This window comes from Natator depressus, chromosome 4 (genome assembly GCF_965152275.1).
Source record: "Natator depressus isolate rNatDep1 chromosome 4, rNatDep2.hap1, whole genome shotgun sequence".
In the NCBI taxonomy this organism is placed as follows: domain Eukaryota; kingdom Metazoa; phylum Chordata; order Testudines; family Cheloniidae; genus Natator; species Natator depressus.
Genome location: NC_134237.1, coordinates 62,670,372 through 62,742,460, shown reverse-complemented (window position 1 = coordinate 62,742,460; position 72,089 = coordinate 62,670,372). Strand labels below are relative to the sequence as shown.

General features: G+C 43.7%; 1 protein-coding gene and 1 long non-coding RNA gene across 2 annotated transcripts; one reads left to right on the top strand and one right to left on the bottom strand.

Annotated features, from left to right (window-relative positions):
• Nucleotides 1–13,696: 13,696 nt before the first annotated feature.
• LOC141985861 (uncharacterized) lies at nucleotides 13,697–16,380 on the top strand. The gene is made up of 3 exons (XR_012639039.1): nucleotides 13,697–13,712; nucleotides 14,501–14,619; nucleotides 16,286–16,380. It is a non-coding gene; the product is annotated as an uncharacterized LOC141985861 (long non-coding RNA).
• A 21,455-nt stretch (nucleotides 16,381–37,835) lies between these two features.
• Nucleotides 37,836–66,120, bottom strand: TMEM144 (transmembrane protein 144). Its single transcript, XM_074950052.1, is given in 13 exon segments — nucleotides 37,836–39,954; nucleotides 41,943–41,996; nucleotides 49,991–50,088; nucleotides 52,339–52,458; nucleotides 54,089–54,207; nucleotides 55,568–55,644; nucleotides 56,800–56,881; nucleotides 58,604–58,684; nucleotides 59,203–59,302; nucleotides 60,433–60,555; nucleotides 62,161–62,337; nucleotides 62,340–62,361; nucleotides 65,803–66,120. Coding segments are annotated over 13 exon segments (1,266 nt in total). The 5' UTR covers nucleotides 65,932–66,120; the 3' UTR covers nucleotides 37,836–39,870.
• Nucleotides 66,121–72,089: the final 5,969 nt, after the last annotated feature.

The window sequence follows — 72,089 nt, the reverse complement described above, 5'->3', positions numbered from 1 at the left end:
CCCGGCTTTGACAGACCAAAGGGGTGATTGAGTTTCACATGCAAAGGCCCTTCATCACAAATGCCCTGGACATCTCCATTGCAAGAAGATTGAGTAATGCCATCAGGATAGTTTACATTTCATACCCAGGCCTAAAACCTACTGACTGGGAGAAGGGTATAGAAATCCAAGGACTCAGATACTTCTAGAATTGCCCCTCCACAATCTTTTCAGCAAGTTTCTGTCCCCTCTAAAACACAGATTGGACATTGGTTAATATGAGGTGCAATATCAAGGTTCATTTACAAGACTGTAGCATCCTTAGAATAACAAACCCCCTTCTCCCATTCCTTCAGGGAGCTATTCATAATATTGACCAACAACAAATCCTGTACTTCCCTACAGGCCTTCAACATTTGGAAAGGATGTGGATTCAATTTATAGCTTGTAGCTTGGAGCACTTCCGGCATCCCATTACATCAGTGAGTAACACTAGCTGAAACTGAAGTAGAGAAAATTTATTTAGCATGTGTGTCCTGGAGATAATTGTTGTCACCATGGAAAAACAGGAAAATGGACAGGTCAGGTCAGCTCTCAGTGATTTTGAATCTGTAAAAAACCATGATTCATCATGGCAACAAACTTGAGTTGGTAACTGACAGACAGAAATCCAGATTAACCAGACTGCCCCCAAGCCAGAATACTGTCACCATATGAGACTTTGCAGATACTACTGATGTGGCGAAAAAATCTGCCTTTTCCTCCTGTACAGCCCGGACATAACTTATAACATTCTTTGTCACCATTTGTCGGATACTTCATGAGACTTCTGCCAATGGAGCTCAGGTCATTGATCTTCCTGCTTTACTCACCTCAGGTCTTCTGTATAAACCATGATGATGTATGAGAGGGAAGTGAGGTGAGAGGACATTTCAGGGCTATTGTACATTAATTGTGATTATTCATATTACTAAGAGCAGTCAAATGCTGTGGCAGATCACAGGCTCGGTTGCCTGCTGCGAGTGGACTATCAGAAGGGATTTATTTTCCCTAGTAAGAAAGTTGTGCTTTACTCTCTCACCTACAGAGACAGTGGATAGTTGACGGCAACAGAGTAGTTGCTTCCTCTTCATCCTCCAGTCCATCTCATACACCATGTCCAGAATACAACCATCTATGGTTATGTTTACACTCCAAGCTGGGGTGAAATTCCCAGGGTGAGGAGGCATACCTACATACCTCTGATGAAAAGAGTGTGTTGAAAATGCAGCATAGCCATGGCAGTGCAAGTAGCAGGAGGGCTAGAATAGTGGATGGCTAGCCCCCTTCTTCTGCTTGCACCACTGTGGCTACGCAGCCGCTCAGTTTTTAAACACACTAGCTCTATCTGAGCTAACACAATATATCTGCTTTAGGTTGGCATTACACCCCCAGCTCCAAATGTAGACATACCCTAAGTGAGTTGGAAAAAAACAAAACACGCTAAGACAGTCTTAGGGTTGTCATGGCAGCTGTGAGACTTTAAGCAGAAAAATTGTGTGTGTGCGTGTACGTTGACATCACCAGCACTTCCACAGTAAAGAGCCTTCTCACCCCAATTTGGGTTTTGGTAGTGTAGTGTCGGTATTTGTATCCCAGATTAGACTTATGTAGCGGTGCAAAGGGAATTCCGTGAGAGTAAGGATCTAGCCCCAACTGTCCATATGGCAAAACATACAACCACAATTGGCACTAATAGATATTGTATTGGCAAGTGGAGCAGAATGGGCCGTGGAGCCTGAACTACCTTCTTATTTTCAGAGGTGAGCACTCGAGGTCAACAAGGAGACAAATTGGCAGGATGGTCTGGGGAAACTTTTACTACTGCTGCTTGTGCTGAACCTGTTCTGTATGGATAAATCACAACCGGTACAATCCAGCACCTTTTACAACCACTAAATTCAGACAAAAAGAAGCACTGGGAATTGTGCTAAGTGTTTTGGAGTAGTCCTAAAAGAATGTGATCTACAGTTTGTACAAAAAAAAAAAAAAGCCTACTCCAAAAGGCTTAGCACAATTCCCAATGCTTCTTTTAGCACAAGTTCTAACTATAAATCATCATCATCATCATCATCATAAAAAAACCCTGGAATTACATACATATAATCCAGAAGGCGCACTCATAGTTTTAAACTGATTTCCAGACATTTATTTATTACTAGCATATATAAAACAGTTACATCACCTTTATTTAAATGAAAGCCATCTTTGGGATGAAATAGAGCTATTTTAAGACTGTACAGAAGGACTACACAACCATTTAGGAGAGGAAGTGAAGAATGCTATATCCATTTGACATAAAATCTGCAGGAAAGCAGAATGTAATCCACAATATTGGAATCTGGCCAGGAACAAAACCAAGACTTGTACAAATAATGCCTTGGGCTTGTTCATATCATAAGTAGTTAGGACCTTGGTTTTGCATATCCTCAAAGATGGCTTGAAAAATTCAATGGAACAGTGTCACAGATTAGAGAGCACTAATTCTTGGCTAATTCAGCCTAATCTTGACACTGAAATAACACACTCCAAAAATGACACAATGTTCCAATGTCCACTGAGTTAATTTTAAATGCTTACAATGTATTTCTAGGCAGTGATTTTCAAACCAACAAACAAAATGAGGTATAAATGGAAAAATAGGTCATCTCAGGTTTGCCTTGGTTCCATGCATATAATTGTAGATGTTGCTTATACTCAAATGCTTGTTTTATCAAAATGAATCCAACAAGCGATTAAAATAATGAACCATTTTGAATACAATGCATAAAAAGATCTTCAATCTCTGCTGTGCATCACTACTATCCAGTGCCATCCAAGTTCTTCTCATATTGTCCTCTTCTGCTGAGCTTATTGCTCTTTCACAAACATCATTCAGCCAGCCTATTATCTTTCCAGTATTGGCCAGCCATAGTCATCATTTGAATTCATAAGATGCGGATCTGAAACATCGATCCTCCTCCAAAGCCTGAAAGCTAACTCATTTATCCGATGTGTTCCAGGTCAATACTGCAGCTTGATTTGGAGAGGTTCATCTTTACTTCACTTCTCTTCACGCTACAACAATGAAATGATATGGGTTATTTATGGCACAGGTGAACGCCTTGAAACTGACAGTTGTCCCCCCCAAAATTTGTAACAGTTGAAAGCTGAGTAGGCCTGTAAGAGGTTTTGAATGTCAAAGTAAATAAGAGCACTCATCACTAGTAGGTCACATAATAAAGCATCTTTTAAAATTGATATGCTTTTACATATAGAGCCCAAAGTACTACAATAATTGTTCCATTGGCTTTTCCCTTGTATTAATGTTAAGGAGTACAGGATGTCAGCAAGCAGGGATCTTGTTCTTCACTCCATGCTGATTCATGCAAGGTCACTGGTTACAGTTACTGCCATCTGTGATTTGTTCAAGAATGAGACCCCCAACTCTGCATGTATAATTGGGGCCTGGCTGAATGACACTGCAGGCTTACTGTTGGAACAGTTGTCTTTGGTCAGGTTTTGATTCAGCATGAGGCAAGGGGAGATCAGGAAGGCAGTGTGCCAACAGATTGCAAATATACAAGGTCACCTAGCCCAGGGCTAGATCTGATTGTGTCCACCTTGTTTGGAAGTCCCTGGGCAAGATTGAGGCTATGTCTACATGAGATAGCTTACAGTGGCACAGCTGCACTGATGCAGCTGCACCTGTGTAGTGCTGCTAGTACAGATGCTATAAGCTGATGGGCGAGAGCTCTCCCATCAACTTAATTACTCCAGCCCCAGCTAGCGGCAGTAGCTATGTAAATGGGAGAAGCTCTCCCAGCCACATTGTGCTGTCCACATGGGTGATTATGTGGCTGTAACTTAAGTCGCTTGGAGAGTGGCTTATTGACACCCAAGGGACATGAGTTCTACCAACTTAAGTTGTAGTGTGTACATAGCTTGAGATAAGTCTACCATTGGTGTACAAATCATTCCATTGAACTACTAGAGCCCTAGATGGAATCACCCCAAATGCTCCCACTTGATCTCATATGTAGTATTGCTCTCCTCTTGAAGGAGTTCAAATTATGATCCAGTGGCCTTCCAGAGTCACAGGCAAATAAATCCTCAGGGGCCCTCCTAAGTTGCGGACATCTCATATTTTGTATTTTTAGACTCTAACCTGCCTGACACAGAGACCATGACAAGCACACTGTTGGCACTTAATGAATGATAAAAATAATGGAAGTTTTTCCGAAGCTGTTTTCCACTACATTATTTTTTTGAGGTAACAAACTTTTGCAGTTCTGTACAACTAGGCTCATACTGTAATTATTTTTCAATATTGTATTTAACATGGCAATACAGCAAAACCATCTGGCAGAGTGCAAAAAATAGTTAGTTAAAACATTTAAACACTTCCCACAATCAATCAGTTTTACATTCTGTAAACAAACGAACTGGAAAGATACTCATGTGATCGATTTTCTGTAAAGGCTGCTAAGAGCACAATGAACCCCAAAGGAGTCTTCCGCTGCAGCAAAATTCATGTAGTTGCTAAATGACAGATTTCTAAGAAGATGCCCTTTATTAATCAATTGTAAGAAATGGACAATCAGGAAATCTGTTTGTTCCTTTAAAGTGCCTATTGTGGAAGAGGTGTAATAACTGCTTTTAAAATAGTAAAAATAAACGATTTTTTCTACAAACTTAATCCCTCGCACTTCTGCTGCATTCTAAATATCAATAAAGTACAGTGAAGAAAAAATAATCCATTTTAACAAGTGACTTCATTTCAGCTTTACATACCAACACTGAATGCCAGAAACCAAAACCAAAAGCTAACAAACTAGTAACTTTCCTCTGGAGCAGGGGTGGCCAACCTGAGCCTGAGAAGGAGCCAGAACTTACCAATGTACATTGCCAAAGAGCCCCAGTAATATGTCAGCAGCCCCCCCCATCTGCTCCCCCCCCCACTCCCAGGGCCTCTGCCCACTGGCAGCCCTGCCAATCAGCACCTCCCGATCAGCTGTTTAGTGTCATGCAGAAGGCTCGGAGTGGGAGGAGCAAGGGCATAACAGGCTCAGGTGAGGGGTAGAGTGGGAGCAAGGCCTGTGGCAGAGTCGGGGGTTGAGCAGTGGGTACCACCTGGCACATTGGAAAGTTGGCACCTGTAGCTCCAGCCCCGGCGTCAGTGCCTATACAAGGAGCCACATATTAACTTCTGAAGAGCCACAGGTTGGCCACCCCTGCTCTGGAGTGTTCATATTTCTTAAACCACAAGTCACTGCCAATTAATATTAGGAATCGGTGTCCTTGCTACATGTCATAAGTATAAAGGGAAGGGTAATCACCTTTAAAATCCCTCCTGGCCAGAGGAAAAATCCTTTCACCTGTAAAGGGTTAAGAAGCTAAAGGTAACCTCGCTGGCACCTGACCAAAATGACCAATGAGGAGACAAGATACTTTCAAAAGCTGGGAGGAGGGAGAAAAACAAAGGGTCTGTGTCTGTCTGTATGATGCTTTTGCTGGGGACAGAACAGGAATGGAGTCTTAGAATTTAGTAAGTAATCTAGCTATGTATGTGTTTGATTATGATTTCTTTAAATGGCTGAGAAAATAGCTGTGCTGAATAGAATGAATATTCCTGTCTGTGTCTCTTTTTTGTAACTTAAGGTTTTGCCTAGAGGGATTCTCTATGTTTTGAATCTAATTACCCTGTAAGGTATTCACCATCCTGATTTTACAGAGGTGATTCTTTTTACTGTTTCTTCTATTAAAATGTTTCTTTTCAAGAACTGAATGTTTTTTTCATTGTTCTAAGATCCAAGGGTTTGGGTCTGTGGTCTCCTATGCAAATTGGTGAGGATTTTTACCAAACCTTCCCCAGGAAGTGGGGTGCAAGGGTTGGGAGGATTTTGGGGGGGAAAGACGTTTCCAAACGATGCTTTCCTAATAAAAATAAACCCAGATAAATGTTTGGTGGTGGCAGTGGAAGTCCAAGGGCAAAGGGTAAAATAGTTTGTACCTTGGGGAAGTTTTAACCTAAGCTGGTAAAAGTAAGCTTAGGAGGTTTTCATGCAGGTCCCCACATCTGTACCCTAGAGTTCAGAGTGGGGAAGGAATCTTGACACTACACAAAAAGAAAATGCAGAGTTTAAGTCTGAAACTCCTTTCTTAGTTAATTCACCAATTTTTCTGTAGATAAGTAGTAGATATTGTGGCACATGTGAGCTAGGTTTTGTATAAGCCTGGCAGGTAAAGGGTAGAACACTCATAGTACTGTGGGAGCCTGTTTCAGTGATTTGCAGGGTGAACAGGTTTTTTTTTTTTTAAATGAGTCTAGTTACCTAGAAGCCGGAACAATTGAATTGCAACTTGCACTTGTAGAACTTAATCCTACAAGGTTTGTCTTGCATTGAAGCCAGTAGAAGAGGAGGGTTGTCAACATCTTGCAGAATTGACACCATAGTATTTAGAGACAAGATCTGGATGAATACTGTTAAGAATAACCTCCAAAAGTTTGTGTATCTAAAACTAGTGAATACCATTACATCAAAATTCCCACGCACCTAATAGTCACTGTTCAGGAACATTTAGATAGATGCTTAAATCTGAAAATACTTCATTCTGAACCACCAGCAAGAACTGATAATACCACTGATGCTTCATTTTCCATAATCTGAGCACCAATGGGATAAAGAATAATGGCAGACAGAGTACTTCATATCTGCCATGAGTGTAGTGATGAAGTTCAACAACTGAACTCCTCTTTCCCTGATAAATGATGAGCACTACAGATTTTATAAAAAAATTATTCATCTTCCATAACATGCCTTGTAATGTTTTGTTTGACATGAAGCTGTACAATGATGATGAAGGGTTTATATTGTTGCTTTCCAAATGTTTTCTCATCAGACAGGGCTTTGTCTTTCTCCCAGCTTGTTTTAATAGCAGTTAAACTATTATACAGTTTAACTGAAATGAAGTACTTTAGATTCAGGAACTAAATTTAATTATTTCATCTTAAATATACCAGAAAATTAGCACTCTAATTTGACAAAGATTGCTTTTCTTAAAGATTAACAATGAAACAAAATTACCTGGGAAAAGAGAGCTGTGCAGAATAACTACTTCATGTGTATTTTCTGGAAAGATAAATTACCTCTGGGATGTTCTGCCTGCTGTGATACAGCACGGCCAGAGGGCAGTAGGAGAGTGTTTTTTTTTTTTTGAAGCAAAAAAAGGTGTTTTTATTTGCATAACACACTTACAAAGCAAAAACAACAGCATATGCAATGTGTAACACAGCAACCAATCACAATTGTTTTCTCATTAGCTTCAGGGGAGGGAAGTGTTCAAGCTTGCCTGGGCCCAGGGCGGGGGGCTTCCTCGACTCTCGTGGTCTTCCACCCTTCCGAGTTACCTGGTGGCCCAGAGCGAGGGGACTTCGACTCTCAAGGTCTGCAACCCCCTCGAGTTACCTGGCACCACGCCCAATGTCACCCACAATTCCCTCCTTTGAAAGCACCCAACAAGAGGGGCAGGCTGTGGGGTGGACAATCTCGGGGGGGGCATGTGCACCCATATATGAAAGGACCCCTCTAAGGTGGTGGTGTCCACAGCAGCAATGGCTGGGGCTGGGGTCCCTTACTCTCTCCCCCAATTAAAGGGTCAAACAAAGGGAACTGGACGGGGATACCGAGCAGAGAACCTCGGACAGCGCCCACCGCTCCTCAAAAACATCAAGGGAGTCGGTGGACGCCGCCCAGAGGCGCTCCGCCCGGATACGTGAACGAACAGAGGATCGGAAAATGGCCCCACAGTCACAGGAAACTCCATTGGCCAACCTCCTCTCTCTGGTTTTATAGATGGCCGTTTTAGCCAGGGCCAGGAGGAGGTTAACTAGGAGATCCTGCGACTTTGTGAGGCCACGGATAGGGAGTGCATAAATAAAAAGGTGAGGGGAAAAATGCAACCAAAAACGTATTAGAAGATTTGTGAGGAGCCGGAACAGGGGCTGCAGCCTGGTGCACTCCAAATATACATGCGCCAGGGTTTCCCTCACACCGCAAAAGGGACAAGTATCTGGGATGGGGGTGAACCGCACCAAGTACGTGCCTGTGCCCACAGCTCCGTGAAGGAGCCGCCAACTGATGTCCCTGACGGGCCTCGGAACCAAGGTGGAATATAGGCTGGCCCACCGGGGCTGCTCACCCTCCAAAGGTGGCAGAAGGTCTCGCCACTTTGTGTTGGGGCAGGACACTAGGGTGAGGGTGTGAAGGGTGTGGAGCACGAGCGTGTATAGATGTTTCCTTGGCGCAGTTTGGAAGCATACGCAGCCGGCTCGCAGTAAAGGGGTGAGGGGGTCGATTGGGTCTACGGGGCAGGGGTCCAATTAAAAGGTCCGGCGGGCCTGGGGTAGAGGGTGGACGGGGCGTGCCCTTGAGCAGGACCCGGTCGAGGTAAGCTCGAGCAGCGGGCGGCAAAGCGACCTTCACCTCCTGAAGTACGTGCCAGGGGGTATGAGGTCTGGAGAGCCCCATGCGCCGAGCGAGCATCAGGGGATCCAACCAGTCTCCCCGGTCATAGTCCAGGAGGTCTCCGACTCTCGTGACTTCTGCCGGGATCAAGCTCTGGCGCACCGAGCGGGACTCCGCCACCTGCACACGGAGCTGGGGGTTGTGTAGCAGGGGCTCCGTGAGGAGATCTGCCCCCTGGGTGGCCGCCACAGACCTGGTCGTTAAAAACAGTTTCTAAGTCTGGAGGAGGTCCTGGTAGAAGACTGGCAGCCCGGAGAGGTCTCGCGGAAGACCTCCCGGATGGAGATAAAAGAGCTGTCAGTCATATTGGAGCCCTCAGATGCGGCGCAGGATGGCATGCGCCAATATGCTCCACGCCGAACTGCCTGCACCATAGAGGAGCCTCTGTAGGGCCTGGAGGCGGAAGACACGGACCTGAGTGTGCAGGCACTTCAGGCCCTGTCCTCCTTCCTTCAGGAGTAGATGAAGAACCCCTACAGGGGCCCAGTGTATTCCTGACCAAAAGAACCCTAGAATCGATGTCCGGAGGTTGGTCAGGAAACCCGGGGCCGGGACTAGGGTGTTGAGCCGGTACCAGAGCATGGACAGGACTAGTTGATTAAGCACCAGCGCTCTCCCTCGGAGGGACAGACATCGGAGTAGTCCCGTCACGAAGCCCTCATCCTCCAACAGGCTGTTGTTAAAATGCCAATAGGCCGGCCCTGGCCTTTCCGCACAGAGGGAGGCTGTCACGGTGGCTAGGTGATTGTCAGAAAATGGGGCCAGCCGAATGCTGGAGGAGTGGGCTTGTGAGAGATGGAAGCGTGATAAATAAATGCGGTCCAACCGGGAGTGGCTCAACCGATGGGCCTCCACCCGGACAAAGGTGAACGTGGAAGTGTCATCCGGGTGGTGGTCACGCCAGATGTCCAGAAGGGAGTGGTGTTCGACTATCTCCCGGAGGGTGTTCGTGGCGGCCGGGCTCTGCTCGGTCCCCGAGTGGTCCCACTCCTTGAGGGTGGTATTAAAATCCCCTCCCAGGACCAGGCACTCATGAGAATCTAAGGTGCTGAGGAAGGCGGATGCCCGCTGATAGAATTGCAGCCGCTCCGGGCCAGATGTCAGGGCATAAACATTAACGAGGTTAACCACGAGCCCCTCCATACGGATCCGGAGATGCAGCAGGCGACCCGGCACGGCCTTGGTGACCCCTAGCACCTTGGGCCGTAGGTCGGGGGAGAACAGGGTCGCCACTCCAGCCTGTTGAACCGTGGCATGGCTAAAGTAGACCCTGTCCCCCCACTCCAGCAGCCAACTGTCTTCGGTGGTCGGATCTGTATGGGTCTCCTGCAGGAAAACCACAGAGTACCCTTCCTCCCGAAGGAAGGAGAGCACCTGGGACCTGGGGAGAGCCATCCTACAACCCCGGGTGTTCAACGTTGCGATGGTGAGAGGTGTCATGGGGAGGGCCAGGGAGGATCCTCATTGGCAGGGACGCTTGCATCCCCCAGCGGGCCGCGCAACAGTCCTTGACCCATCCCGTAGGTGAGTAATTGTTCACGGAAGACGCGGAGCCACCAGTAGGCTGCGGCATCCCACTTCCCCGTCCCTTTACCTTCCCCCATGAGGGCCCTTGTGGCCCGGAAGATTTGAGAAAAGTCCCCCCATCGCTGGAGAGCAAGCTGTACCTTGTTGCGGAGCCACGGACATCTTCTAAAAACTTCCGCAGCACTCCTTGCAGCTCATGGGTGGGGTGGGGTTACGGTTTCCCGATTGTTCCACGGCGGGGCCCTTGGTGCAGCTCCATGGCCTACTAAAATTGGCAAGCAGGGTGCGGACCCCCAACGGGGTGCCTGATGGGCTGGAGCTTCTAGGCCCACCCGAAACCCTGGGGCAATAGGGGGTGGTGGAGGGAAAATAACAGCCCCTAATGAGTCGGGGTAGGAGAACACAAAGGCCGCTCTCTGGGGGTCATCAGTTGGAAAAGGGAAGGAGACAGCCCCGGAGGCGGCAATAACATTGCAGGAGGTAAACTGGATAGGGGTAAGGGCAGGGGCAGGGGCAGAGGCAAGGTTCTGGGTTTCAGGAGGCAAGCAGCTGGATGGTGGCGCCTCCCGATCAGGCTCGAGGGTTAAGGGGGTGGGGAGGGAGCTCTCAGTGACACCGGGCACGGGCTCTATGGTGGATTTAGTGGCCACAGCATTAGGAGGTGGATTATCTTCTGTAGGGCCCCCGCCCGGGAAGGAAGTCAATTGCTCCGCACCAACGGGGGGTGCCCCGGCGACTCGTGTCCCGGCCACGTGGCGCCAGCTGTTACCTGAGCAGGCTCAGTGGTCATCAGCGGGGTGCCATCAGCGGCCGGGTCGATGGAGGAGTCCAGGGGCTCCTCGGAGGTGGGAGCAGAAGCAGAAGTTAGGGGGAGGGAGCATGGGGATAAGAGGGGTGGAGTGAGGTCGCCCAGATCGAGGTTTGCTGGCAAAAGGTCGTCCTCCCCCTGGGCGACTGGGGTCAAATCTAGGGCCTCGATCTCCTCAAACATGGAGGAGAGGACACTTTCCGCTGTCCCGGGGTTCTCCCTGCCGGCACCCGCCACGACGGTTGCCTCAGGGTTCACGGGGGCTTCGGGTAGTGTCAGGACAGAAGAGGCTTCCTCAAGGGTCTCCCGTGGAGGGGAGGGTCTCCCGTGGAGGGGAGACACTACCCTCCGGTTCTGCCACGTCTTTCCCAGCTGACACCGGTGGATGGGACGTACTCGTGGGCAAAGCGCAGGGCTCGGCATCCATGTCCCCCTTCCTGGTGTTCTGGGGGGCCTCCGCTTCAGGTGGATAAGGCAGAGCTCGAGCCTTCCACTTGCCTCGCTTCCCCTGGACTAGGGCCCGGCCCTCCATGGCATCATCTGGGGGCTGGTTAGCAGGGGTCGTGTCAGGGGGTAGAGGTGATGGCTCAGGGACTTGGGGGGGAAACGGTGGGGCAGCATAAGGGAGGGAGGATTCTCCCTGGGGCAGGCTCTCTCCCATGCCTGGTGGTATCTCTGCCACACCCTCCTCCATAGGCCCCGCCAGATTATCAGCAGCGAGGGCGGGGCTCTCCCGCTCGTCTGGGCATTGTAGGGGAGGTGCCCCTTAGGCCTGAGCGGGAGTAGTGGTGGTCTGAAGAGGAAGGGGGGCGGGTTCAGGTACCGGGCAGCCAGGGGCATCAGCAATGACGGGGCTGATGTCCTGCCGGGTCTCGGGGATCCCAGGTGCCCCTCCTTGCCGGGCTAAGGGGCAGTCCCTCCGGACATGCCCCGACGCCTGGCAGAGGTAGCACCGGGCTTCCCCCGTGGAGAAGTACACCCGGTAATGGGCCCCCTGGTGGGGGACTAGGAAGGACCCCTCGAGTGCCTCTCCGTCATGCGCCGCCGACGTCAGTAGAAGCTGCACTTGCCAGTGGAAGGAAAAGATGTGACAGAGGGTGGGGTCCTTGCAGCCCAACGGGAGAGGGCTGATAACAGAAACAGGTTTCCCCAGGGTGGAAAGGGCGGGTAACAGGGCAGCATTGGGGAGAAAAGGAGGGACAGAGGTCAGGACCAAGCGGATGCCCAGGTCCTCTAGCGGCTCTAGGGGGACAAACACCCCCCCCAACCGCCAGGCCTCTCTCCACCGCTTCCTGGGCGGCAGCCTCCAATGCTAAGAAGAAGACGACCTTCCCGTACATTTTGGAGGCTGCCACAATGGCCGAGGGCCCCACCACCCTTGCCAACGCCCGCATGTAGGTCTCCACATGGGGCGAGGCGGGCACCAGGAGGCATCGGACACCATGCTTCCTTGTCATGGTGGGAAAGGGGCCCCGGCCGCTATTGATGGTGGCAGAGGCGGTGGGCGGGAGAGATGATGAGGCGGCAGGCGGGGGGGCTGCCACCACCCGGGCATACATCCTGGGGGCTGAGTAAGGGACACCCGCAGAGCTGGTGGAGGGGGCAGTGGGGAAGGACACCATGGTCGGTGGTGGGGCCGCAGCAGTCGGGGTGGTCCCTGCCATGGAGGGCCTGGTGGTTTTAGCGGAGCCCTTCCCCTTCTTCTTGCCCTGGCCTTTCCTGCCGGCTGGGGGGGCTCCCCTAGAGTCTGGGGAGGCGATGGGCATGGCAGCGGCGGAGGTCACCCTGGTGCCCTCCATTGCCGATGCCCCAGCGGGGCGGTGGCAGGTGGTTAACAGGAGTTGGGGTCAGGTAAAAAGGGACAAGCTGTGGGGTGGACAATTCGGGGGGGGGGGCACATGAACCACCATACGCTTGTACAGAGAGTCCTGTTTGGTTGGCTGGTGCTTCTGGCCCACACGGTGGAATCAGGGCAAGCAGCTGAGTCCAGAGGCAGATGTTAAACAGCCAGCAAAGATGGTGGAGGGGGGCAGTGGTGAAGATAGTAGTGTGGGGGTTGGGAGGACACAGATGGATCGGGGGGGCAGGTCCGTGCCACACCCCGTGTCCCTATAAACACAGTCAAGACACAGTCAAGGCCTCCCCCCACACAAGAGCACAGTTCGAAAGTTACTCAGTCTTAAGGCCCCCTCCACAGTGATTTGTAGATTCTTCAGGTGGTGTTCCTCCGGTAGACGGCTTTTTCCTTTTCTTTTCCGGGCTTTCTTTGCAGCTGTAGCATTCCAGGGATGCCGGAACAGATGATAAGAGTCTCTCTTGGCCGGATACAGGTCCACAAACAAACAGCAAGCGGCTGGGTCCGGGGGCTGTGTCCCTCCACTCCCCCCCTCCGGGGGAGTGGGCCAGCAGGCCCCCCCTCTCTCGGGGGCCTCAGCTCAGCTGGAGCGGCAGCAGCGTCTGAGGGTGGGCGGGGGGGGGGGGGCGACAGCCAGCTAGCAGCCGACCAGCACCCAAGCAACAGAAGAAAAAAAAAGGAGGGGGGGGAGAAAGGGGGAGAGCATCTGGCCCAATCGGGGGGGGAAGCTGAAAGCAGGGGCAAAAAGCAAGGAAAGCCTAGGCCAGAGGGCAGCAGGTGAGTGCCAGAAGGGAGCCTTCTTCCCTGTAGAGGGAAGAAAGTTTGCTATAAATTAATTAAAGCACCTGAAGCCAATTAAGCACTTGAAGCCAGTCACATGATAAAAACTTCCTGCTTCAATCAGCCAAGAGGAGGAGTTGAAGCAGAGTGGATTGGTGTTGGAGCAGAGAGCAGTTTGAAGAGGTACTGTGGTGGGCTAAGAAGACTAAGACTCTAGGTAAAGGGACACCTGGTTTGTGCAGAGGGCGGGCAGGAAGCTCCACAAGCTGAAGGGCAGGAGAGGGAAGTAGCCCAGGGGAAGGAACTGCTAGTTCTAGTGGTTTACCACTATCCCTAGAGCCCCTGGGCTGGGACCCAGAGTAGAGGGTGGGCTTAGGTTCCTCCCTAGTGGGCCAGTTAATACCTCAGTTCAGGGGTAAGAAATGGTGCCCTGAACAACTGCTACCTCCCCCCTGCCCCAAGAAGAGAACATGTGAGACCCATCATAGTAGTGCTGGCAATTTGCCCCACTGCTTTGGATAAAGTTCTTGAAGAGAACCATATCATACACAGCAAGCAATGAATATTTTGAGAAACCATCTCTCTCTTATAACAACAAAATAAAGTGAGCTGATTTGGTTTCTAATAAGATGATTTATCTCCTGGAAAATTAATTTGTTTTTAATCCTAGCGAAAGGGGATGAATTCTTGAAGAAAATCCAAAATTTATACGTGCTGTGGCTCTGTTTGTCCAGCTACAGTTTTTTGCTTTCTTATAACTCAAAAACAGCTTTAATTTTTTTCATGCAGTTAGTATCAATGTGAACTAGAAACCTTTGTATTAAAAAAACCCCACGCAATTGAAGAACAGTCACCCTACTAAAGCTTTTAAAAATCACTTGCTGCCTGTATGATGCTATTTTCTGTTTCCTTAACTATTTTATTTAGATCCAGATTGTGGGCTGGGTTGCACACTTGTGCAATTGCTAAATGAGGACTAAATACTCTTCCTGTGTTCTTTCTCAGTCTCGCCAGACCTGGGGGGCCTGAACACGCAGGATTAGTCGGGGAATGTCGTGGTGGGTCGCGAGAAAGAGGGAAGTGGACAGAGTCTTGTGCAAGCCAGCTCAGCTCAACTTGTGCAGGTAGGGAGGGCAGTAATTTTGCTACTGGTTTAGCCAACTCTATGTTTTATCATAGGGATTGGCTCTGGGTGTGGGTGGATTAGTGAAACTGTGGTTTAAAAAGTGTGATGACTTTAAATAGGTAAAGTTTCTAATGTTTTTTTTAACATTAGTTTAGGAAATTTAGAGCAGCTTATCTATTTAGTCATGATGGTGCTATTTCTAATTCACTAGCATTTTCGTTTAAAACCCTTCCAGTCATCAAGATAAGTAACATTTTCACTGTACTATCAGAACCTTTATTGTAGCTAATTGGCATGTCATAAGAATTAACTCAAGGAAATAGTTTATAGGACCACACTGGAAATGCTTAATCTCTCTGCAAGGGAAATCTTCCTCAGTTTCCCCTCAGTCCTTACAGGCAATACCCAATGGAGTTCATGGGGCAGGCTCAAGGCCTCTAGATTCCCAGAGGAGAAATGTGGTTGTAGTCTGCATTCCGTTCTAGTGAGGCAGCTATATTAGCTAGTACAGGGGACAGGACAATAGCTCCATCACCTCTTTTCTTTCCCTTACCCATGTCTTTTGAGGAGATTAGTACAACTGTCTGTCCTACTTTAAATCCGTTCTTGTGCTCTCAAAGCAGTCCTTGTGTGCCTTGCTGCCCACTCCCCCTCACCACTTGTGCATCTTTGCAGTATTGGACACAGTAATAATTAGGCCGGATCCAAACAACATGATGCTTTCAAATGGACAGCAGTGTTTTGGAGTACCATAAACAAGTGCTTCCTCCTATCTTAGCAAATTGTTTTCAGTACAGAGGCAAAAATAACAACCACCTATATTTGCAGCAGAAAATGTTCTGAGTGCAGTAGTAGCTTAGATACATTCTGGCAACATAGGGCGGGGGGAGGCGAGTTTCCTTTATCTTGACACCGCTTGTAAGGAAAATGTCCTGTATTTAACAAAACAAAATCTAGAAACATGTGGGCAATTAAATTAGTTGAACTTCCTTCCTTACAGGCCAGAATATTTACATATGGGCCACCAAAACAGATTTCTCTTGTTAGATACAAAAATGAAGACTGAAGCAGGCTTAAAACACGAGTATATTTAGACTGTCACACTCAAACGTATTTAGCTTCATTAGTTTGTGTATGTGAAATCTCCCATTTTACCTTGCTTTGTACATAAACGTCTGAAAAAATAAGGTGCAAAAAACTATTTTTCACTAAAGTAGTATTTAGTACACAAGCAAAATGCAGGATCATGATGCAGTCAACAAATATTTGACAAGATATAAAAACTATTAGATGCATATCATTAGATTGCCATGTACAATGCTTACCTGAAATAAAGTGTTACTGACAGTTTAGAAGCAATCAACATTTGTAAAACTTTGATCAGTAAAATGGACAAGTTTTTTTTTTTTGGCTTTTTCTGTTTTAGATTGCTGCCTCAATAAAGCTATACTATACATTAATTGAGCATTTTTGCTGTAGCAGGAATAATCTAGCTAATATCTTGCTGCATCATCTTGACATCCACCCACGCAGGGTCAGGGAGAAAGGTGCTTTTGGAGGCAGGCAGCCCTGGCCTCTTTTGCATATCCCAGTGGAATAGGGAAAGAACAATCTCTTTGCTCATCTAAGCACAAGGATTGCAATTGTACTTTGTCCTTTTACAGGCAGTGCAAGAGATCGGCCGTGCAAAAAGGCTCCTTGGACAGCTCTTTCTCCTCCATCCTCAACTCTGCACTCAGAGAAGGCCCAGGTGGAATCTGGATCTGAAAGAACACTCAGGCTAGGATTTTCAAAGGAACCTAAGGGAGGTAGCCCAACTCCTCTGAATTTCAAAGAGGTGATAAGTGCCTAACTCCCTTAGGCTCCTTTGAAAATCTGAGCTTTTAACATCAGAATAAAGAATTATGGTTTATGCAAATGTAAGAGCTATCACTGTTACCACGATCATTTGTCAAATGTAGATAATGTGCAGTTTCTGTTCCATTCCAACTTGGTTGCAGTGATACTCTTTCCAAAAAATAGTTTGAAACAAGAATGATATTGAAATATTGTTGCATGTTTTTACTACTTTGACTGCTGACTGTTTACAAATGATGTGAGCCCCTGCAAGGCACTGCAACATTCACTCTCTGAGGCTATGTCTACACTATGAAATTAGGTCGAATTTATAGAAGTTGGTTTTTTAGAAATCGTTTTTACGTAGTCGATTGTGTGTGTCCCCACACAAAATGCTCTAAGTGCATTAACTCGGCGGAGTGCTTTCACAGTACCGAGGCTAGCGTCGACTTCCAGAGTGTTGCACTGTGGGTAGCTATCCCACAGTTCCCGCAGTCTCTGCTTCCCATTGGAATTCTGGGTTGAGATCCCAATGCCTGATGGGGCAAAAAACATTGTCGTGGGTGGTTCTGGGTACATGTCATCAGGCCCTCCCTTCCTCTGTGAAAACAATGGCAGACAATCGTTTTGTGCCTTTTTTCCTGAGTTACCTGTGCAGACGCCATACCACAGCAAGCGTAGAGCCTGCTCAGCTCACTATCACCGTATGTCTCCTGGGTGATGGCAGACGTGGTACTGCATTGCTACACAGCAGCAGCAACCCATTGCCTTGTGGCAGCAGATGGTGTAATAGGCCTGAAAACCATCCTCATCATGTCCGAGGTGCTCCTGGCCGCCTCTGTAAGGTCGGTCATGGGCGCAGGGACTAAATTAGGAGTGACTCGACCAAGTCATTCTCTTTAGTCCTGCAGGCAGTCCTATTGTACTATCTTATGGTGAGCAGGCAGGAGATGAGGATGGCTAGAAGTCCTACTGCACCGTCTGCTGCCAGCCAAAGATGTAAAAGATAGATGGAATGGATCAAAACAAGAAATAGACCAGACTTGTTTTGTATTCATTTGCTCCCCCCTCCCTCCCTCTATGAAATCAACAGCCGACAATCATTTTGGTGAGGTCTGTTAGGGGCGCCTTGAGAACTTTAATGGAGATTCAGTCCTGCCTGAAATACCAGAGGGAGGGATAGCTTAGTGGGTTGAGCATTGGCCTCCTAGACCCAGGGTTTTGAGTTCAATCCTTGAGGGGGTCATTCTGTGTGACAGTTGTTTTTGTTTCTCCTTCATGTAAAGCCACCGCCTTTGTTGATTTTAATTCCCTGTAAGCCATGTCATCAATTGCCCCTCCCTCCATCAGAGCAATGGCAGACAACCGTTCCGTGCCTTTCTTCTATGCAAACGCCATACCATGGCAAGCATGGAGCCCGCTCAGATCACTTTGGCAATTAGGAGCACATTAAACACCACACGCATCATCCAGCAGTATATGCAGCACCAGAACCTGGCAAAGCGATACCGGGCAAGTAGGTGACATCAGCACGGTGACGAGAGTGATGAGGATTTGGACACAGACTTCTCTTAAAGCACGGGCCCTGGCAATGCGGGCATCATGGTGCTAATGGGGCAGGTTCATGCGGTACAATGCCGATTCTGGGCCTGGGAAACAAGCACTGAGTGGTGGGACCGCATAGTGTTGCAGGTCTGGGACGATTCCCAGTGGCTGCGAAACTTTCGCATGCATAAGGACACTTTCATGGAACTTTGTGACCTGCTTTCCCCTTCCCTGAAGCGCATGAATACCAAGATGAGAGCAGCCCTCACAGTTGAGAAGTGAGTGGCAATAGCCCTGTGGAAGCTTGCAACGCCAGACAGCTACTGGTCAGTCGGGAATCAATTTGGAGTGGGCAAATCTACTGTGGGGGCTGCTGCGATGCAAGTAGCCAATGCAATCAAAGATCTGCTGATATCAAGGGTAGTGACCCTGGGAAATGTGCAGGTCATAGTGGATGGCTTTGCTGCAATGGGATTCCCTAACTGTGGTGGGGCCATAGACGGAACGCATATCCCTATCTTGGGACCGGAGCACCAAGGCAACGAGTACATAAACCAAAAGGGGTACTTTTCAATGGTGCTGCAAGCACTGGTGGATCACAAGGGACGTTTCACCAACATCAATGTGGGATGGCCGAGAAAGGTACATGACGCTCGCATCTTCAGGAACTCTTGTCTGTTTCAAAAGCTGCAGGAAGGGACTTTATTCCCAGACCAGAAAATAACCTTTGGGGATGTTGAAATGCCTATAGTTATCCTTGGGGACCCAGCCTACCCCTTAATGCCATGGCTCATGAAGCCGTACACAGGCAGCCTGGACAGTAGTCAGGAGCTGTTCAACTACAGGCTGAGCAAGTGCAGAATGGTGGTAGAATGTACATTTGGATGTTTAAAAGCATGTTAGCGCAGTTTACTGACTCAGTTAGACCTCAGCAAAACCAATATTCCCACTGTTATTACTGCTTGCTGTGCGCTCCACAATATCTGTGAGAGTAAGGGGGAGATGTTTATGGAGGGGTGGGAGGTTGAATCAAATCGCCTGGCCGCTGGTTACGTGCAGCCGGACACCAGGGCGGTTAGAAGAGCACAGGAGGGCGTGGTGCGCATCAGAGAAGCTTTGAAAACCAGTTTCATGACTGGCCAGGCTATGATGTGAAAGTTCTGTTTGTTTCTCCTTGATGAAACCCCCCCGCCCCTTGGTTCACTCTACTTCCATGTAAGCTCACCACCCTCCCCTTGATCACTGCTTGCAGAGGCAATAAAGTCATTGTTGCTTCACATTCATGCATTCTTTATTTATTCATCACACAAATAGGGGGATAATTGCCAAGGTAGCCCGGGAGGGGTGGTGGAGGAGAGAAGCACCAGGAGAGGTGGTGGAGGAGGGAAGGAAAAGGCCACACAGAACTTTAAAAGTATAAAACTTATTGAATGCCATCCTTCTGTTGCTTGGGCAATCCTCTGGGGTGGAGTGGCCAAAGGCCCCCCCACCATGTTCTTGGGCGTCTGGGTGTGGAGGCTATGGAACCTGGGGAGGAGGGCGGTTGGTTACACAGGGGCTGTAGCAGCGGTCTGTGCTCCTGCTGCCTTTCCTGCAGCTCAACCATACACTGGAGCATATTAGTTTGATCCTCCAGCAGCCTCAGCATTGTATCCTGCCTCCTCTCATCACGCTGCTGCCACCTTTCAGCTTCAGCCCTCTCTTCAGCCCGCCACTTACTCTCTTCAGCCTGCCACCTCTCCTCCCGGTCATTTTGTGCTTTCCTGGACTCTGACATTGTCTGCCTCCTCGCATTTGTCCGTGCTTTGTCAGTGTGGGAGGACGCATGAGCTCAGAGCACATTTCATCACGAGTGCATTTTTTTCGCCTTCTAATCTTCGCTAGCCTTTGGGAAGGAGAAGTTCCTTGATCCTTGAAACACATGCAGCTGGTAGAGGGGAAAAAAAAGGGACAGTGGTATTTAAAAAGACACATTGTTCTATAAAATGGGTACACTCTTTCACAGTAAACCTTGCTGTTAACATTACATACATAGCACCTTCCAAGGTTGCATTTTGCCTCCCCCCATCACATGGCTAGTCCCTCCCCCCTCCCCGTGGCTAACAGCGGGGAACATTTCTGTTCAGCCACAGGCAAACAGCCCAGCAGGAACGGGCACCTCTGCCCCCTTAAGAAAAGCACCCTATTTCAACCAGGTGACCATGAATGATATCACTCCTGAGGATAACACAGAGAGATAAAGAATGGATGTTGTTTGAATGCCAGCAAACATACACTGCAATGCTTTGTTCTACAATGATTCCTGAGTATGTGCTACTGGTCTGGAGTGGTAAAGTGTCCTACCATGGTGGACGGAATAAGGCTGCCCTCCCCAGAAACCTTTTGCAAAGGCTTTGGGAGTACATCCAGGAGAGTTGCAAATGCCAGGGCAAATTAATCATTGAACATGCTTGCTTTTAAACCATGTATAGTATTTTAAAAGGTACACTCACCAGAGGCCCCTTCTCCGCCTGGCTGGTCCAGGAGGCAGCCTTGGGTGGATTCGGGGGGTACTGGCTCCAGGTCTAGGGTGAGAAACAGTTCCTGGCTGTCGGGAAAAATGGTTTCTCCGCTTGCTTGCTGTGAGCTATCTACAACCTCATCATCATCATCTTCCTCGTCCCCAAAACCTGCTTCTGTGTTGCCTCCATCTCCATTGAAGGAGTCAAACAACATGGCTGGGGTAGTGGTGGCTGAACCCCCTAAAATGGCATGCAGCTCATCATAGAAGCGGCATGTTTTGGGCTCTGACCCAGAGTGGCCGTTTGCCTCTCTGGTTTTCTGGTAGGCTTGCCTCAGCTCCTTAAGTTTCACACGGCACTGCTTTGGGTCCCTGTTATGGCCTCTGTCCTTCATGCCCTGGGAGATTTTGACAAATGTTTTGGCATTTCGAAAACTGGAATGGAACACATGACTTATGAGGAGAGGCTGAGGGAACTGGGATTGTTTAGTCTGCAGAAGAGAAGAATGAGGGGGGATTTGATAGCTACTTTCAACTACCTGAGAGGTGGTTCCAGAGAGGATGGTTCTAGACTATTCTCAGTGGTAGAAGAGGACAGGACAAGGAGTAATGGTCTCAAGTTGCAGTGGGGGAGGTTTAGGTTGGATAGTAGGAAAAACGTTTTCACTAGGAGGGTTGTGAAACACTGGAATGCGTTACCTAGGGAGGTGGTAGAATCTCCTTCCTTAGAAGTTTTTAAGGTCAGGCTTGACAAAGCCCTGGCTGGGATGATTTAGTTGGGGATTGGTCCTGCTTTGAGCAGGGGGTTGGACTAGATGACCTCCTGAGGTCCCTTCCAACCCTGATATTCTATGATTCTATGATTCTGATAGCACGGATTCGTCTCCCCATACAGCGATCAGATCCCGTACCTCCAGTTTGGTCCTGCTCGAGCTCTTTTGTGATTCTGGGACTCCATCGTAGTCACCTCTGCTGATGAACTCTGCATGGTCACCTCTGCTGATGAGCTCTGCACTCACCTGCAGCTTGGCACGCTGGCCAAACAGGAAATTGAAATTCAAAAGTTCGCGGGCCTTTTCCTGTCTACCTGGCCAGTGCATCGGAGTTGAGAGTGCTGTCCAGAGCGGTCACAATGGAGCACTCTGGAATAGCTCCTGGAGACCAATACCGTCTAATTGCATCAACAGTACCCCAAATTCGACCCGGCAAGGCCAATTTCAGCGCTAATCCCTTTGTCGGGGGTGGAGTAAGAAAATCGATTCTAAGAGCCCTTTAAGTCGAAAAAAAGGGCTTCATCATGTGGACGGGTGCAGGGTTAAATTGATTTAACGCTGCTAAATTCAACCTCAACTCCTTGTGTAGACCAGGGCTGAGCAAAAAGCAAACCTTTAGTGAGGGATTTCTAAAAGCAATACTCATTTCTCTATTAGTTCACTTTTCTCACCCACCTGTCAATCAGAAGATGAGCTTATCCTTTATATTAAGCCTCTTTATTTGTAACTGAATAATTTAAAATATATTCCTTCATGCATTTTGCTTTGGAAAAGCCATTTTAGTTTTTCCTGTTATCAAAATGCTGCATAGTCAGAGATAAGGGGGTTGATTTTCTGCCTCATTAACCATGCCTGAAAATATTTTGTCATTTTGATAATGTAACTGCAAAGGGTGTGAAGACAGAAATGATCATTTGCTATTAGAAACTTTTGCTTCTATTATTAAAACATTGCATCAATAGAAACTATGCTATTGGTAATTGGCAATCCTGAACTTGAATTATATGGTTTTGATACTGTCAGGGTTCCCTCTCCACTCTGAACTCTAGGGTACAGATGTGGGGACCCGCATGAAAGACCCCCTAAGCTTATTTCTACCAGCTTAGGTTAAAAACTTCCCCAAGGCACAAATCTCTATTTGTCCTTGGACTCAGGTATGCTGCCACCACCAAGTGATTTAGACAAAGAATCCGGGAAAGGACCACTTGGAGTTCCTATTCCCACAAAATATCCCCCCCAAGCCTACACCCCCTTTCCTGGGGAGGCTTGAAAAATAAACAAGGTGAGCACAAACCAGACCCTTGGGTTTGTAGGACACTAAAAACCCAATCAGATTCTTAAACAGAACTTTATTATAAAGGGGAAAAAAAAAGTAAAAGAAGCACCTCTGTAAAATCAGGATGGAAGATAATTTTACAGGATAATCAGATTCAAAACATAGAGGATTTCCCTCTAGGCCAAACTTTAAAGTTACAAAAAGAAAACCAGGAATACACCTTCCTCTCAGCACAGAGAAAATCACAAACCAAAACAAAAATAAGCTAATGCATTCCCTTGCTAGTACTTACTGATTCTAATGGAGTTGGTTTGCTTGCTTCCTTGATCGGTGTCCGGCAAGCACTCAGAACAGACAGACGAAAACCTTTCTCCCCCCCACACCACTCCAGATTTGAAAGTATCTTATCCCCTTATTGGTCCTTTTGGTCAGGTGCCAGCCAGGTTACCTGAGCTTCTTAATCGTTTACAGGTAAAAGGATTTTGTGCCTCTGGCCAGGATGGATTTCACAGTACTGTATACAGCTAGGTTGTTACCCTTCCCTTTATTTATGACAGGTACATAATATAAATATTTTTGGGTTGACATTTAATTTAGCAAAATAAACTTGTGCCCTCTGTATATGCATATGTTTAGTTCTATGATCATTAGCCCACAGAACACCTGATTTGACAGCATTGTTGTAAATAAAACTAATAACATTTTAACTTAGCCTTTAGAATAACAATACTTCATTCTTGTACTAAAAAGGAGTACTTGTGGCACCTTAGACTAACAAATTTATCTGAGCATAAGCTTTTGTGAGCTACAGCTCACTTCAGCGGATGCATGCAGTGGAAAATACAGTGGGGAGATTTTATATACAGAGAGAACATGAAACAATGGGTGTTACCATACACACTGTGACGAGAGTGATCAGGTAAGGTGAGCTATTACCAGCAGGAGAGGGAAAAAAAACTTTTGTAGTGATAATCAAGGTGGGCCATTTCCAGCAGTTGACAAGAACGTGTGAGGAACGGGGGGGAATAAACATGGGGAAATAGTTTTACTTTGTGTAATGACACATCCACTCCCAGTCTTTATTCAAGCCTAAGTTAATGGTGTCCAGTTTGCAAATTCATTCCAATTCAGCAGTCTCTTGGTGGAGTCTGTTTTTGAAGTTTTCTGTTGAAGAATTGCGACTTTTAGATCTGTAATCAAGTGATCAGAGAGATTGAAGTGTTCTCCAACTGGTTTTTGAATGTTATAATTCTTGATGTCTGATTTGTGTCCATTTATTCTTTTATGTAGAGACTGTCCAGTTTGGCCAATGTACATGGCAGAGGGGCATTGCTGGCCCATGATGGCATATATCACATTGGTAGATGTGCAGGTGAACAAGCCTCTGATAGTGTGGCTGATGTTATTAGGCCCTGTGATGGTGTCCCCTGAATAGATATGTGGGCACAGTTGGCAACGGGCTTTGTTGCAAGGATAGGTTCCTGGGTTAGTGTTTTTGTTGTGTGGTGTGTGGTTGCTGGTGCATATTTGCTTCAGGTTGGGTAGCTGTCTGTAATCAAGCACTGGCCTGTTTCCCAAGATCTGTGAGAGTGATGGGTCGTCCTTCAGGATAGGTTGTAGATCCTTGATGATGCGCTGGAGAGGTTTTAGTTGGGGGCTGAAGGTAACTGCTAGTGGCGCTCTGTTATTTTCTTTGTTGGGCCTGTCCTGTAGTAGGTGACTTGTGGGTACTCTTCTGGCTCTGTCAATCTGTTTTTTCACTTCCGCAAGTGGGTATTGTAGTTGTAAGAATGCTTGATAGAGATCTTGTAGGTGTTTGTCTCTGTCTGAGGGGTTGGAGCAAATGCGGTTGTATCTTAGAGCTTGGCTGTAGACAATGGATCATGTGGTGTGGTCTGGAGAAAGCTGGAGGCATGTAGGTAAGCATAGTGGTCAGTAGGTTTCCGGTATAGGGTGGTGTTTATGTGACCATCGCTTATTAGCACCGTAGTGTCCAGGAAGTGGATCTCTCGTGTGGACTGGTCCAGGCTGAGGTTGATGGTGGGATGGATGTGTCATTACAGAAAGTAAAACGATTTCCCCATGTTTATTCCCCCCCCCCCCCCCCACACACCACTGTTCCTCGCACGTTCTTGTCAACTGCTGGAAATGGCACACCTTGATTATCACTACAAAAGGTTTTTTTTCTCTCCTGCTGGTAATAGCTCATCTTACCTGATCACTCTTGTTACAGGGTGTATGGTAACACCCATTGTTTCATGTTCTCTGTGTATATAAAATCTCCCCATTGTATTTTCCACTGCATGCATCCGCTGAAGTGAGCTGTAGCTCACAAAAGCTTATGCTCAAATAAATTGGTTAGTCTCTAAGGTCCCACAAGTACTCCTTTTCTTTTTGTGGATACAGACTAATGGCTGCTATTCTGAAACCTGTCATTCTTATACTGTGATTTCACTTGGTAGATCTCAAAGCACTTTACAAAGGAAGTCAGTGTCATTATCCCTATTTTACAAATGGAGAAGCAGAGGCAAAATGACTTACCCAAGATCACACAGCTGGTGAGTGGCACAAGTAGGAATAGAACCTGACCCATCCAACCATTGCTAAGATACAAAGTGCCATGTTGCAGTCCACCTCACCCAGTAGCTGCCTCTGACAGTGACCAGCAGCAGGTGCTTCTGAAGAAAGTACAAGAAACCCTGCAATAATAAGAATTTGTGGGATAATATGGCCCCAGTGAAAGTCTCATTGTGATGGGGTGTTCTCACCCCACACTAGCCTGGAAGCAGTTAATGAGGCTCAGAAGGGGCCAAGTAATCTGATAGGCCAGACTTGAGGGAGAATTAGGCTTAATGAGCAAGCAGTGACTGAGGATGGAGCCCCGCTGAGCAGGAGCAGGCAGGGCTAATATAAAGCCAGGAAGTATGCAGCAGAAAAAGTGAAAGAAGATACTCTGAAAGGATTAGTGAGTGCTTAGGGAAAGTGGGGTAGCATTAAAAAAAACCACATTATTTCACTTCTTTTTAATGATACAGGACTGAGTGAGAGGATATAGGTTTTTTTTCCCCATGTGTGAAAATTGTGGTAGATGACAGTCATAGCCTCACATGCTGAGGCTGCTATGTGATAAAATGACAGGAAAAGAAGGGGTGGCGGGGATTGCAGTGAGGGAGCTTGTAGCCCCTCTCTGGGCTTTGAGAGGGAAAAGAAGAAATCCAGGGTGAGAGAGCGTGTATGTGTCAGTGAACTGTTGGCCCCCTACTAAAGCTCAGTGGGGTTTTTTTGGTTGGCTAGCTCCCAGTACCCAAAGGGAAGAGTGGATGGGAAATCAGGACCCTGAGACTGACAGTCCCCAGGAACAACGGGAAGAGGCCATTGCTCCAGGTCAGCTTGATTGACAGGGTGGGCAGGCTAACGAGGGGGTCAGGGAGGTCCTGTCCTCCGTGTGAGCTGAATTGCCTGGGTCAGACAGAGTGGGGCTGAGCTAAGGAGGGAGCAGGAGCCCAAGTTGAGCTGGGGAGCAAAGCTGTGCTAAGGGAGCAGAGCCACAGCAATAAAAGCCACAGAAGCAGCCCACAAAGCAGGCCTATGCTGGGACCAGAGCCACAGAAGCAGCCCACAGAGCAGACCTGTCCTGGGAGGAGAGCTGCAGCAACCAGAGCCAGAGGGGCCAGCAAAGTAGCCCAGGGAGCTGGAGGCAAAGCAGTAGCAGTGCTGAGGCAGAGTGGAGCTGGGGCTGGAGCAATCTCTGGAGCTGGGTGCAGTGAGCAGCTGGGGATAGAGGGGGACCCTGGGAAGCAGGCCCAGTGCAGGAAGATTCCCCCAGCCAAGAAGCCTTGCAGCCCAGACTTGGGGGAGGAAGGGAGATCATAAACCTGAGTGGGGTGCTAGTAAGTGTGCCAGAAATCTTAAGCGGTTATCTGCTTCCTCTAGGTTTCTAGCTGTGAAAAGACTTGGCTTTCTCGTAATATTTCAATTCTCTGCTCCTGGCCCAATCCAGATGTTCGGATGGATGAGAAAAAGTAACCATTTCCCCCCCTCCCCGCCCCCCAAACTTGTGAAAAAGGTGTGGGTTGAGGTTTTGGGGTTTTTTTGGATCATCTTATTCTAACTAACCAAGTCAGTCCACTCTCATTTGAGATATTGCTGATTTATAGAGAAGCTCAAGTGTGCATGTGTGTATATACACACACATACACCCCCCTCCCCCACACACCAAAAAATAACCCCTGGTAATTCAACTTTTAACTTTCCTCTGGTCTCTAAAGGGAGTGGTGGCTATGAATCTCATGAATGCAAGCACATTTCACTGTTTTCCTTCCTATCATAGAATATCAGGGTTGGAAGAGACCTCAGGAGGTCATCTAGTCCAACCCCCTGCTCAAAACAGGACCAATCCCCAATTTTTGCCCCAGATCCCAAATGGCCCCCTCAAGGATTGAACTCACAACCCTGGGTTTAGCAGGCCAATGCTCAAACCACTGAGCTGTCACCTCAGTTTGTTTTAGTTTTAACTACAGTAAGTAGCATGTTAAAATAAAACACAATATGTTTTAATAACACCTTTGGCCCAGACCATTTCCTGTGAAATTAGTGATCAGCTTCTGTTTAGTGGCTTGAGGTAAATCAATTTATGGTTAATAATATGCAAGAAATGTCACAGAATGCTATAATTGGTGCTAAAATGATATGATATAAAAATATACAGATTGCAATGTTCTTCTTTCCCTTCAACATGAGTGGGATTCTTATTTTTTCAAGTACATCTTAATGATGAGCGATCCAGTCTCAATGAGGGTGATATTTACTGTCAGCTTTAAACTCTTCTGTGTCACTTAATTTTCTCACGTCTGCAAGAAGGTGGTGTGCTATTGCTTCTGCCTACTTATTCTAGTATTCCGCATCTTGTGTTTTCTCTGTAAAACTCTCTTCAGAAGTAATGAAAGATATCTGATAAATTCTGAATCCTGGGTTATTTGTAATTGCCAATAAAATCTTTCAGTTAAAAATGTAGAATAATAACAATGGTAAGAGACATACATTTGCTTTATGTGAGGGGAATGAAAAATGAGATATAAAGGCGAGAGATGGGGTTGTGTGTACACACAAACATAATTGTGTTAATAACATAAGAGGCTTAGCTTTGTGCAGATATTTAAGTCTGGTATAACAAGGATTTACAGCTTGAAAGGAAATGCAAGTATTTAAGTTAGGGTAAAGCTCTTATAGTGAGGCCACTGAGATGATAGAATAATTTGCTAAGGGAGGTAGCTGATGCACTGTGTAGTATGCAGGGATTGCACCTAGCTGCCTGCTTGTAAATTGGACTTCAGTGAGGTTTTGTCTGCTTAAGGGGTATGAGATACCTAGATAAGTGGCTTCTTCTACCCAAACTGATCCTCCGAAAGCTTATGCCCAAATAAATTCGTTAGTCTCTAAAGTGCCACAAGGACTCCTCATTTTTACAGTAGAATAATTATGCTGGAATAACTCCCCTGGACACTCTCTGTTCTGGAATAGAAGTGACTTTATTTAGACAAGCCTTTCATTGTATATTAGAGCTCCATTATTATTAAATGCTCCATATCCGATAATTGTCCTTCAGTCACACGTGATCCCTTTAAATCTGGACAAGTAGGTGAAAAATGGTTAGGAAAATCCTGTAGTTAAAAGGGGCTTGATGAAAGTTTAAGGGTATGGGTAAAATTTAAGGATACACACAATGGATTTGTAAGGGAGTGTTTAAATGCTTGTATTTTTAACTGAAATGTGAAAAAAACCCAAAGCATTACTTTCATTAGCTACAAAATACTCTACCTGCTTAGTAATTATTTATTTAAGGCGTCCAAAAGACCAGATTGTTAAATAGCCTTAGTCATATTCTGTTTGTCTTAATAAAGACCTCTGTCATGATATGAAATCCATTAAGTTTCCATTCGTGATTTGGTGATGGCTGATAGTAATATTGAAGGAAAATTATCATACCACTAGAATAAGGTTGAGGGCGAGAGTAATGTGAAATGTCCACTTCAAGGGGAGGAGGATGAAGTTTTTCTCCACCAAATGGTATTGCGAGAAGATTATTGCTCATGTTTTGTGTGGCTGATGAATAGTAATCACAAAATTCAAAGTACCTTTCCAAATTCTGGAAAAGAGTATAACGCCTGAGTCAAGGGGATGTGGGTGCAGAAAATATGCTCCAGTGTTGGAGAGCTAAGGCAAGGATACTACTGTACCTGATGTATCTCGAGCAGAATGACATCTGTATCCCTGTCTACTCGCATCTCTTTCTTGGTCCTTAGTTGCTAACCAGCTCTACTATCTAATGAAATGTATTTTGCTGCTAAACACCTCTTGATTAAAATGGAGAAATTGTACTTTAGAGATGTCTCTACATCTGCACTCATCAAACCATATACAAAAGATCAGACATCAGATCCGTCTCATCCTTGCATACTGTGAGACACAGCAGCTTAATGAATAGAGTGGTTTCTAAATGCTTAATAAAACCATATTGGATTAGGTTTGAAATTAGGAGTTACCAAATACTGTGTGTAACCATATGTTTAATGGTAGGGAAATGCAAATTCAATTGCTCAAATATTTGGAATTACAGATTGCATTTACCCTCCAGTGTTCACATTTCAGAGGACTGTTACATTTGTAGAAACAACAGCAAAAGTTGGGGAGGAATCCCATGCTCTGATTCAGCTAGTGGAACCATGGATCTGGCAAGGGCAGGAAGGGTCAAGGAATGGGGTAACAGCTTTCTCTTTCCATCCCCTCCAAGTGCACAGAAGACCATCTGTGGAGCTCTAACCATTCTGTGCTAGATTCTCTCTAACCCATGAGACAAACAAAGTTACCCTCAGACATGGACAATGTAACTTCTCTGATAAGTGGGTTTTGGAGAAACAGTTGTAGACTTAGGGAGCCCTGAGCAGCATAACTTTTTTTTAGAAATTGTGTGGCTGAGGAACTCCAGGGAGCCCATGAAGCAGAATGGATGCAAGGCCTCAACATGGACATCCTTTGGTGCACTCATGGATTCCCCGAGAAATGCAATTTTAATGGCAGATGAATTACCAGGAAACTGAGTTAGTTGACACTCAATTTCTAGTCCTCTCTGCAGGATTATCCTATGCCTTATAGGGAAGGATGGGCCCCTAGTTCAGGGCAGCAGGGAAGAATAGGGTAAAAAAAAAAATCCAGTTTAAATAAGCAAGTCCTTTCATATTAATCCATTTGCCTGTCAAGCAACTAAGGTTGTCACCGTGAAGGTGAACACATTTGGAATTAAAGCTAATGTGTCACACTTGGAAAGAAGGTTGTACTTGAGCACATCTTTCTGAAAGCTCAATCAGCAGGAAGCAGTGTGTGTTTTAAACTGTGAATTACTTTTTTTTTTTTTTAAAGGCTTTTGGATACTGCTACCATCTTGTGGCTCTGTAGGAGCCCAGTGTCGATCACAAATCATTTTATATCCTCCTTCAAAAAGTTCCAGCTGTCAGAATTTATTTTTTTATCATTAGCAGTGTTTATGTGAGTTCATTGTGACCTACCAAGGAAAAATGAAAACTGAGTTACTTAGGTTTTGGTGCTGAAAGTTGGGCAAAACGTTGAAGCTGGTGAGCATAACAGCTGCCCTTCATTCAGGATAAATGTAAAGAAATAGTTAATCTCCTTTTGAAGTAAGATAGCTGAAACAATAGATGCCACTACCCCAAACCCAGGCCCCATGCAAGGCTGGTCGGAAACTGACCTTGGGGTGAAGGGTTTCACTGGGGGCTGAATGCAAATGCAGAAATCTGGGTATTGTTTTTACTGGGTGTGTGTATTTTACCAAGTTAGCTAAAAGTTACTTTGGTGTTTTCTTCCACAGAGTCTAGCTCATTGGGGCTTTTCATCACAGAAACATGACTGTAATAAAATTAATTTTACTAGGCAGATATCTGGTAAAGATTGTCTCCTGCAGAGATTCCATCTGTGTTGGGCACAGGCCAGCAGCTGGCTTTGAATTGCAGTGTAGACACATCCTCAGCCAAGCAAAGGGAGATGTTTACTGGTGGATTAGAGGTGACCACCATTTGTCTAAAAAGCTCTGGTAATTTTAATCTTTGAAGTGTCCAAGCATCACTAAAAACATGAGCATGTGGATCTGAATTGTCTGTCAATTATTTGTATTCTGATCAGGCTTGGCACATTGTGGGTGTAACATCTCATCCTCCCCTGACCCCCACAGAGCCCCTATCCAAAGAGGTTATAATCTGTAGGGGGAAGAGAAGATTTGACTGCTAGGATCCAGAAGCTGAAGGGTTAATCCCCTTCTCTTCTCTCTCTCCCCCCCTCCCCCCCCACTTCTAAGAGATGCCACTATATCAAACCCTCTGCCAAGATAATGATTACAGTGAAGAGACCTGGAAATTGCTAAAAATATATACAGGGTTAGTTATTAACTTTTCACCATAAAGGATAAAACATGCAGTAACCTGATTAAATGCTGCTGTTGCATTGTGAGTGATAGCCTGCATTTTCTTGTATTTCTCAAATGGATATTCCATTTATGAATATGGATGTACAGTTTTCTTAGTTTTATGTGGCTACTTATAAATTCAAAATGAGTTATTGTCATGCTTTCCACTTGTCTGGTTTGACAGTTTTTAAAAGTTCTGAATATTTCCTTGTTTCACACTTTTAAAAAAAACCTACGCATCCATTCCTGGACAGCAAGTTCCAGAGCATTAAGGAAATTTGTCCTGTTTATTTCCTCTTCATCTGCAGTGAGTACCATATATAGAGCAACTCACTACTATAGCACCACAATCAGTAGCATGTTTATTGCATGTTCTACCATCCTCATCTGGGCCAATAGTGAGGTTTGAACCCAGAATCTTAATTCTAAAAGCATAAACCTCCATCACTTGTGTTATAGGACTAAATCCCACAGCTGCCAAGCAAGAGCAAATTCATAAGCCTATTATATGGACTAGCCTCCAGCAGGGGTCAAGTATCCTCTCCCCCCACCCCCTGATTACACTAGGAGGCAGGGACTAGGACACGAGGGCACTGGACTAGGGCTCAGGAAATCAGGGTTTTAGTCCTGGCCCTGCTGCTAACCTGCAGCAAGTCACTTCATCTTTGTGCCCCCTCCCTTATGATAGCAAGTAAAATGGGCTGGTCATAAGGGAGGAAGTAAGCTGCACCCTTGAGGGCTTCAGCACACTATTTCCTACCTGCATCCAAAGAGGTGCCCTGGACTGGCAGAGTTACATGCCACCCCTTACTCAAGGCTGTGGCTAAATTCCACCATCTAGCCTTAAAGGAAATAAAAAGTTGGTGTACTGGTTTCTAATTAGGACCCAATCCTGCTCTTACTGACTCAACTGGTGCAGGAGTGGGCCTTAAATTTGAATGAACTCTGATGTGTGAACAATGTTCTATAAAAGTCTTTGTTCTAGAAGCTTGTCACGCTACTTCTCATGGGACCTCCAGGGAATGGACACTCTTTTCTCTGGATCACTTCAAGCTCTCTCTTTGACATATGAAAACTCAAACGACCAAAAAGCCTCCATCAAATTCTACGTCACTAGCTTAAGCAGCTTCAATCACCAGCATAAAACCTGTGCAGTAGACAGGTGTTTATAAGGAGAGGTTATCTTAATGCACACCAAATCAATCCCTATGTAAAACCATCCTCCAAAGCAGAGAAATGTTAAATTTCTACTGAATTCCCAGTCTTACCTAAAAGGCAAGAGAAAGATACTTTTCACACATTTTGTAATGGAACTTCAAAACATGCCTGCTAAATATCTGTGAAAGTGTATGAACAAAGCTTTTCTTCTACACTAATTTTTCTTATGTATAAGGTGAGGCTTAATATAGAGTTGTCAGCTAAATTCACCCCAGCATCCCAACACTTGAGTTAAAATACTGTACAACAAATCCATTGTTTACATGCTCCAATTTTGGAGAGCAACAAAGAAATTATGCTGAATAGGCCAACTGGTATAGAGTTGCCAGCTGCTTGGCAGAACCTATAAATCCTTAAGTAGCTTGAAAAGTATTAGCTTTATTTGAATAAAGATTAAGGCAAAATCATCCCTCCCATGAAGAAAAAATAATTTGTGGGAGGAAAAAATGTGACAAGTTGACAGTGGGTTGTAGTTTCCTAAGCACACCAGGCAGATGGGAAGGGCGTTCCTGACCTGCAGAAGCAGTGGGGGCACAGCCCTCTAGATGCATGAAGTGACATGCCATGGTTTTCAGAATTTCCCTGCAAATCTGAGTTTAGTCCACCATGGGTCCCTCCTATACTGGCAGCACAGCTCACCTAATTTTTTTAAAATGAAATGTTTTCTCTGCAAAACGCATTGTCCTTTTCAAATGTCTCACTTTGGGCTGGGACCCCATGGTGACAGAGTAAGAAAAAGTTTAGCATGACAGTTAGTTAGCACTGCAAGAAGAACTATGAACTGGAGTAATTCTGTAGGCTTGCTAGGGAATGTTGCTATATATTGAAGTGCAGCTGGACACTGACTCCATTCACTCTGACCTTGCAGAATGCCAACCATGCACTATGTCACAGTTCAAGGCTACCTGTGTTTTTGAGCCCTCTTCCACTCTCATTAAATACACCCTCTCAGGAGTCAGGCCTCTTGTCCCCACCTGTCCTGTTTGGAAATATGTAAATCTCCCACTTTCAGACTGTCCTCTACAAACCCTTTATACCAGCTGTGATAGCACAGCAAGGCCAACTGGGTTCCATGACAGCAAGCTTCCCTTTAGAAACTGTGACCAGCAGGTGAATAGTCACTCAAAATAGTCTTTTCAAAACCAAGTGTAGCTTAACCTCAACAGTAGGATCAAAGTGTAGCAAGGGACTATTTTAACATAAGTTTCCACGCATATCTATCTTACCTAAAACTTAGGTAGGGTCTAGCTTCTTCCAGGCACCCCCACATCTGGGGACTTTGTTTCCTACCTGAAGTACAAGCTCCAGGGTCCCCTGCTAAGCAGTCTATCTCCACGGAGTCAGAGGTAAACTTTAAAGTGAGTAATGCCTGCATTGCCCCATTCACCAATACTTAAAGGGACAATCTGAAGCTATTGTCTCCTTTCCTGAAGATGCATAAGTAACTTCTACTGGAATTAACCCCAGTAGTCATATAGCAAACAAAGGTGTATGTATAATATTCATTTGCAGGTGTTTCCCATGTCCTTCACGCATTGTTCATGCAGGAGCCCATAGGAACTTTATGAGGAAGAAGGGGGACAGTTGCCATATTTTCTCCAATGGTAAAATAGGTTGAAGGAGAAGAAGGAACGCTTTCCATGCTAGACCATGAGGTGGAGGAGCTATGGAAGAGTGTTACTTACCCAAGCCAGGGAAAGGAGTGAGAATTGCATTCATCCCAGTTTCCCTTTACTTTAATCTCTGGTTGTGCCTATTCTTCATCCAGTTTTATGGGGACTGAAGTGGAATTCCTGCTTTTCTTCCCCCCTCTACACACACTGCATAAGGGAAGAGGTTATGTGGCCCCAAATCAGTGCCTATTGTTTCAGTGTTTACTATGTTCAGCTAGATGAAGCAATAGTGAATTCCACGATTGGGTTGAGCTGCAATTAAAGTGGAAGGTGGTATAACTCCTTCCTAAAACAAAAAACCCCTGAGCTTTATCACTTGACAATGATACTATGAAAACAGACCCATGTATAATATCCACATAACACATCAAATGAAAAATCACTTTGCTAGACAACGCTGACCATGTAATGTCTACGGTATCCCTCTCTTTTTACAGGCTACAGCATGAGTGTCTGTAATTCACTGAAGGAGTGCAATTCTGGCCCTCGTGAAATCAATGGGAGTTTTGCCATTAACTTCAGTGGAGCCAAGATTTCATCCAAAGTCCTGGTTAAATATAAGACAAAGTAGTTTGCCATTTTGAAGTCAGAATGTTGTGTGTATATAGCCTTTTTAGAGTTTTTCTGTGTATTTACAGATTACCTATTTAAAATAGAGATCTCATTTGTAAATTAACAGGGTACAAAATGTCTGTCAAGCATGGCTTTTGGTAAGATTTTACTCACTTGGAATGGAACTTTAGATACTTAGCTTGATTTTAATTTGAAGATGGACATGAACACTTCATTGCTAGCTGGTTAGATTTTTTGACAAAGACAATTCAGCCATTCTTGCAATGTGATATTTTAGTTTAGTTAGTGATCCTGTCTGTTAAAATTCTGTCAAAACTGCTTCACTTTTCTCAAATTCAACTTGACTGAAATGTTGTCGTCTCTCCAAAAGCCATGCAGTGATGCGGGTCGATCGCAGAGCTGGGAGCCTGGATGTCTGCACTCTACTCCTCTATACACTTGCGTAGCACTTTACAAACATAATTTAGGTAAAAAGTCTGTAAAATAGAAATGTATTTACTGAGGGGGAGATGGAGGCCCAGCAAGGTTAGAAGGTTATTAATTAAATCACAGGTAGCTATACACAATATACGACTGCTTATTTATATGATCAGAGCCTTAGTAATAGACTGGGACCCCATTATGCCTGACACTGTACAAACACAGAACAAAGACGGTATGTGCACTCCAAATAATAATTTTACAAAGGTGGTAGTACACAGTATGCTTTCATTAAATGAACTGTTTTTACACTAACATTTAGTATAAAACAATACACATTTTGTGAAGAGCATGAAAAACAACTTTGCAGTTTAACATAAGTACACTTTTACAGTCAACTGTAACATTTTGATCAGCCACCAAGCATTGTATTAATTTTATTTAAAAGAAAGTGGACTCAGTTTGTCACACAGCAATTGCGTAGTACACCTTCAAACTGAATTGCTTTTGAAAATAATTAAACTTGACATTTGAGTCAATTGATGGTACTCATAATTTCAGTTGACATTTCATTTTTACATCTGTAAAAAGGCTCAAGTCAGACTCTGAATTTTTAATTCTGGATTAACAAGAAAATTGTGAAGGAGATATTAGAAACAGGATTTAAGTGTAAATGTCCCTACTGATGCAAAAAAAATTGCCAGTTTTGCTGATTAGATGGCAGCATCTGTATATTGTTAACTTAAGCCTGGTCTACACTGGAGGGCGGGTGAGCTAAGTCGGTGTAAGTTACGCAACTTCAACTATAAAAATAGCATAGCTGAAGTCAACTTACTTAGAGCTACTTACCTTGGTGTCTTCACTGTGGTAGGTTGACTGCTGATGCTCCCCCCGTCACCTCTCCCTCTGCTTCTTGCTCTGGTGGAGTACTGGAGTCGATGGGAGAGCGCTTGGTGGTCGATTTATCGCATCTTCACTAGATGCGATAAATCGACCCATGCTGGATTGATCGCTCCAAAAGTAAATGTAGACATGCCCCGAGTTTACACTTCCTTTTATAACCTACAGAACTGCTCGAATAGTCAAAACACAGAAGGGTCTAGAACCATATCCAGATAATATAGGGAGAAGCAACAGGCAAGCATAAGAAAATCTACATGGTGCTAAGGATAATAGCAAAGATGGTAGTCCCCCACTTACATGGTTAACACTTTTTGTTTTTTACAAATGTATATATGCCATTAATTTTAAACTTCATGTACTTCTAAGGATTGCCACACCAAGACTAATATGGACAGAAGCAGAGAAATAAAGTTGAATATAGTCTGCAAGATAGTGATAGGTGAACCCAAATTGATAGACAAAGAAATTTTTGAAAATAGCTGCAGTGATATATTCCCTCCTTTTTCCCTCACCCCACAAAAAACCCCCAGCATTATTTCTTTGTGGTCCTATTCTTTTATATTATAATATCAAGTATACATATAATGTAGGACAGCAAGCAAGTCATTTAAATATATTTAAGGCAAGATCTTCACCTCTTCGGATTGCTCTGAATAATAAAACAAACTGAATCGTAGGGTTGTAGTTTTAAAAAAAAGAAAAAGTAACTTAATCCAATAGCTTCACTCTTTGTGTAAATCATTTGTCAGGGCTGGCATACAGTAATGGGAAATGGGCATGACAAATAGCATAACCACTGGACACCTCCAATTTGCTTTAAATGCACTAATTTGTAAATGTAGCAGACTGACTGGAATTTGAAATAAAGCAGGTAAACACAGGCCAGGTCAGTACAAGGCTCTTCATGTCTTGCCAATCTCCGTCAACCATGCCCTACAGGTTTATTAGTTTAGAGATTAGTTTAGTCTCCATTGCCATTCAGACCTTGGGCTCTCTGCTGAGACTCATGATTGACCGCTTACTAGGAATCAGACTGAAAAACCTCCAACTAACTTCACATAGGCTACTGAGGGGCACTTGCACGGTAAAGAGCTGGGGTCACTACTAATCCGTCAGATTAGAACTGTTACCTAGAAGTGGTGGTAATGCGATAAACAGCCTCTCTCTGAACCATCCAGTCTGAAAATCAAAACTCTGTAATGCGGTTCTCTTCTTTCATTATAATCATTTCAGAAAAATATCACCCAGGTCTTGGGTGTGGTATGGAGGGCAACCCCTACTCTCCAGATACTGGCACTATGGGGTGTGCACAGAGATTTGACTCTGTGCTGCCCCTCCCTCCACAGTTGCTGGCCAAACGTGAGGAGTGAAGTGAGCTGCATGCTTAAGGGTTGTACTTACTTACTTTCCTTCCCTATGGAGCAAGAGGGGAGTAGGGGAAAAATTGTGACAGAGTCACAATTCATTCCTGGGGCTGCCCAGTCATTCACTGCCTCTTATGCAAGGTCCAGGATGAACCTAAAGGATCAAGAAGGTCTTTATTCTTGCTTGTCTGCCTGGTTCAGAAAGCAAGATACAGCTGGAGATTGTGGTGAGCAGAGGCAACTCAGTGTCAGAGAGCTGAATGTTCTGTAAATTCTATTTTTGGGGAAACATAACTCTACATCAATGGCTTCTAAGATTAATAAGAACAGTATGTCTCTGTCCTGGTTATTAGTTTTTAATATCTATTGTTTCAAACGCCAGCAAGAAATATTGGTCCAGTTCCTCACCTGGCTTAAATCCGTGTACGACGTTGAGATCAATGAAGCTTTGCCGATTTCTACCAGCTGAGGATCTGGCTCATTACTGCTATGAAACAAGCTCTAAATGTAAGAAGTGTTTAGAAATGCTGTGTGTTCCTAGTGATATAACTTGTACATTGTGAGTGAGGCTGGGATTAATAACTGGGCAAGCATAAGGTTAGAGACTGACAGGGGAAGACTGTGCCAGACATTCAATGATTGCCCCCTCATAATCCATTAGGTACCCGCCTCTATATCCACACACACACACACATGTCAGAGTGTATGTCAATTTATTGGGCTCCTACATTAGGTACCTAGAAGTGGCCACGTTTTTTAGACATGCCGAGCACATATATACAGCTCCCCTTGGTTTTCCTGGAAAGTCTCAGCATGTTTGAAAATCTTAGACTATTTATTTAGGTGTGTCTATTTGGATTTTGGTGCCTCACTTCAGGCAAAGTTTTGTGTGTGTGTGAAACTATATGTAGGTGGCTATATGAACAGACAGCAATGCAGCAATAGTGGAGACCCTGCTCAGCAGGTTCTGCCAACAGCGATGAACAGAAAAGCATGAGGCTTTCATATTGACATGTCCTGCATTTCTGTGCCCTTTGAAAACAGACATCATATACTTTAATTTTGTTTAAAATCAGAAGATATGTTCCGTTCATTAAGTAAATTCCGACAGCAGTGTGGCCCAGAAATCTAGGCTTGCACAAATTTTTCACTGGAAAACAAATTCATCCCCAAACAGTTCTTTATTCCTTTTCCATATATATTTTCCACGGGGGAAAATAACCTCCCTATTTTCTGACCAGCAGTAGTCCTAAGTGTCTCAGGAAGCTGCCTGAGGTTAGAACAATATAATTCTACACATCCCTGCCACAGGCCATGGAGAAGATCTCTGCAACATCACTGGTAGGGGGGAGAGAATTGTGGGTGCGATGGAGATACAATCATACGCTTCCACACACTTTGTGATGACTTTTAGCCTTAAACCCCACGTTTGTACAAGCAACACATGCTGCTCTTCCCTAGGGTCTGGATTAGTTGCTGTAGCCCAGCTACAGAGTAGCCTGGCAGGTTGGGGCTGTGGATTTCATCCCTCTGTCCCCGGAAACTTCTGCATGAAGCAAAGCCCTTTCAGGCACCATTTGGTCCTTTCAATTGTTTGGTCACTAGGGGGAGTCTCACTCTGTTTTGAAATTGTATGTGCAAATCGGATCATGATACATCACATGCAATTTGCCCTTCAGCAAAACCTGTTTGACAACATAGAAATGGCCATGAATTTTTAGTATAACCAATTACAAAATGTTACCGTTACAGCCAGCTTTGATATGGAATGTGCTGCATGAAAAAGTCCAACTATTAAGAAAATGCACAATAATTGGTGCCTGTCAATAAACGTTTAACTGTATATGTAATTTGGCAACAAACTTACATTTCTTACACAGAAGGTTCCAGTTCCAGAATAAATGTTATTTGCATAGTTCCTTACAATTCTACTTCAACTGAGTAGATTTTAGAAAATAATTCAAGAATGATGCCCAAGGTACTAATAGTTGCATAATTTAAATGGAACTGTAAACTACTTCTTTGTCAAACAAAACAAGATGATAAACAAAAACTTTTACATTCAAAACTATAAAGTGAATAGCAGATTCAGTTTACCATAAAAAATGTCACTTTAATAGATAACGTCCTAACAATACAAAACAACGCCCCACTCCAACAAACCTTGCTTCAGTGATGCTATGGTTACTTTGTTTACAGGTTGTTTTGCATATCAGCCCTAATACACCAGAACAAACAATATATTAAAACAAGTGTTCTGCCTTGCAAAGAAGTAAAATATTAAGAACCCAGAATTAACATTCCCTTTATCCTCCAACCTGCAAAGGCGAATTAAAACATATCCTGATTCAATGATAACTTATAGACCAATGCACTCTATCACAGAAAATTATAAAAATATTTGAAACCCTTTGAAGGCCAGTTTTTGCTCCTACAATCATCCAGAAAGACAACACTGGCATCTTCCAATATATTAAAAAATATATATTCCACATTATCTTTCACTTGTTTCAGGCCTGAAACAAACTCTGCTGAATTTTCTCAGTTGGCATAAAAAAATCTTGAACGATGAATATTCGCCTGTCTCTTGTTAGCGTTAAGATCTATTAATCAGCTTAGAAAATTTCAGAGATTGCCGTCTTCTTAGAGTGTTTTTATTAAACAGTAGCACCATCTGCTGGTCCAAGCAATCCCTTCAAATTTTAGAAAAAGCTGTGGAGAGTGACCCAGCCAAAATGACGCAAAATGCTATGGAGAGTAACAGGTAGTTTTTCAATCCCTATGTAGTCAAAGAAAGAGAAGAAAAATGTAATATCATCACTTATATATAAAGCAGTGTTTGTTTGTTTTTAGAAAGGGGGGGGGTAAAATGAAGGTGAAGTTGCATTGTTCACAGTAGATTGCATGAATAACTGAGTTTTTTGGAATGACATTTATTAGAAACAAATTTTAAGTGAATACTCATGGAAAGTGAATCCCAAGTTCAGTGCTTACAACAGAAGAGTTACTCTCTTCCAGTCAGGGAACCGAGCATGACTGATGTGTCTATTCAAACCCAGCCAAACATTGCTTAAATAAGGCCTACGAAGGTAATGGGAGTCTTTCCGTTGACTTCAAAGGGAGCTGGCCTCGGTTCATAAAGAATGTTCACAAAGCAGCTCATGGTGAGTAATCTACACAGCCATATATATTTTTATATAGGAATTAGTCACAAAAACTAGTCAGCAAATAACTTTGAATGTGTTTGAGAAATTTCATTCTACTCCAGGGCAATTCTCAAACAGCAAAAGAGGCAAAATTAGTTGAATAGATTCTTACAAATTAACTGGGCAACTTGAGTTCTAATCCTGGTTTGGACACTGACTTGCTGTGTGATGTTGGCTCAGGGAGGTTGGCTGATCCTCACTTTCCTCATATATGTAGCTCAGACAATGATATTTACCAACTTTACTTAAAGTTAAGCATGTGCTTAGGGGTATATACACACGGCAATACGAGGCCTCTGGCATGGTCGTGGCTGGTCCAGGTCAGCTGACTCGGGCTCACAGGGCTCAAAAATTGCAGTGTAGATGTTCGGGCTTGGTCTGGAGCCTGGGCTCTGAAACACTGCAAGGGGGGCGGCTTTCAAAGCCTGGCTGCTCGCACAAGCATGAATGTCTTCACTGCAATTTTTAGCCTCAACACCTGAGCCCTGCGTGCCTGGGTCAACTGATTTTGGGCTGCAGGTTTTTATTTCAGTGTGGGTGTACCTATAAGAACATGCTTAAGTATGTGAGTAGTCCCATTGAAGTCCATGACACTTTCATGTACTTGCATGATCTTAAGTGCCAATACCTTTAAGGATCTGGGTCTCCGGCCCTTTCCCAACAAAAGCGCTTAACTCTCATTGATTTTAATGGGAATTAGGTGCATAATCCCTTATATGGGTCTATGTGCCTAATCCACTAGACAATGTGACTCATGGGACAGTGGCACCACCAGCTCTAGAAGTTTGTTCAAATTTCACGAGGGTGACTTTTAAAGTGAAAATGGCTTTTCAATTTTTTTTCCAAAAATAAAATAAAATAAAAATCAAAGCTCTTCAGTTTTATGTAAATTTCACAAACTACAAGCAAGCAACTGTTCAACTAGGGGGGAAAAAAAAGTATGACAAATATTTCATCCAGCTCTAGTTATAGTGGTAGCATTTAGTAATCTCTCTAAACAGCAGAGACTAATTTTAGCGGTATTCCCATTTTAATCTTTCAAAGTGTAGAACTTTTAAAGTATACAATTTTTAAAATTACAGCAAAGTATATTGTCTACTCATGAGACTTCTAAAATCTTCTTTCAGACATCCAAAAATAGTACTCCATTAACCTAAAACATGTTATAGCTACCTTTGTCCTTGTCAATCGAAAACATGTTTAATATCCAAAAAGTCTTTTGGTTATATTCTTAAATAATCCATTTGTTCTTGGGCTCTTGCCTCCTGATCCTGCAAAAAGTCCCTCATGCTTTCTCACTGCTTTTTATACAGATGTGGAATTCAAGTTTTCATTCTTCTAAAGTGAATGAAAGCTCCCTAAAGTCACATCAAACTTTTTCTTAGAAAAAATACTCAGGCATGACAATGGTCAAAGCTCCATCTTGCATCTGCCCACTTATAACAGGTGCAGAAGAAGACTCACGGAGACAGCACTGTACCATGTATCCTCAAGTCTCAGGTTTCACATGCAATTCTTGAAGTCAGCTACAGGTAAAAAGTTAGGACACCATTGGACTTACCTTTATTTCTTTAAATACCAGGACTCCCCACATAGCCGCTACAAAACCAGGGCCCTAAAGAACAAGGTTAGCTTTGTTAATATATAGCATTTCTTAAAAATGGGCAATTTCCTCAATGCTTAATTCAGACCCTTCCTTCCTGTGTAATGCAACTGTAAATGCTTATGAACAAAACAGAAACGTTGTAAAGATTTCAAAGGAAGGGTCAGTAAATCCTGCAGGAGGAAGAAAAGGGGGAGAAAATCTGAGGAGAGGGCATGATCTGGACCTAAATTAGATTGCAGAGACAGAATCTTGAACCTGCCACTATATTCATTCTTGATATTCTCCAACTAGTAAGTCTCACATCAGATTTTCATCTGCAGTCCAGGTTGGAGGAGGCTACTCAGGCTTCTGCACATGATCTTAGCAGTTACCATGGTTATTCCTAATACTTATTTCATTATTAAAACTAACTAGTTGAACAAAGTTTGCCTTAAACACTTGTCGTGAAAGTGAAAGACTAAAAATACACCCTCTTTTATTTAGCAATAATCTGGATAATCCCCATAGAGTCAGGCCAGATGAACAGGTCATAAAACTACCATTGATCAATGATGTTATACTACAGTTTTCCTAGCTGACAGCAAACTTAGTGATAATGAAGAGCACCTGGAAATACCATTCTTTTCCCAGTGAAAGCTATATTATGACTTCCAATGCCTGAAGGAAAGAATTATTAAATACATACCAGGAAATCGTCATACTATGAACAAAAATATGTCACTTAAAATACAGAGCAACGAATGAGTTCTCATGTTACACTTAACACAGGCAAGGTGAATAAAGTGGGGAAGAGTGTCAATAACAGGTGTGTGACAGTGAGCTGGCTGGAAACCCATGATGCCAACCCCTCTAAAATGGAGTAGAGAGGTTGATTCAAACTAAAAAAAGTGCATTTCATCCAAAGCCAAAAGCATGATTGGCACCACAAGACTACAGTTCCCCTATACAAAAAGAAACATACATTAACAGCATAAGCTCACTTGCTACATCATCTCTTACACTGACACAGAGTACCTGGCAAAGTGGCCCTTTATCTAGTGGAAGATAAAACTTATGCAGCTATAAAAGACTAACTGCTCATATGTACTGTATCATATATTTAAATAAAATAGGCAAAATAGGCCAGCTGCTGCTTATCTAAGACCTGGTCTACACTACGAGTTTAGGTCAAATTTAGCAGTGTTATCTCGATTTAACGCTGCACTCGTCCACACGACGAAGCCCTTTTTTCGACTTAAAGGACTCTTAAAATCGATTTCTGTACTCCTCCCTTCCCCCCCCGACGAGGGGATTAGCACTGAAATTGCCCTTGCCGGGTCGAATTTGGGGTACTGTGGATGCAATTTGACGGTATTGGTCTCCAGGAGCTATCCAAGAGTGCTCAGTTGTGACCGCTCTGGACAGCACTCTCAACTCAGATGCACTGGCCAGGTATACAGGAAAAGGCTCGCAAACTTTTGAATCTCATTTCCTGTTTGACCAGCGTGGCGAGCTCACCTGCACAGGTCACCATGCAGAGCTCATCATCACAGGAGACCATGCAGTCCCAGAATCGCCGAAGAGCTCCAGCATGGACTGAACGGGAGGTACGGGATCTAATCGCTGTATGGGGAGACGAATCCATGCTGACAGAACTCCGTTTGAACAGAGGAAATGCCAAAATATTTGAAAAAATCTCCCAGGGCATGAAGGACAGAGGCCATAACAGGGACCCAAAGCAGTGCCGTGTGAAACTTAAGGAGCTGAGGCAAGCCTACCAGAAAACCAGAGAGGCAAACGGCCGCTCTGGTTCAGAGCCCCAGACATGCCACTTCTATGATGAACTGCATGCCATTCTAGGGGGTGCAGCCACCACTACCCAAACCCTGTGCTTGACTCCATCCAAGGAGTGGGAGGCAACACGGAAGCGGGTTCTGGGGGCAAGGAAGATTATGATGATGAGGAGGTTGTAGATAGCTCACAGCAAGGAAGTGGAGAAACCGGTTTCCCCAACAGCCAGGATCTGTTTATCACCCTGGACCTGGACCCAGTACCCCCTGAACCCACCCAAAGCGGGCTCCCGGACTCTGAAGGCGAAGAAGGGACCTCTGGTGAGTGTACCTTTGTAAATATTATACATGGTTTAAAAGCAAGTGTGTTTAATGATTCATTTGCCCTGGCATTCGCGGCCAGTACAGCTACTGGAAAAGTCTGTTAATGTGTCTGGGGATGGAGCGGAAATCCTCCAGGGACATCTCCATAAAGCTCTCCTGGATGTACTCCCAAAGCCTTTGCAAAAGGTTTCTGGGGAGGGGAGCCCTATTCCGTCCTCCATGGTAGGACACTTTACCACACCAGGCCAGTAGCACGTAGTCGGGAATCACTGCAGAACAAAGCATTGCAGCGTATGGTCCCGGTGTTTGCTGGCATTCAAACAACATCCGTTCTTTATCTCTCTGTGTTACCCTCAGGAGAGTGATATCGTTCATAGTCACCTGGTTGAAATAGGGTGGTTTTAGTAAGTGGACATTCAGAGGTGCCCATTCCTGCTGGGCTGTTTCCCTGTGGCCGAACAGAAATCTTCCCCGCTGTTAGCCATGCGGTGGGGAGAGGGGTGAAGCCATCATCCCAGAGAACTGTGTGTGTGTGTGTGTGTGTGTGTGTGTGTGTGTGTGTGTGTGGAGGAGGAGGAGGTTAGATGGGTTTCTGCTGCACGTGAACCCGGAAACCGCAGCCCCTCCTTTTAAATTGCCAACCCATTTTTAATGGCCAACTCAATGGCTACTTCGTATGGGAAATGAGGGGGCTGCTGTTTGAAACCATTCCCACATGTTATGAAGGTTAAAGAATCCAAAAGACTGTGGCTTACCATGGCTGCCTGCAAGCCGAATTCTGTTGCCCGGCCCTGCATGAGTGATCTCTCACACGAAACTGGCATACCCTCAATAAGAGGCAAAATGCGACCTTGTAATGAAAGCACATGTGCTATGTAATGTTAACAGCAAGATCTACCGTGAAAGAGTGTACCCATTGTTCTATAAAATGTGTCTTTTTAACTACCACTCTCCCTTTTTTTCCTCCACCAGCTGCATGTTTCTCCTTCCCAGAGGCTAGTGAAGATTAGAAGGCAAAAAAAATGCACTCGTGATGAAATGTTCTCTGACCTCATGCTGTCCTCCCACGCTGACAGAGCACAGCAAAATACGTGGAGGCAGACAATCTCAGAGTGCAGGAAAACACAATATGACTGCGAGGAGAGGTGGCGGGCTGAAGATGGGAGGTGGTGTCAGCTTGCTGAAAGAAGGCAGAAGTCAATGCTCAGGCTGCTGGAGGATCAAACTCATATGCCCCAGCGTATGGTTGAGCTGCAGGAAAGGCAGCAGGAGCACAGACTGCCGCTACAGCCCCTGTGTAACCAACCGCCCTCCTCCCCAAATTCCATAGCCTCCTCACCGAGACGCCCAAGAACGCGGTGGGGGGGCCTCCGGCCACCCAGCCACTCCACCCCAGAGGGTTGCCCAAGCAACAGAAGCCTGGCATTCAATAAGTTTTAAAGTGCTGTGTGGCCTTGTCCTTCCCTCCTCCACCACCCCTCCCGGGATACCTTGGCAGTTATCCCCCTATTTGTGTGATGAATAAATAAAGAATGCATGAATGTGAAGCAACAATGACTTTATTGCCTCTGCAAGCGGTGATCGAAGGGGGGAGGGGAGGGTGCTTAGCTTACAGGAAAGTAGAATGAACCCGGGGGGGGGGGGAGGGGCGTTCCATCAAGGAGAAACCAAACAGAACTGTCACACCGTAGCCTAGCCATTCCTGAAACTGCTTTTCAAAGTTTCTCTGATGCGTACCGTGCCCTCCTGTACTCTTCTAACCACCCTGGTGTCTGGCTGCTCGTAATCAGCGGCCAGGTGATTTGCCTCAACCTCCCACTCCTCCATAAACGTCTCCCCCTTACTCTCACAGATATTGTGGAGCGCACAGCAAGCAGTAATAACAATGGGAATATTGGTTTCACTGAGGTCTAACTGAGTCAGTAAACTGCACCAGCGCACTTTTAAATGCCCAAATGCACATTCTACCACCATTCTGCACTTGCTCAGCCTGTAGCTGAACAGCTCCTGACTACTGTCCAGGGTGCCTGTGTACGGCTTCATGAGCCATGGCATTAAGGGGTAGGCTAGGTCCCCAAGGATAACTATAGGCATTTCAACATCCCCAGTGGTTATTTTCTGGTCTCGAAAGTAAGTCCCTTGCTGCAGCTGTTGAAACAGACCAGAGTTCCTGAAGATGCGAGCGATCATCATGTACCTTTCCCGGCCATCTCACATTGATGTTGGTGAAACGTCCCTTGTGATCCACCAGTGCTTGCAGCACCATTGAAAAGTACCCCTTTTGGTTTATGTACTCATTGCCTTGGTGCTCCGGTCCCAAGATAGGGATATGCGTTCCGTCTATGGCCCTACCACAGTTAGGGAATCCCATTGCAGCAAAGCCATCCAGTATGACCTGCATATTTCCCAGAGTCACTACCCTTGATATCAGCAGCTCAGTGATTGTGTTGGCTACTTGCATCACAGCAGCCCCCACAGTAGATTTGCCCACTCCAAATTGATTCCCGACTGACCGGTAGCTGTCTGGCGTTGCAAGGTTCCACAGGGCTATCGCCACTCGCTTGTGAATTGTGAGGGTGCTCTCATCTTGGTATTCTTGCACTTCAGGGCAGGGGAAAGCAAGTCACAAAGTTCCATGAAAATGCCCTTACGCATGCAAAAGTTTCGCAGCCACTGGGAATCGTCCCAGACCTGCAACACTATACGGTCCCACCACTCTGTGCTTGTTTCCCGGGCCCAGAATCGGCGTTCCACGCCATGAACCTGCCCAATTGACACCATGATGTGCACATTGCAGGGGCCCATACTTTGTGAGAAGTCTATGTCCATGTCCTCATCACTCTCGTCACTGCACTGCAGTCGCCTCCTCCTTGCCTGGTTTTGCTTTTCTTGAAGGTTATGGTTCTGCATATCCTGCTTGATAATGTGCGCGGTATTTATAGTGCTCGTAATTGCCATGGTGATCTGAGTGGGCTCCATGTTCCCAGAGCTATGGCATCTGTGCTGAAAAAAGGCACAAAACGATTGTCTGCCGTTGCTCTGACGGAGGGAGGGGCGAGTGACAACATGGCTTACAGGGTTGGCTTACAGGGAATTAAAATCAATAAGGGAGATGGCTTTGCATCAAGGAGAAACAGAATGGCACCCTCAAGGACGGAACTCAAAACCTTGGGTTTAGCAGGCCGTTGATTTCATGGAGGGAGGGAGGAAGGGGGGAGAAAATGAATACAAAACAAATCTGGTGTATTTCTTGTTTTGATCCACTTCATCTATCTTTATACATCTTGCTGGTAGCAGACGGTGTAGTACGACTGCTAGCCATCGTCATCTCCTGGGTGCTTGGCAGAAGACGGTGCAGTATGACTGCTGGCCATCGTCGTCTCCTGGCTGCGCATTAGAAGACGGTGCAGTACGACTGCCGGCAGGACTGAATCGCCATGAGACAAAACTTAGAAGGGAAATGACCTGGCTGAGTCACTCCTATGTTTGCCCAGGCGCCCCTGACCGACCTCACCAAGGTTGGCTAAAAGAGCACCCTGGCGATGATGGCTACCAGTCATACTGCACTGTCTGCTGCCAAAAGGCAATGAGCTGCTGCTGTGTAGCAATGCAGTACCGCGTCTGCCAGCACCCAGGAGACATACGATGATGGTGAGCTGAGCAGGCTCCATGCTTGCTGTGGTATGGCATCTGCATGGGTAACCCAGGAAAAAAGGCGCGAAATGATTGTCTCCCGTTGCTTTCATGGAGGGAGATGGGGGGGGGGGGGGCTGAAGATACGTACCCAGAACCACCTGCAACAACGTTTTTGCTCCATCAGGTTATTGGGATTTCTACCCAAAATTCAAATGGGTGGCGGAGACTGCGGGAATTGTGGGATAGCTACCCACAGTGCAATGCTCCGGAAGTCGACGGTTGCCTCGATACTGTGGACGCACTCCGCCGACTAAATGCACTTAGAGCATTTGTGTGGGGACACACACAATCGACTGTATAAAAACGCTTTCTACAAAACCAACTTCTATAAATTCGACCTAATTTCATAGTGTAGACATAGCCTCAGTCACACAAATAGTGCCATTAATCTTTGTAACAAAGAGCATGTATTAGGTACAGTAACTCCTCACTTAAAGTCGTCCCGGTTAACGTTGTTACGTTGATAAATTAGGGAACATGCTCGTTTCAAGTTGCGCAATGCTCCCTTATAACGTCATCGTTTGGCAGCCACCTGCTTTGTCCACAGCTTGCAGGAAGAGCAGCCCATTGCAGCTAGCTGGTGGTAGCTTGGAACCAGGGCGGACTGGCAGCCCCCCTATCAACTCCCCGCTCCCCTAAGTCCCCTTGGCAGCAGCCACCCAGCAGGCTATCAATTGCCAGGCAGTTCAGCTGTCCCTCCCCCACTGCCATGTACCGCTCCTGCCCTCTGCCTTGGAGCTGCTCCCAGAGCTTGCTGGGGTGGAGAAGAGGGGGGCTAATGTCAAGGTGTCCCCCTCCCCCTAGCTCCTGCATCCCACTTACCCCATCTCCATAGAGCAGGGGGACACACGACAGGGCTCAGGACGGAGGGAGCTTCCTGGCGGCAGCTGTGGTCTCACCTTGCTGATTAACTTAACAAGGCAGTGTACTTAAGAGTGGGTCAGCATACTTAAAGGGAAAATGCGCATCTCTCTCTCTCTCTCTCACATACACACACACACTGTGTGTGTGTATCTGCCATGCTGTCTCCCCTCCCTCCATTCCTGCTGCCTTGAAGAGCGTGAGGCTACATTAACAACGAGTTAACCCCTTGAGGGCTCAGCTGAGTGCTAGTTCATCCTTTAGTAGTAAGGCATTCCCTGGGAAATATCCCACCCTCTGACTTCACCACCTCAACCAAGCTTCACAGTCATCATTGCTGTGTACAGTATTAAATTGTTTACAACTTACACTGTGTATAAGTTTTAAATAATAGTCTTTTGTCTGGCAAAAAAAAAAATTCTCTGGAACCTAACCCCCCCTCTCAGAACCATACAGCTAAGGGTAGCCTAGAATTCCTCCTTATCTGTAAGGGGTTAGGAAGCTCAGATAACCGGGTTAGCACCTGACCAACAGAACCAAAGATACTTTCAAATCTTGGGGTGGGGGGGGAGGTTTTTTTTGTGCTCTTTGTTTTGTGTGGAGGTTCTCTCCTGGGACTGAGAGGGGCCAGACAGAAATCCATCTTCTCCAACCCATCCCAATCCAAGTCTCCAATATTGCAACCAGAATAGGTAAGCCAGGCAAGGTGGATTAGTTTATCTTTTGTTTTTCTTGTGACTTTTCCCTGTGCTAAGAGGGAGGTTTATTCCTGTTTTCTGTAACTTTAAGGTTTTGTCCAGAGGATTCTATTTACATTCATTCTTATGGGAAAATTGGATTCACTTAACATCGCTTCGCTTAAAGTCGCATTTTTTCAGGAATATAACTACAACATTAAGTGAGGAGTTACTGTATTGAAAACACACAAAAGGATTAATATCTGAATTCATAACTTTATGCAAAATAAATATTAAAGACAGAAAATATCACAAATTGTGAGGAATACAGTGAAAAGTGTAACTGGCTGATCAGTGTCTCCTCCCTCCGCCCGCCGTGCCTCATCTACAGAGGATGAGGGTCTTTTACAGAGACTGACTCTCTCACTTAAAATCTACTCATTCTTTTAGATGTGGAGGCCATTAATTCAACCCTTGATGCCACCCTAGATGGTTGTTGTCATAATTATACTTTCCTAAAAGCCAAAGGCAATGGGGGAGACACAGAACTAGAACTACAGACTGGCTGTACAGACTGCACACCTCAAAGTTGAAAATTATCCCCCAAAAGGGAAAAGAAAACCATCATTTTAAATAATAATGACACAATTAACAACTTTTTTAAAAAGGTACTCACAGCAGTGATTATTGGAAAGCTGACCACCGCACTGAGGTAGTGATTAGCTATGAACCAGCAACAATTGGCTATTGCCCAAAGTACACCAGCAACAAACCCTAGAAACAACAAATTCCAATCAGAAAACTATCTACAACAAAATATAGGCCACCTACAGCAGGCAGTGAAAGACATTACAATTTACTACGTGCAAATGTAAACCAGAATCTGAATAGTATGTTGACGATTATTATCTAAATCTAACATTAAGGGTTAAAATCATCCTCTCCAAGAGAAATAGCCATAGAATGGTAACTCCACAGGAAGTATTTCTGGGTGAGCAGTTAGGTGGTGTCAAAATTCAGGAAACTGCATTTGTATTTCCCCTCAGTGGTTCAGCAAGGGCACCCATTGTCAGACTTCCAGTTTCCCAACCATTGTTCTTGAATGGACCTCTGTGTCACTCTCTCTCTTCTTATTGGGGAATTTCCAGGTGGCACAGTTCCCTGCCTACACTCTATTATTCCCAGCACAGACAGGCTGCTCAAGGACACCTGCTTGCTTTCTCTTCAGAGATGGTTAATAGGTGTAATTGTTACAGTAAGCACTTTCTATGCATGCTTACTTTGTTCTTCAGGTAAAAAGCATTACCGAGAAAACATATTAAAAACAATAAAAACCTACACACGTACTAATAAGCTTACCAATGCTAACTGGATCCTGGAGAGAAAGCAGTTCTTCAATCTCCCTCCCAAGGGGATTCCTTGTGTTATAAGTTCAGCTCAGAGCAAATACCCAGTCTTATGAGATCCCAGTGGGCCTAGTACTTCCAAACCTACCCTAAAGATTGGAACTCTCTGTGGACCAGGAGTCCTGTCCATTTGCTTGATCAGAAAGAAGGCCCTGAGTCAGTTTAAAACCAGGCTATCAATCAAAAACCTTTTTCTTGCCTGTTGGTTCCTTCAAAAGGTTGATAATGGAGAAAGTATATTAGCACTCCCCTCCGTCCTAGAGAAGGTACATACAATAACAAATACAGAACTGCATTTTTAATATAACGTACCCCAAAGGTATTAAACCTAATTCAATAAGGTTTAACTTTATTTATTTAAGTTTATCTTAATTCCATAAGGTTTGTTCAGGATATTACACGATATTGTTAGTCTGTCACAGCTAGCCCAGTCCTGGTTGGAGATATGGCTTGATCTCATTGTGCAGATTTTCTAAGATCCACAGTAGGATTTGACTGAAACAGTCAGGACTGATGTAGTTGTATTTACAATTATGTTTCGTAATATAATGTTTGCATTTAAAATTGATCGTGAAATTTGGTATCTTAAACGTTTCTGTTACTCAACATAAAGACAAAATATGAAGTACAATATGTGCCTTAATGTTCCTAGCAAAAGTAAACATTGATAGGATGGGCTGGAAAGAGAAGAACTTCTGCTGAAATCAAAAGAATCATTCTTTCAGACTTTAGACTTTGTCCCAGGCAGATTTAAATTATTATACTTTTGTTCTCTTAACACTTACGGCAAAGAACACTTACAGAAAATGGCAATAACATAGTAAAATAATGCATTATTACCAAAGTGAAAGAGCACATACATGGAGTAATTAATTGCTTTACTATTATACTGCTGTATAGGAAATTGTGGTTTTGCATTCATATGTCAGTCTGGAAAATGTTTAGCCTGGCTTTTTGTTTGTTGGTTTTGCTTTGTTCAATGGGTATTATTCACAGCATTAAATTAGAAAAAAAATCAGTTAATCACTGATCATTTAATAACAGGACAAGAGTTTGAGGTCAAAGTGTCTTTTGGCTTAAGACTATTTAAACTGTATGGGTGTCACAAAAATTCTGCTTAGATACTGAATTCTGGAAAAATACATGGAATCCAAATGCGCTCACCACTACTGAATTTACAGCTATTTCTGTTGATTCAGTTTCTGTTTATTTTTCTTACATTTGCAGTGACACCGCATCACCATCTGGCCTTTAGCAAAGAGGATATATTTTTTTTTCTCCTCACTCCTTCCCCACAGAAGTTCTAAAATTTTCAAAGGTCAGTACAATATGTAGGTCTCAGTTATAATTTTCTGGGCAATGTGTTCTCCGTTCTGGCAAAGTGTCAATTTCAGAACATCTTTAACATGCAACATCACATTTCAAATTGGACCACAATTTTTCACTGTCTCCCAACCTTTTCACATGTGCTCTTTCAAAAGATACCAAAAGTCAAGAGAACGTACTTCCAAAATTAACCATAATCCCAAGAGTATGATTTGGAATCATTATGGTAGTACAGTTGAAATGATTACAGGAAGTAACTTAAATTAATAACTATTTTATTGAATAGTCATACCTGGTATTATGGCTTCAGGGTAAACTTTAGGTTTATTTTTCATGACTGCACAGTAGATCAAAAAATATATGGTACTTGTAAGAAAGATTCCACTAAAGTGTGCAAAGACATAGTCTAAATCTGAAACAGAAATGGCACAGAGGTAAAGATTTAAAATCACAGTTACTGTAAATATTTGTACTTATTCTATGCTGTTTCATACATAGTATGCATAAATACAAAAATGCATAAGACACTAATAATAACAACTTGAAGTTTGGTCATTGTCCATCCATTTAAAAAAAAAACAACCAAAAATAAGAAAAAAGGAAGGGAGCTTGTTGCATTATCCACGTGACTCAAACATGACTGCAAATATTACTATAGATGGAGTTGTTCAATCATGCAGGTTAAATTATATAAGGGACTTTCACTGGGTTGACTATGCCATAAAATCATATAAACATAGGGCTAGAAGGGACCTCAAGAGTATGGATCACAATAGAGCCTAAAAGTGGGATTTGGGTGCCTAAACCTCACACTTAAGCACCAATGTTTTTGTCTCAAGAAGAAAAGGAATCCCCTGTTTTTGTCCTAATGCTGCACTCCTAAGCTTGTTATGTGAGTAGACAGACTCTTTCCTTATTTGTGCTCTCTCTTAGGTCCTCTGCTCTATGTGAATTTGTCGTGTATGAAGACTGCAGGAGCCAAGAAGCTCGTTGTCCACCTGTCTAATTAGAGACTTTGGTTCATTATTACTGCAGCACTGTGAGGAGGACAATTTATGAAGCCTCCACTCCCAAAAGAAATTGCAAGAGAATGACCGTGGTACAATACACTTGCATGAATTGTTGGAAGACAAAGGAGATGCAGATAGGGCTGCAAAGTAGGGGGTGGTCAACCCTGGGGAAGGATGGCTTGAAATGCTCCTTCCAGCTCCGTTAGTAGGCACTAAATCAGTTTCTCTGCCCTGCTTGGGCTGGGCTCATGCCCTCAACCTACTCACTTCTGGCGCTATGCTGGCCAGGCTGGAGGAACATAGAATAGTAAGCCCTTGTGTTCTGTCACATCCACCCCAGGTGGAATTAATGCCACTGGAAGCCTGCATCTGAGAGAGAAAATTGAGCTTGTCTTGTTTGGCTGCAGCTGAATGCATTTCCACTTTTAAAGCAGGTGGTGTCTATATTTTCCCATAATTGATAATTATCCCCATACTTAATGGGGGTAATTCATATAATCATCATATAAATATATTTTCTGCACAGTAAAAGCAGAGCATGAGCTGAAAAATGGATGAAGAAACCAAACATTTATATTAATTAGGCTCCTTACATATTTGGAATATTGCCTACCAATGCAGCAGTGAAAATCTGTATGGCCTCTCACAAGAAAAATAAGTAGAAAATGTGACTACATTTCAAAATGCTTCAAAGAAAAAACATTTTGTTGTGAAATGAAATTGTGTCTAAACATCAGTGAAGTTTGGCATTCACTGGGCCTGACTGGCCATTGCCTCACATCTTGTGTAGGGATTTACACCTGCGCAAAGTGGGTGTAAAACACTACCAGATCAGAATGGGAGTGATTGCACCCAGTTTGCCCAGCTGTAAGTGACTACAAACAGGGCAAGGTAGTGGAGAATCATGTGCACCGACTCCTTTGTCACCACATAACACCAGGAGGCATGGGAAAAATCACCAAATCAATTTACAAAATCAATAGGACATACAGTAGTTATAAGATGAAATAAAAATGGCTCATTGGCCTTTACCAAATTGACTTGCTCCTCTGTATAGCGTTTCATTTCTTCTACCATGGTCCTTGATGTAGAGCACGGGCACAAAGCTGGAACCATAGAATATTCCAGCTACTACTGCTAGGGTACAGCCTCTTAAAAAAACAAAAGAGAGAGAGAGAAAGAAAGGAATCCATTATTAACCAGTAGATTAGATAATATACTTAAGACATAACAGGTTGAGAATGATACTATGTAAAACACGCTGCACATGCAAATTGCTAGTAACGATATAGAAATTACAGTGGTGCCTAGAGCCCTATCCAGGGCCCCACAGAGCTAGGTGCTGTACAAGCATGTAACAAAGAGCTAATGAGTGTACAATCAAGGTTAATGACAAGACACAACAATGAACTTTACTAAGATGTGCTGGTAGCTGTGAATATTTAGATCCACTATACAGGGTGACCACTAACAGGCATAAAGCAAGCAGGTAAAAGTCTCATAGACTTTAAGGTCAGACGGGACCATCGTCATCATCTAATCTGACCTCCTGCACATTGCAGGCCACAGAACCTCACCTACCCACTCCTGAAATAGACCCCCTACCTTCTGGCTGAGTTACTGAAGTCCTCAAATCATGGTTTAAAGACTTCAAGCTACAGAGAATTCACCATTTACACTAATTCAAACCTGTGAGTGATCCTTGCCCCATGCTGCAGAGGAAGGTGAAAAACCCCCAGGGTCCCTGCCAATCTGACCGAGGGGAAAAATGCCTTCCCAACCCCGAATGTAGCCATCCGTTAGGCCCTGAGCATGTGGGCAAGACCTACCAGAAAGATACCTGGAAAAGAATTCTCTATGGTAACTCAGAATGCTCCCCATATAGTGTCTTGTCTCCAGCCGTTGGGGATATTTGCTTTTGCCAGTTGCCAATGGGCCACATGCCATCCCTTCCATAAACTTATCAAACTGAGTCTCGAAGCCAGTTAGGTTTTTTGCCTCCACTGCTTCCCATGGAAGGCTGTTCCAGAATTTCACTCCTCTGATGGTTAGAAACCTTTGCCTAATTTCAAGCTTAAACTAAGTCTGTGTCAAGAGAAAATAAACACAGTCTTGCATAAAACTGACCACAGCATCCTGTGTTTCTGTAATCTCTGCATATGATGGCATAAACACATATTGGGACAATTGAAAAGTCACTGAAAATCTATTTTAAGTAATCTCCACAAGACAGTATAGATCATTTGTAATTGTAATTAATATTGTGGCCAGTAAGAGACAGCACATTGAAGAATTAGAAGGACAAACACTTTTATCCAGTTAAAATGTATCTAAGTAGTTTTGCAGTTATACCTCTTCATTATAGTACTAACATTTATAAAAATTATCAATCATTTGTTACAGTGTGCTTCATACAGTACAGGACACAGAAGTTCCTTTACTATTTTGTAGCAACTTCAAGAAACCCAGGTCAACTAGCAAGAACGAAGAAAAGAAATGGTAACTACTTACATTACTCTTTTTCGTAGTGGAGAAAGACTGTCTACCCATGAAGCATCAGAACAGGTATTTTCAGAATTGTTGACTGACTGTTGACAACAGTTACAATTTTAGTGTCAAATGTTTTGGAAAACATCCAAAAAAAAAGTGCATGTTTTAAAACAGACCAGTCACACATCAGGGGAAAAAATCTTCCCAACGAAAGTCAGGAGACATGGGTTTACAGATAGGCCCAAACCAAAAAGATTGGCTCAGGATTTCAAAGGCTTCAGGGTGTCTGACTCTGGGGCTTAACTCAACACACTGTAGAGAGAGAGAATCCAAATACAAATTTGGATTTCAAAACATGTTTTCCCTTAAATTTGGTGGGTGCTACAATCCAGAGGTTTTGTTTGTTCTCTGTTTCCAGTGTTGCTGTTGACTGTGTGGGTCCTTTGCCATCACTAGTATCGTTTCAGATCCATAACCATTTCTGCTTATTTTCGCCTTCCCATGCACACACTGAATCCTTCTCTATAATACAAGCAGATTCTATGCCACTCTCTGCTTTCTTTGCTCCACCCACAAATCCCCTGCTGAGGATTCCCTTGATATGGAGGAATCCAGTGGGCATAGTTGGCTTCTATGCCTCCCTTCCTGTGGTCCCCAGTTCAGGCAGCATAGTGAAGTGGGGACAGAGATTGACTGAAGCGTGCTGCTGTGCTCCAGTTATCCTTCCCTGGTTCATGCTCTCTAAGGGACAACAGCCATCTGGCACCAGCCTCAGGTCTCTAACCTGTGCCAAGGCCAGGGTCAAGAAACAGGGAGTCATAATTACCTGCCTGCTAGCTTCCCCACTCTGCTGTGCAGCAGGGAATCTGGCTGCCAAGACACATTGTTTGCTTCCTTTTATCTAATATTCTACTTTTACAGTTCAGTTTTAGCTCCAAAAGCTGTAATTAAAATTATTTCCCCTTTCTGACATGGGGGGATATTCTCAATCATTTATAAAACCTGTGTCATAATAGAAAAGGACTTGTGAACTTATAAAACACGCCAAGCCAGTAACAACCAGACTGTTGCGAAAAGCTGTTTCTGTTGCTATATGCTATCGATCTTACAAGACCCATAAATTGAAGTTCATATAAATGGGCATCTCCATTTGACCATGAATGTTGGCAAATCCGGGTAACATCAAGTAATTGCTTTTCTTTTTATGCTGATGCATATTTTCAGTGAAGTAAAACAACAGTCAGTGTACTTACACTCTCTCTCAGTAATGGGGTGGCTTCTAACGAAGTTGAAGAACTTTGAACTTCACTTTTTACAAAAAGAAATATGATAGTGCTGTGAAGAGAAAAGTACATTAACATGTACCAAACATCATTTCATAAAATTTAATACCCCAGGGCAAAAACAAAGTAGTTGAAGGCATAATCCACATTTTCATTTTGTTCCTTATTTTTCATCCTTGGTTTGACAATGTCACACTTCGGTATATCTTGAAATGAACTCTTAACTAGCTTGATTAATCTTATTAATTAATTTAAACACAAGTAAATAATCTGATCAAATCCACTTTTAAAAACGTAGTACAGTCCTTATTGTTATCTCTTGTCATATTAATAGGATGTAAATGTCACTGTTCTAATATATCACTACATTATTTTTCTAAAGACAGTTGTCATAGCCCAGTACCACATTTTCAAACTATAGCAGATGTACACTGGGATATCCTAAGGGAAATTCTATATACACCCTCCATGGGGTGGGGGTGGAGGGTAAGGAGAGGAGAAAATGAATGAGACCTTCTTTTCAAAAAGCAAAAGCATACTACATGTACCAGAATTAGTGTTTCTAGATGGTAACTAAACTGTTTATAATTAGGATGTTTTTAACGCACCTTTACATTTACAGCTTCTGTGCAGCAGACTCAACAGCTTACTGCACTTAGTTTGGCCTGGCACATAAACTGAGAATAGAAATTCTAGGTCCATTTCCTCAGGCAGTACTCGGATTTGTTTTTTTTGTTTTGTTTTTTATAGTCTTACATGTTTTTCAGTTCAATTCAACTGAAAATGTTAAGCCCCTCCTCAGAAGCCTAGTTCTGTGATTGGTAGGAGTGTGGGATATTGAGGTTTAAATAGGAGTAATTACCAACATATTTAACTTTCAAATTTGATCAGGTGAATCTGTAAATCAGGATTGGCAGGGTTTGGTTTTTAATGCCAAAGAATGGTGCGGGTCCCCATCACGCATGGTTCTTTCCCCTCCTGAGGGGATAGGAAGGAACATTGGGAAGGGGGGATTTCAGCCTCCTCCATGAAGACCAGGCAAACACACATTGTTCCCTCTCCAGGCCTATGAAGCTTAGATGAAATGCTTAAACTGTGAGTTCCATCCTCCCAAAGTGTCTTGCATAGAATAGCTGCTCCCATATATAAATAAAGAATTGGAGGCACTGTAGGGGGTCCTGGAGGATGCCATGGTTGGGGAATTCTGGCAGTATGACTTCAGAGCTTCACTGCTGGGGATTGCAGAGCCTCTGGGGGCAAGAGGTGGTGTGGATGGTCCTGGATTCAGCTGAATCTATGGAGTCTGCCAGGTTTGAGGAAGGGTCTTGTGGCCTAGTCTATGGAAAGAGGCAAAGAAGCAGCAAACTCCACCTCTCTGAAGGACTGATGAGAGACAAATTCCACCAGGAGATCATAGCCTTTTCTAGGGAAGGCTTTGCCCAACAATTTGCAAAGTGAAACATTTGAGGAATTTAACTATGACAATCAATCAGTCTACATCTGGGATGGTATTTAACATGTCCATTGGCATAAAAATGCGCTTCTCCATTTATGAAGACCTATTTTGCCACTGAATTGGAATTAACATTTGTCTAATTCTGAAAAATATTTCTCTGTCTCACTGGATAGGACAACTTATTAAGTTTTAAATGAACTGCATTTGCAAAATGTATTCAACTAACACACATCCTCTCCTATTAAATCAACACCTCAGTCGTTAAATCTATGATCTTTTAAATCAAAGAAGTTGTTTATTATTAGGAAGAGTATTTACCTTAACACTGAAAGTCCAGCTCCAATATAATTTAAGATGGGTTTTGATACCTCTTCTGGGTCAATTCCAAACCAGCCGAACCTGGAATATTTAACCACAGCTTTATTTGATTCCATTTACATGTATTAAATTTAAAATTAGATTCCAGTCTTGGAAATCCTTACTAATGCAAGTAGTCCCACTGAAGTCCAGATTATCAGGACTGGGCTCATGCTTAGTGAAGTTTTGCCAAAAGGCATGTAAATGTAAATGTCCAGGCTAAAAGAAATTAATTTAACCATGCACAATTATGATGATAAAGAAAACAAGAAAATAAACAGCATTTTACTTGCACATGAAAACTATGATTTTAATTAATCAGATGAGTGAGCATCTAGGCTCTTTTGCAAAGAAGATCCAGTAAACATTTTCCTCTTATTGAGAATCTCACAAATAAGGGAGCAAAATGGATTACAATTAACCTGTATATTTCATTGGGAGAAAAAAAATCTTTTCTATTTGATACATCTTTTGCATTCATGTTGAATATTTTCATTAGAGTTGTTAGTGAGGAAATGACAGCATTCATGTTGTGCAGTTTAAAGTTCAAATGTAGTTACCTTGAGCTTGCCCAGCCAGTTAGCAAATTAAAAGAAGCCCAGATTAAGAGTCCAAGACCTAAACCAATGGTTTTAACAATGGGGACAACTGTAATGTTACCTGCAATATGGAAAAACACAAAGCAAAATTATTCTATTGCCAAAATATTTTGGTTTTAAAATTGAGTGCTCATATTTGTACTTTGAATTTCAATATGGTTTGTAAATTCAGATCTTTTGAACAACATCAGTCAATATGCAGTACATGATGTTGTTGTTAAATATTTAACAAATGCACGCACACACAAACACAATTTCTTCAATTCTTCATCATCCACAATTTTGAAAGCTATTCTTGGGGTGAATTTGGTGCTTACAAAAGGAAGGTGCTGAAGGCATTGTATGTAAGGTCTTTAATGCACCTCAACCCTACAAGAATGCCTGGTATCTGGTCCTAAATTTCTCTCAAGAAGAGAATGCCATTTATGTCTAACTGTGCAATAATCATGTTTTAGGAATAGGAAGAGACCAGTATTCTTGAGTTTTTATATTTTCCCATATACTTACTAAACTGAAAATTTCTGTATTCTGCAAAGAGGTTTTAGAGATATTTCTGTCCCTAAGGAGAAGAATCTGTCTTATTCAGTGATGCTTCCTATTAAAGAGCCCTGCACTGGACTACACCTTAGAGGGTCTAGTCATTTCATGCTTTTTTTTTTTTTTTTTTTGTGGATGTTTCTTTAAGGTTTAATTTATATCAATCCAATTTGAGGACAAAATTAGGAAATACACAGTGCTTATCACCCACCAGCTCCCACTGGCTTCAGTGGGAGCTGCTGGATGCTCAGCACTCTTGAAAATCAGGTCACTTATTTAGAAGCTTAACTTTGGACTTTCAAAAAACTTGGACCAATAGGTTTCTTATAGCCATTTAAAGTGTAAGCATTCAGCCTCTGTTGCTATATGGTTAAGGTAACTTTAGCATCTTGTTTCTTCAGCCCTTCTAAAACATGGATATTATTTGGTACCTGTATTACTTTAGGTTTTTAAATAAGGCTGCTGAAGACCACTGTCAATGATAAAACTGTAAAATATCATGTTCACAGTAATACATATAATAATGGCAGAGATCCACAGTGTAGAAATAACAAAGATCCATTTAGTATATCAAATATTTCAATGTTATCTCTGCCTCCTCTGAGGAATTAGCTTTACTGTGTCTCTGAAGAAGTAGGATCTCTTCCTCATTACCTGTAGCCCATACACTTCCCCCAACCATAGCAAGAGGCCAAAACGTAGGGCTATGCTGAATAAGGTTCACCACCAATGATACTATCCATATTGCAGCACAGAGAATCCACTGGAAGAACATTCCTGGGGAGAAAACAGACAAACTAATGAATATGTTACCATCAATGGTTTTTAAAAAAAGATTTCTTTCAAGTATTGTACGTGTGAACCTGTTGTTTCTTGTTCATATAATATGTCTCAGATGAATTATACAGATACAATTGAAATCTGGTCACATATTTTAGAGAACTATGCCTTATGATGTTTATGTAGCCATGTCACAATATTTTTTAAAGGTTATATTTTGAGGCAAGATGTTAGCAGTCAACCAGTCATCTTTTTCTGGGTTCTCGCATTCTCCGTATGCTTGGTAACTAGACTTGCTTGGACAGAGTTAACAGTGCCCAGATCCTCAGGTGCACATGAGCTCTGCTTGGCTCTTGAAGAGGATGGACTTAAGTTACTTTCCCTCCCAACCATGAACATGTTAGAACAGCCTAGAAATTACTCTAACTCAGTGGCTCTCAAACTTTTTTTACTGGTGACCCCTTTCACATAGCAAGCCTTTGAGTGCGATCCCCCTTATAAATTAAAAACACTTTTTAATATATTTAACATCATTACAAATGCTGGAGGCAAAGCGGGGTTTGAGGTGGAGGCTGACAGCTCGTGACCCCCTGAGGGGTCCCGACCCCCAGTTTGAGAACCCCTGCTCTAACTTGCACTGTGTGGGACAGTCCTGGAGCTGTACCAGTAACACAGGATAGCCAGATTGTTGTACACTCTGGCCAAACTTCCTCTCACTCCCAGCAGATCCTGTACTCGGAGGGGCCAGGAGTGGGTGAAGTATTTTCTGGCTTTATGCCCCTCCTTCCCCAGGACTTCCCTTACACAAGGGGAATCCTTTGCTGAATATTTAAGCCCATTTTTTTGTCCCCTTTGCAGTGCTGGATTGGCACAAATAGGGGAGAAAACAGAGGCTAGGATCCACCCTGTAATGCAGACATGGTTACAGAAAAGTAATTTGGGATAAGCCTTTTTTGATCGTGGTACTCTGATAACCAACAAATAATAATATGTCTTCACATATACCTAGATATAGCATGACCCCGGTATAAAGCAAGTGAAGTGCTGTGGCAAAAGCATAAACCATAAGTAAGAAACTAAAGGGGTTGTTTCGTGTTATCAGATTCCCAAGACAGAAGTACTCAAGTTTCTACTTTTGATTGCTTTTAATGTTATCTACAATAACGTGACTCAAGGGATGGAGATATTTAATAGATCACCAGCTACAAAGGGTAAATACTACACACTGAAGTGTGTATTTGAGAACGTGCAAACTGTGGGGGACTGAAAGGCCCTTCACTTTTTGCTTTTCCATCTTGCAGCATCCTGCAGTATACTCCATCTCTTGTAAGTGGATGGCAAGATATAAGAAGGGCCTCTCAAAGTTTTTCCACTTCCTGGCGTTTTTATTATTGCGTTTACAAAACAAATTATTGTGAATTAAAAATGCTGTGATTCTTCCACCTCTCTCTGTAGCTTAAGGCTGTGCTGGGGTGAATGTGGACATAGCCGGGAAGTTTCAGTAACCAGCAGATTCCATATTCTCACTGAAAGTGTGTAAAACTTAAAACACTGTTCTTACAAGTGGTAAAACTATTTAAAAAACAAAAACAGATTGTTTACCATCACCAGTATCAAATTTCTTAACAGGTACAAAATTTGTCCCAAATAAAAAGACAGCTATCGCAGAAGACGTAAAGCCAATAGTGAGATCTGTTCCATTGCTATTGACGGAGCTGTTATTTGCTCTCCAGTTGTTCATTTCTGTTCTGAAAATGCTTCTTGTTGTGATGCTGTTTAAATGAAGATCCTTTCAGGCAGCTTCTGAAAACAGAGAAGAGAATTAAATAAATATATGTCATTGGATCATAGCAGTCCTAATGGGGTTTGATTTTTAGTAATGTGGGGGTTTAAAACGTCCTGCTTTCTACTTCCCAAAAGCTGAAAAAATTTGTAAGGAATAATGTAGCCTAATGAGCTACCGCCATCAAATTTTGATTAGGGAGAAAAACATGAGTAGTTAGAGAACAGACACAGCCATAATACAGAATTATGATTACTCAAATGTATCTGGCTTAAGGGAAGGCCCGTGGTTCTTTATGGACAGGTGCTAATATTGGAATGTTGGAATGATCCTAGCTCCAGAATGTTGCTGTGGGAGATTGCCTGGAACCAAGCAGGCTGATGTCTTTTGGGGTTGCATGACAGCAAGTATTAGGCAATTCAGTGCAATCTTTTCCTCTGGTGGAAGAAGTCTTGGCAGTGAGACTCTAGTCACACCACATTGCCTAGAAACCAGAATGGAGGGGAAGGTGGGCAGGGCAGTGGTTCCACAGAGCCAGTATGGAACCCCAGGATTGCTGCAGCTCTTACAATCCATGGAGTTTAAGGGGCCCTAGGTTTTTTTCTACGGAATGTGTTGGGGGGGAAGCCATAAAGTTTCTTCCTTAAACCTCCATAGAAACTTTTGGGAAGAAGGCAGTGAGGGAAAGCTTGCAGAGAGTGTTTGCTGTCACAGACACTACTGAAATGCTGCTTCATGCAGGTAGAAGCGTGTAACAAATATTAAATACATTAGAAACACCACATTTAGAGGACTATGGGTAAAAGCTAATGCTGGGAATTTATCAGGAAATAGCCCCAGGTGGCAATGAAATGTAAAACATTTCATTCACACGAAATCACTGAACTTTGTCCATGACAGCAGAAGTTTAATGTGTAAAGATTCCAAAAACTAAATATAAAGGAGAGTATTTGGTGTGATAGTTATGCGGTACCATTGTATTTGTACCACTCTTTATACTAGACTAAAATAACATCCCAGTGCAGTCTGGCATCTCCACACGCAGATGCACTAAATACTGCTATTGGAAAAGTAGCACATATTTATAAATAACAGTGGCCATAATTTTCCAAACCTGGGTTCCAATATTAGTCATCAAAATAAGTGACCTGAATTTCAGAGGTGCTCAGGCCTGTGAAAATCAGGGCATTTTTATTGAGGGGCTTCATTTTGTGGATGAGATTTTGGCCAATCTTCCAAGTAGTAGCTCCTGGTGCTAGGATCCTGGTAATACTGCAAATGCCCCTTAGTTGGCCTCAGTGGTTAAAGCAGGTTGAAACCAGATGGGGAACTCTTACATGATCAGCCAAAGAAGAGAGGGAGCTCTCCCTCTGCTTTCAGCAAAGGAGGAAGAGCTGTGTTCCCCCACATCCATTCCTGCTGGACTGGCCCTATTATCCACTGCGGCAGCAGAGTGACAGGTTTTGCTTGAAACTAGGATCAGCAGGTGAAAAGTTTACTCTCCACATGGAGCGAAATGAATGTAATTATTTAAATGTTTCCCCCTGGAGGGTGTTGGGGTGTTTTCTCTTTGAACACCCAAGAAAAAACCAGGAGATTCCTTAGGGTTGGACTAGAAGGTACCCCACCATGAGAAGAGCATGGGGCAACTTACTCCACCTGTCTAGGCCTCTGTTTTCCCTCACATCCTTTGTCTGTCTGGTCTATTTAGAACGCAAGCTGTTTCAGAGAGTTTTTACAGTATTTTGCTATATGTTTGTAAAAAAACAAAACAAAAAAAACCCCCAAACAAACAATATAACGGAGTGGCAATTTTGCAACAGAAAAGCTTCAAAAACAGACTCCAAGGAGAAACTGCTGAGCTCTAATTAACATGCAAACTAGATACCATTAACTTGGGTTTGAAGAGAGACTGGGAATGGCTGGGTCATTACGCAGATTGAATCTGTTTCCTCATGTTAAGTATCCTCCCACCTTCTTGTCAACTATCTGAATGGGCCATCTTGATTATCACTACAAAAGTTTTTTTCTCCTGCTGATAGCTCATCTTAATTAATTAGCTTCTTACAGTTGGTATGGCTACTTCCACCTTTTCATGTTCTCTGTATGTGTGTGTGTGTATATATATATATCTTCCTACTATATGTTCCATTCTATGCATCCGATGAAGTGGGCAGTAGCCCACAAAAGCTTATGCTCTAATAAATTTGTTAGTCTCTAAGGTGTCACAAGTCCTCCTATTCTTTTTGTGGATACAGACTAACACGGCTGCTACTCTGAACCTGTCATAGAAAAAATAGTTGTTTGCAGTGTTGTTGTAGCTGCCTTGGTCCTAAGATATTTGAGAGACAAGGTAGACAAAAGACAATGCCTCACTTACCTTTTTTCTCTCATAGAAAAAATATGCAGTTCAATTCACCAAGGGCCAGATTTTAACTCCCTTACTCATGCTGAGTAGTACCTTATTCCATGATGTCAAGGGAACTAACTCAGAGTAAAGGACTTCCCAGCAAGAATACCGATGGTGGAATCTGGCCAGAAATAAGTAATCACAAATACAGTCACAAATGAAATAACGGCACATGTAATTTATTTTTTCACATACGAATCTGCAAATATTGTGCGACTCTTCAAAAATGTAACTCAAGTGGTAACTGAGAACTCAAACTCTCTGTTATCCTTTTCCCTTTTCAAACAAAAGCAGCATGGATGATAATCCATTTAATAATTACGATTGTAATGGATTTGTTTCCACAGTCAGCGTTCTTGTGTAGAGGGCCTAGGCTGAAATTGTGTCTTGTTGGAAGTGGGCTCAGCTCTAGAGACTTCCGTGTAGCATTGCTCACTTACATCAGCAGATATTTCACCCCTTTCATCTCACTCACTCCAGAAGCATTAATTAGGCAAATTACCACACTGAGAGAAGCATTAACATACCCACAGAAGCATTATAGGCACAGGTTTCAGAGTAGCAGCCGTGTTAGTCTGTATTCGCAAAAAGAAAAGGAGTACTTGTGGCACCTTAGAGACTAACCAATTTATTTGAGCATAAGCTTTCGTGAGCTACAGCTCACTTCCTCTCCTTTGGCACAGTACATCCTCTCCTTTGGGCTTTCATTCACTTCATTCATTGCCTTTACATTATCATATCATTAAAAAGTATTGAAATTATTTAAAATTGTTTAATTTAAATGGCAGTATCTTATTTGATTTTAATGAAGTGATAATATGGGCGTACCTATTTACTCTGTCAATCCAACGGCTGGATATAGTTTCATTTCTCTCTGCCCATTTGATTTTTGAAATTCACATCTCCTTTACTTCTGCGCTTTATAAATGTGTCTCCCCTTAATATTCCACTTTTACTAGTGTATCTATGTGACTCTCCTTGCAATCACTTTGCTCACATTACAAAATCCTAGGCACACAAATGTGTTTTCTTTTACAGTGACTTTACTTACAATTGTTTCTTTGAAGTTCCGACTTCCTGCACGGACTTGCTCTGCAGAAACTGCCGGTGCCCAGCTCCAGTTCCTGCTTCTCCTCATGTGATCAAGGCTCCCGCCCACCCGTCCTTCTCTTTCATTCATTTATTATCTTTTGGGCACATTTAATACTGAAGGGAACTTGTCATACTACATGTGTGTTGAGAGTGGAGGGGAAGGGATAACTCCCAAACTGCCAATGAAGCAGAACAGCCTTCTGATTCTGACCTCGGCTCCCGTCTCCTTCCCTCTTGTGGCTCCGCTGTATCAGCAGCTGCTTCATGTCATGTGCTTGGGTCTGATCACGAGTCCAGGGCGCTGCCAGAAGCAGAAGCAGGAGGAGGAGTAAGGGCTGCAGGCAGTTTCGGTGCAGCGTTTCGGAAGTGCAGGCTTAATTTAACTCTATGTTTTGGGGATTTCTAATGCTTAAAGCCTTCTTTAAAAAAAAAAAACACACCCCAAAACCGTCAAATGCTTTGAAAAGAAATAGGCACTCACAACACTGATATGTGCCTGCAGCTTTAACTAGATCTTAATTAAGTTTTTTTTTTTGTGGAGATACATATGCACACAAAAATTGTTAAAAGAACATTATTGAGGTGGCAGTCAAGTGCTCAAAATTTTAGAAATGCCAGACTGAAGGTTGCCTGTGCAACCTTTATTCACCCCGCTTGTGCCTGTGCATTACAATACAGCCGTTAATTACATGGTTACATGCTATTTTTTCATGCATCATTCTGTGCACAAGAATGGTGCTCAGTTAATGAGCTGCTGTTCACTATTCACAAAAAGAAAAGGAGTACTTGTGGCACCTAGAGACTAACCAATTTATTTGAGCATAAGCTTTCGTGAGCTACAGCTCACTTCATCGGATGCATACTGTGGAAAGTGTAGAAGATCTTTTTATATACACACAAAGCATGAAAAAATACCTCCTCCCACCCCACTCTCCTGCTGGTAATGGCTTATCTAAAGTGATCACTCTCCTTACAATGTGTATGATAATCAAGTTGGGCCATTTCCAGCACAAATCCAGGTTTTCTCCCGCCCCCCCTCCCAAACACAAACCCACTTGTGTGTGTGTGTTGAGAAAACCTGGATTTGTGCTGGAAATGGCCCAACTTGATTATCATACACATTGTAAGGAGAGTGATCACTTTAGATAAGCCATTACCAGCAGGAGAGTGGGGTGGGAGAAGGTATTTTTTCATGCTTTGTGTGTACATAAAAAGATCTTCTACACTTTCCACAGTATGCATCCGATGAAGTGAGCTGTAGCTCACGAAAGCTTATGCTCAAATAAGTTGGTTAGTCTCTAAGGTGCCACAAGTACTCCTTTTCTTTTTGCGAATACATACTAACACGGCTGTTACTCTGAAACCTATTCACTATTCAGTTTTCTCCTTATTGTTCAATGAGTGGCCCCATGCCTTATTTACTGCACGCTATTCAAACCTTGCTCTGGAAACAGAATTGTTAACTTCCTCACAGGTGTTTCTGTAGCGCTTATCACTACAGTATCTGAATGCTTCACAAACATCAATATTTATTTTCACATCACTCCTGTGAGGTCGGGGGTGATATTATCCCCATTTTACAGATGTGGAACTGAGGCATACAGAGATTAAGATCAAAAGTTTCCGGTACTTTTTGGTGCTCAGTTTGAAATGCCTAGGACCTGATTTTTCAGAGGATTTAGCATTTTTATACCACTTCATAAATTCAAAGCACCACTCTAATCTATTTCATATGCAGTAATGAGCGCTCAGCAGTTCTGCAAATCTAGTCCCAGGTAAATCAAGCTTGAGAACCCAAAAATGAGGAACACACAATTAGTGATCACATGTGAACATTTTGGTTTAAATGACTTGCCCGGTATCACTCTGTTGTGGAAGCAGGGATATAATCCTGTTCTCCTGAATGGAATTACCTGGCTGGGGTCTTGTGGAAAAAACTAGTGATTGATCATGTAATTAGAGACTGACTGTATCATAATTCACAAGGGGACAGAATTAAGGTTGTGCCTTAATTCTGGCATTTTCAATTTCCCCCTTCTGTTTTCCTCCACTCCCACCCAAACTCCTGCCGCACTCTCCCTCTGCTCCTATGCATTCCTGCCCGCTCATTCCGCTTTGCTGCTTAACCACTTTTGTCTCCTGTCTTCAAGTTTAAAGTATACAGTATCTTCAACTTGTTTGTTTCTTCACTTCTTATTTTTGATATTATTGAACCTTAATTTGAGATTGTCAGGTTCTTTTTCAACTATCTTATATTTTCGAAATAAAACAGCAAAGCTAATGCCTGAAATAATTTCTTAGAAGTGGAGATATTCATGAGCAAAATCTTGCTTGCTTTATTTATTATGGATATTCTATGGATTGTGGGTTGCCTGAGGATGACATGGATATGGTACACACAGCTTGCCATGATGTACAGATGTATCTCTAGACCAGTGTTTCCCAAACTTGGGACGCCGCTTGTTCAGGGAAAGCCCCTGGTGGGCTGGGCCGGTTTGTTTACCTGCCGCGTCTGCAGGTTTGGCCGATCGCGGCTCCCACTGGTAATTTAAATTCACTCACCTTTTGGAAAACTGTGGGGTTGTACCAAGTAGAGAGGAATTTTTATGCAAAAGCAAATAGGAATGGAGGAGAACATTTAGATAGAAACAAAACATGTGGCACTAATAACTGGCTGAATTCCCACTTGTAGTTTTGGGATATGGTATTTACAGTGCGTGATATAGCCTTCGATCTAATAGTATTTGCATTGCCAGGCTGGATTCCACAGTGAAGTTATAATCCTGGCCTTGATCCTGCTCTACTGAAATACTTGGAGGGTGCAAAGTTTTCCACAAATCTTTGAAGATGTTTGCATGTGTGTACCTTCCTCTCACCCCCTTGCAAGAAATTAGTTGAGATTCCTCCCCAAGTTACCCATACCCTTAGAACCCTCATGGACAAGAGCCAGCGGTATGGAGATCCGGTGCCTCTACCCTGGTGCTGGGACCCCAGCACACTCAACCCGCTCCATGGCAATCCGGCTGAGATAGAGCAGCCGTGCCATCAGGATTCCCTTGATTGTGACTGCCCTTGCTGTTTCCTATCTGGATTGGCTAAATGGAAAGGTAGTTTATCACTGTATGAACTCTTTTGGTTAATCTTTGAGAATACTTGGTGGATGATTGCATTTCCCACCCTCTTCCCCATTGCATACCCAACTCCTAATCCTTGCTCCACACAGACTGACCCTGGGAAAGCCATCTGTGTGATCACATGAAAGGATTGGGGGGATAGAGCAGTGTCGTTGGCTGATTTTATAGACATATGTACACACTTCCTTCATGGGATAGGTGAAATCCACTTGGGAGGGGCCTCCGTGCACAGGTCTGGGTGAGGCTATCTGGATCCTTGTTTGTGATATTAGAATGTGATGCACAGGGAATGGCAGAGTTGTGATAAAGGCATCATTATAACATTGCTGCAGATTGAAGCAGAAACAGAGCATGCTGTGAACCAACCTTTTGCCAGATACAAATATCTTTAAAAATTTGTAAAAATAATTAGGGACAGCTATTTTTAAAATATCAAACAAATGTAAAAATAATATGTTGTATCTTTGGGCTGAGTGGTTAGTCCATATCTGAGGCCTAGCCAGGCTATTTCCATTAGAAGGAAAAATTGATAATAGGAGTCAGGTATTTCTTTGATGCAAACTCTGCTCCCTGTCAGGCCCACACTCATGACTGCTTTTCTGGCTTTCTTTTGGCTCTCTCCACCCAGCAACCAATCAATTCCTAAGCTCCTGCATTTGCAATCAGGCCCCAGAAACCCCCCTTGGCCCATATGGCTCAACTTCTAATTGGCCCTGCATGCAGCCTAGTGCCTTAGGCTTCTATTGTCTCCTCCTATTTTACGCCATAAAGGAGATCTATTGCATCTTTCATTTAGCCTGAATGAAGGGCGATTAGCAGGCCCATCAGCTTTTAACAATGCCAAACCAACCTAACTTCCTTCTTTGACAGGGTTACTGGCCTAGTGGCTTGGGGGAAAGCTGTAGATGTGATATATCTTGATTTTTAGTAAGGCTTTTTACCCGGTCCCACATGACATTCTCATCAGCAAACTAGGGAAATGTGGGCTAAATGAAATTACTGTAAGGTGGGTGCACAACTGATTGAAAGACCATACTCAAAGAGTACTTATCAATGGTCTACTGTCATATTGGGGGGATGTATCTGGTGGGAACCTGCATGGGTCTGTCCTGGGTCTAGTATTAGTAAATATTTTCATTAATGACTTGGTTAATGGAGGGGAGAGTATGCTTATAAAACTTGTGGATGGCACCAAGCTGGGAGGGCTTGCTAGCACTTTTGAGGACAAGATTATAGTTCAAAATGACCATGACAAATTGGAGAACTGGTCTGAAATCAGCAAGATGAAATTCAATAATGACAAGTGCAAAGGAAGGAAAAAACAAATGCACAACTACAAAATGGGGAATAACAGGCTTGGCAGTGGTACTGCACTGAAGGATCTGGGAATTATAGTGGATCACAAATTGAATGAGTCAACAATGTGATGCAGCTGTGAAAAAGGCAAATATTCTGGGGTATATTAACAGGAGTGTTCTGTGTAAGACGTGAGACATAATTGTCCTGCTCTTCTCGGCACTGATGAGGCCTGAGCTGGAGTACTTTATCCTGTTCCGGCAACAGACTTACAGAAAGATGTGGACAAACTGGAGAGAGTCCAGAGCAACAAAAAATGATAAAAAGTTTAGAAAACCTGACTTCTGAGGAAAGGTCAAAAAAACTGGGCATGTTTAGTCATGAGAAAAGAAGATTCCGGGGAACCCGATAAGTCTTCATATATGTTAAAAGCTGCTTATAAAGAGGACAGTGAGCAACTGTACTCCATGTTCCGTGAAGGTAGGATACAAAGTAATGGGCTTAACCTGCAGCAAGGGAGAGTTAAATTAGATATTAGGAAAACCTTCAGAGGGTTTGCTTACAGCGCTGCACTGGGTGCAGCTGACTACTGTAGTGCTTAGTGAAGATGCTACATATGCTGAGGGGAGAGTTTCTCCCATGGGCATAGGTACTCCAACCTAGCTACCGTCTCTTGGGGAGATGATGGGAGAAGCCCTCGTGTCAACATCACGCTGTCTACACTGGGGGTTAGGATGGGATAACTACGTCGCTCAGGGGTGTGGGGTTTCCACATGCCTGAGTGACATACTTATATTGATATAAGTTTGTAGTATAGACCAGGACTACTGCTAAGGATAATTAGGAACTGAAACAGGCTTCCAAAGGAGGTTTTGCAATCCCCATTGTTCGAGGTTTTTAATACCTGTCAGGGATGGTCTAGGCTGATTTGGTTCTGCCTCAGCATGGCAGGGAGTGGGGGGAGGGCTGGACTAGATGACTTCTCGAGGTCCCTTCCAGTGCTACATGTCTATGTTTCTGTGAGTACCTATAGATCAAAGACATGCTTGATGGCAGCCATTAACATCTAATAGCATAACAATATAACCCCCCCCCACCCCCCAAACCTAGAATATTGGTAAATGCAGCCCCTTTCTGAGGCGAAGTGAGACAGTATGTGAAAGCAAACTGTCATAATCAGTAACTGTTATAACATTATAATTTGTTTGCATTATGGTACTGCCTAGAGACCCCAATTAAGTTTGGGGGCCCCCCTCCTGTTAGTAAAACTCAGAGTAAGAAACAGCCATAGTAGTACAAGTATATTCTAAAATGATCATATATTATATTGAATAGTTTTCTAAATACTACTTGCCCCAGTGATGGGGCATACAAAGCCCACAATGGGGGCAGGAAAGTGTTTAAGGCGCTGGTAGGGGCTCAAGATCCCTGCCCCACCACACCTGCAAGCCATGTCAGGCCTGCAGGAGGGGCCTTAAGAAGGAGAAACCCTGCTTAGTTGGCAGCAGCCTTGGTTTCAGCCTTGTGGAATACAGTGTGGCTGGGAATAGGGACTGTGTGCACAACCATTGCCTCTCTTAGTCCCCTGGGGGAAAGAAGGCCAGACACTGAACTAATATTCTAGAACTCTTACCAGTAACTTGCCGGTGGCTGCTGAAATGTGCTGCGCCCTGCTGAGGGCCCACTGAGGGAAGGGAGTTCCACAAAGGGCTTGCGGTGGTTATTTTTGTTTGATCTTTGATAACCTCATGTAACCCTTCTGCCCATCAGAGTTGGCAGCAACAAGGGCCGGGTTCAATATCTAGGGGATCCATTC